The sequence below is a fragment of the Eubalaena glacialis genome, chromosome 15 (assembly GCF_028564815.1).
Source record: "Eubalaena glacialis isolate mEubGla1 chromosome 15, mEubGla1.1.hap2.+ XY, whole genome shotgun sequence".
Classification (NCBI taxonomy): Eukaryota; Metazoa; Chordata; class Mammalia; order Artiodactyla; family Balaenidae; genus Eubalaena; species Eubalaena glacialis.
Genome location: NC_083730.1, coordinates 38,782,551 through 38,854,639, shown reverse-complemented (window position 1 = coordinate 38,854,639; position 72,089 = coordinate 38,782,551).

Genomic DNA, 72,089 nt, shown 5'->3' with positions numbered 1-72,089 from the left:
TTTTCTCCTGAGGCAACTCTTTATGTGTTCCTAGATAGTTTCAGGATGAAGACTGTTTGTCAGAAAGACCAAATTTTAACTAGAAGCCTGGAACTTTCAGCCCCACTCCCTCATCCTCTGGGAGAGGAGAGTTTCTGGAAGGGTGACACACACAGAGAGAGCATGGAAGCTCCACCCATCTTCCCCCACACCTTACCCTATGCACCTATTCCATTTGGTTGTTCCTGAGTTGTGTCATTTACAATAAACTAGCAAAAGTAACTAAAGTGCTTTCTTGAGTTCTGGGAGCCTGTCCTAGCAAAGTATCAAACTCCAGGAGGGAGTCCTAGGAACCCCTGATTTACAGCATGCCAGTCAAAAGTATGGGTGGCCTGAAACTTACAACTGGTTTCTGAAATGTGGGTAGTCCTGTAGGACTGAACCCTTTAACTTATGGGATCTTATCCTAACTCGAGGTAGATAGTGTCAGAATTGAATTGAATTGATGGACGCCCAGTAGGTGTCCGAGTATTTGAGAAGTGGTGTTGCAAAAGGCACCATACAATTAGTGTCAGGAGGAGAAAAAACCTCTCTGTTGGTCTCCTAAGAACTCAGAACAATTGATCAATTAATCAATTAATAAAAGTTACTTGATAGCTTCTACATCAAAAGATTTGTAGATTTTATGGAAGTTATAAGTTAGTTTAGATAAAGCGCCTTAAGGAACATCTAGACAATTTGTGTCCTTGAAAGTATATTTAACAAGAGGGATAATTTGTATGAATTGCTACATTAATGGCAGAGATGATAAACATCATAGAAATTCCAGGCAGATACAGGTCAAAATCATGAAGAGATGACAATTAGAAAAATGCTTCCTGGGTTACAGGTCCAGGGTATGTCTTTGGCTCTCAAAGAAGTGGTGGGTGCTGTCAGGTATTAAGCTTCTAATTCAACTACTTTGGACGATGGTGGGAAGCATGTGTGGATGGAGTTAATGCTCAGAACTGGAAAATTCTTACACGTGGGTGTATGATATGCTCTTGAAGAGTCTGGTATATATCTCCTCTTTCGTCTTCCTGTTATAAATGGAGCCTGGGTCCTTAAATCTCATGTAGAAGGATGCCAGCCTAATACCTGTGTCACAGCTGGCTTAAGAAATAAACTCTTAATGGTGTTAAGCCACTGAGGGGTGTGATGTTGTGATTTATAATAAGAAACATATATTTGGTCTTCATCCTTATTCCTGGCAAAGAGCTCCTAAAACCCTTGGAATTTCCTCTGATAAAATTTTTTTTATGATGTTAATGAATTGACTTTTGGAAGCACTCAAGGATGGGGACTTGATGCCAGTGTAGCCAACCATGTGATTGAAGGGTTGAAACTTTCAATCTGACCCCCTGACATCTAGGAAAGAGAACAGGCACGGGAATTGAGTTCAATCACCAATGTCAATGATTTAATCATACCTACGTAATGAACCTTCCATAAAATCCCAAAAGGACATTCTCTGGAGAGTTTCCAGGATGGCAAACCTGTGGAGGTGCTGGGAGAGTGGTGCACCCAGAGAGAGCATGGAAGCTCTGTACCCCTTACTCACACTTTTTCCCTATGCATCTCTCCCATCTGGACATTCATGAGTTACAGCCTTTTATAATAAACTGGTAATCTAGTAAATAAATGATTTATCTGAGTTCTGTAAGCTGCTCTAGCAAATTAATCCAATGCAAGGAGGGGGTCATGGGAATCTCCAATGAACAGCTAGTTGATCAGAAGCACAGGAAGCAACCTGGACCTGCAATTGGCATGTGAAGTAAGGGCAGTTTTGTTTGGTTGAGCACTTAACCTGTGGGATCTGATGCTATTTCCAGGTAGATAGTGTCAGAATTGAGTTAATTGCTTGGTGGTGTGGAAAAACACACACATCGGAACTGGTGTTCAGAATTGGAGTGGTTTTGTTTGTAATAGCAGTTAGTGTTACTAAACTAACTAATAAATAAACTGATAATAGAAGCTAGGTACTGTCATAATAAAAAACCCTAAAATTTGGAGCATTAGTTTAGTGTTAGACACTAGGCAACAAGAAAACACACAATAATCTGGTAGCAGAATATTTGGTAAAACTGCCATGTGCAATAACTTGGAAGGAACATCTTGCCAACTGAGCTGTGGCTCTAGGGAAAGTGGTTGGAAAGATTCAGTGGCATCGTGAGTTGGCTTCTAATCATGGCCGTTAGAAAAGTATTACAAGAAAGAGGTGAGTTCAGGAGAGAATTGGCTGGTTTTCAAACAGAGGTTGAAGAAGTAGCAAATCCAAAGAAAAGGGCTTTAGAGGGCTGGAAATATAAAGTGCATCTGGATCCTAAAAGGAAGAGCTGTGAGTGTAATTATCAGCAAATGAGAAAGTCTAGAAAAAACACACCTAGATCCTGCAAATATTTCAGATAAGTTTACTGTCAAGGAATTCAATCCTGGACTAAAATACAGTTTAAATGATGAAGTCATTAAACACCTTTGGGTACTAAGTTGCATTATGAAATACATTTCCAGGTATAAAATGAAGAAATCATGGGGATGTAATGTACAGCACAGTGACTATAGTTAATAATTCTGTATTGCATATTTGAAAGTAGCTATGAGAATGCATCTTGAAATTTCTCATCACAAAAGAAAAAGATTTGTAACTATTTATGGGGGCAGATCTTAACTGGACTTACTATGGTAACCATTTTGCAATATATACAAATATCCAATGACACATTGTATACCTGAAACTAATATAATGTTATGTCAATTATTCCTCAATTTTTAAAAAAGAATTCAGGAAAGATGAAAGACTGCTAGAATATGCTTCTTCTTGCTACCCTACTTCAAGTGACATTTTGATTCTGTTAATCTCTACCAGTCTTTCTCAGTAGAAAGTCTAAATCAAAGTCTGCTTAGCATCTTTGGGTTGAGCACAAGTCAAGAATGAATTTGCTGGAGTGCTATGTTTACAATAAAAAAAGAAAGCTGCAAAAACTGTGTAACCCCTAAGGAAGGCAAATCCAAAACCCCCCTTATTACCGTGGCCAGGAAGGAAAATGAACTAGGAAAAGCTTCTCAGGGATGTAAGCCAGGGAACTTGACAATGGACAAGAGAGGTCTCCAAGAAAGGAGGCTTAATTAAGGCACTTCCCCAGTTTCCCAGAGAAAGGGCCCTGCACAGATTGTATCAGCAGGATTGAATACATGCTAGGGACAGAGTATCTTCTATTCTTACTTTTTCTTAGCAGGAGGGAGAACTGAGGGAAAGTCAGTATAAAACTAAAGACAGCCCAATCTCCGAATCGGTACATGACATGCTTCCTGCCAAACATCTGCACTGGACTCTGGATCAGTGACAAATAATTCTTATTGGTTTAACTATTAACATTTGGTGGTTAGTTTGTTATAACAGTAAGTATCACCCTAAACAAAAAAAGATAAAATTAAGAGTCAAACAGAAAATAAAACTTTGTAGACAACAATATGGAGTAGGAAAGTTTCATGAGAGTGTGGATTAACCGGTCTTATTGGAGAAAGTATTAAGATATTGACCTCTTTAGTTTAAATGCAAATGTGATGAAGAAATCAGGATATATTATTACTCATAGATATCTTAGGCTGAATTAGTGTTATCAGCTGAGCTTTTGCCACCAAGAGCTCTCTGAAGTAAATTTTACAAAAATGGCTTCAATTATCCTCTTCTCTGTGTCCACGTAGCCATGTGATATGATTCTGCAACTCTTGCCATCAAGAAGTAGAGTCTATTTCTCCACTCTTTGAATCTGGACTAGTTTTGTAGTTTACTTAGATGTACAGAATCAACAAAAGTAAAGTAGTAACAATTCTTTTTTTTTAATGAAAATAGATTAAATTTTTTTTAAAGTTATACAATTTTTTAAAATAAATTTATTTACTTTATTTATTTATTTTTGGCTGTGTTGGGTCTCAGTTGCTGTGCGCGGGCTTTCTCTAGTTGTGGTGAGCGGGGGCTACTCTTTGTTGCAGTGTGCGGGCTTCTCATTGCGGTGGCTTCTCTTATTGCACAGCATGGGCTCTAGGCGCACGGGCTTCAGTAGTTGTGGCTTGCTGGCTCTAGAGTGCAGGCTCAGTAGTTGTGGCGCATGGGCTTAATTGCTCCGTAGAATGTGGGATCTTCCCGGACCAGGGCTCAAACCTATGTCCCCTGCATTGGCAGGCGGATTCTTAACCACTGCACTACAAGGGAAGTCCAAAAAGTTATACAATTTTTAAAGGTTACTTTCCATTTATAGTTATTCCAAATTTTGGCTATATTCCCTGTTTTGTACATTACATCCTTGAACTTATACCCAATAGTTTGTAGCTCCCACTCCCCCACCCCTATATTTCCCCCTCCTGAGTAAACACTAGTTTGTTCTCTGTATCTGTGAGTCTGCTTCTTTTTTGTTATATTATTAGTTTGGTATTTCTTAGATTCCACATATAAGTGATATTATACCCTCTTTGTCTTTGTCTGACTTATTTCACTTAGCATAGTGCACTCCAAGTCCATCCATGTTGCTGCAAATGGCAAAATTTTGTTCTTTTTTTTATGACTGAATAGTATTCTATTACATATATGTACCACATCATATTTATTCATTTACCTGGTGATGGACACTTAGGTTGTTTCCATATCTTGGCAATTGTAAATAATGCTGCTATGAACATTGGGGTGCATGTATCTTTTCAAATTAGTTTTTGGGATATATACCCAAGAGTGGAATTGCTTGGTCATATTGTAGTTCTATTTTTCATTTTTTGATAAAACTCCATACTGTTTTCCAGAGTGACTACACCAATTTACATTCCCACCAACACTGTAAAAGGGTTCCTTTTTCTCCACATTCTCACCAACATTTATTATTTGTGTTCTTTTTAAAGATAGCCATTCTGACAGGTGTGAGGTGATATCTCATTGTGGTTTCAATTTGCACTTCCATGATGATTAGGGATATTGAGCATCTTTTCCTATGCCTGTTGGCCATCTCCATTTCCTCTTTGGAAAAATGACAATTCTAAGCTGAGGCCTCAATAGTTCTGGCATGCTCCTGCTTTGGATCTTAGAATCCTGCAACATTTATCCAGTGGGACTTCAGAAATGCTCTGGACTAGAAATTTTTTCTATATGGAATGGAGATGTATATTTTGTTTAGCTCTCTCCATCTCACAGTTCTATATCGGGTGTAGTGAGGGAAGGTGAATAGAAAATTTTTTCTTTTTTGTTCGTAAGTCTCCAAATCAACACAAGTTACACAATAAGAACTGCCTCTAGACCTAATGGAGATCATAAGTCATTAACTTCAAGTATGATGCCATGATGAAATGAAATTTTGGGAAGCCTTGGGACGAGGGGATATGTGTATTTTTAATGTAGGAGAGATAGGAAAAATTATGACCAGATGACACAAAGTTGCAGACTGACTTTAAAAATGACTGCCCTAATTTTCCCACTTTACCTATGTCCCTTTGCAGCTTTGAACTCTGCAGCTTTTCCCATCAAGAGGTGACATCTCTTTCCTTACTTGTTGAATCTAGACTGGTCCTGTGATTTTGTCTGACCAACAGAATGCAGGAGAGGTAAAAGTAAGCCATTTTGAAGCATAAGCCTCAAAAGTCTGTGTGTACTTCTGCTTTCCTTCTGGTAAACAGCTGTGCTGATGTGGACAAGCCAAAGGTAGACTTCTGGATGATAAAAACAGTGGGCCAAGTCATCCCACTGCTCCAATTGACAGGCCAACTACCAGATGAAATGCAAGAGTGAGGTCATCTAGACCAGTCAGCCCCCACCAACCTACCAGCTAATCACATATATAAGAGTTTACTTCAGCTCACTCAAGCCTAACCAGGTCCAGCCAACTTTCTATAGACTTTTGAGAAATAATAAATGTTTGTTTTTTTTGTTTGTTTTTTTTTATGGGTCTTTTTTTGTTTTTCCTTCCAGTTTTATTGAGATATAATTGACATACAGCACTGAACAAGTTTAAAGTGTACAGCGTAATGAGTTGCATACATACATCATGAAATGATGATCAGAGTAAGTTTAGTGAGCATCCATCATCTCATACAGACACAAAATTAAAGAAATGGAAAAGTGTTTTCCTTGTGATGAGAACTCTTGGGATTTACTCTCTGAACAGCTTTCATATATAACATACCACAGTGTTAATTACATTTATCACATTATCCGTTACATCCCTAGTAATTGTCTTTTTTAATTATTTTATTTTATTTTTTAAACATCTTTATTGGAGTATAATTGCTTTACAATGGTGTGTTAGTTTCTGCTTTATAACAAAGTGAATCAGTTATACATATACATATGTTCCCATATCTCTTCCCTCTTGCATCTCCCTCCCTCCCACCCTCCCTGTCCCACCCCTCTAGGTGGTCACAAAGCACCGAGCTGATCTCCCTGTGCTATGCGGCTGCTTCCCACTAGATATCTATTTTACATTTGGTAGTGTATATATGTCCATGACACTCTCTCACCCTGTCACATCTCACCCTTCCCCCTCCCCATATCCTCAAGTCCATTCTCTAGTAGGTCTGTGTCTTTATTCCTGTCTTGCCACTAGGTTCTTCATGACCTTTTTTTTCCCCTTAGATTCCATATATATGTGTTAGCATACTGTATTTGTTTTTCTCTTTCTGACTTACTTCACTCTGTAGGACAGACTCTAACTCCATCCACCTCACTACAAATACCTCCATTTCATTTCTTTTTATGGCTGAGTAATATTCCATTTTATATATGTGCCATATCTTCTTTATCCATTCATCTGATGATGGACACTTAGGTTGCTTCCATGTCCTGGCTATTGTAAATAGAGCTGCAATGAACATTTTGGTACATGACTCTTTTTGAATTATGGTTTTCTCAGGGTATATGCCCAATAGTGGGATTGCTGGGTCGTATGGTAGTTCTATTTTTAGTTTTTTAAGGAACCTCCATACTGTTCTCCATAGTGGCTGTACTAATTTACATTCCCACCAACAGTGCAAGAGGGTTCCCTTTTCTCCACACCCTCTCCAGCATTTATTGTTTCTAGATTTTTTGATGATGGCCATTCTGACCGGTGTGAGATGATATCTCATTGTAGTTTTGATTTGCATTTCTCTAATGATTAATGATGTTGAGCATTCTTTCATGTGTTTGTTGGCAATCTGTATAACTTCTTTGGAGAAATGTCTATTTAGGTCTTCTGCCCATTTTTGAGTTGGGTTGTTTGTTTTTTTGTTATTGAGCTGCATGAGCTGCTTGTATATCTTGGAGATTAATCCTTTGTCAGTTGCTTCATTTGCAAATATTTTCTCCCATTCTGAGGGTTGTCTTTTGGTCTTGTTTATGGTTTCCTTTGCTGGGCAAAAGCTTTGAAGTATCATTAGGTCCCATGTGTTTATTTGTGTTTTTATTTCCATTTCTCTAGGAGCTGGGTCAAAAAGGATCTTGCTGTGATTTATGTCATAGAGTGTTCTGCCTATGTTTTCCTCTAAGAGTTTGATAGTGTCTGGCCTTACACTTAGGTCTTTAATCCATTTTGAGTTTATTTTTGTGTATGGTGTCAGGGAGTGTTCTAATTTCATACTTTTACATGTACCTGTCCAATTTTCCCAGCACCACTTATTGAAGAGGCTGTCTTTTCTCCACTGTATATGCTTGCCTCCTTTATCAAAGATAAGGTGACCATATGTGTGTGGGTTTATCTCTGGGCTTTCTATCCTATTCCATTGATCTATATTTCTGTTTTTGTGCCAGTACCAAACTGTCTTGATTACTGTAGCTTTGTAATATAGTGTGAAGTCAGGGAGCCTGATTCCTCCAGCTCCATTTTTCGTTCTCAAGATTGCTTTGGCTATTCGGGGTCTTTTGTGTTTCATTACAAATTGTGAAATTTTTTGTTCTAGTTCTGTGAAAAATGCCAGTGGTAGTTGGATAGGGATTGCATTGAATCTGTAGATTGCTTTGGGTAGTTGAGTCATTTTCACAATGTTGATTCTTCCAATCCAAGAACATGGTATATCTCTCCATCTATTTGTATCATCTTTAATTTCTTTCAGCAGTGTCCTATAATTTTCTGCATACAGGTCTTTTGTCTCCTTAGGTAGGTTTATTCCTAGATATTTTATTCTTTTTGTTGCAATGGTAAACAGGAGTGTTTTCTTAATTTCACTTTCAGATTTTTCATCATTGATGTATAGGAATGCAAGAGATTTCTGTGCATTAATTTTGTATCCTGCTACTTTACCAAATTCATTGATTAACTCTAGTAGTTTTCTGGTAGCATCTTTAGGATTCTCTATGTATAGTATCATGTCATCTGCAAACAGTGACAGCTTTACTTCTTCTTTTCCAATTTGGATTCCTTTTATTTCTTTTTCTTCTCTGATTGCTGTGGCTAACACTTCCAAAACTATGTTGAATAAGAGTGGTGAGAGTGGGCAACCTTGTCTTGTTCCTGATCTTAGTGGAAATGGTTTCAGTTTTTCACCATTGAGGACAATGTTGTCTGTGGGTTTGTCATATATGGCCTTTATTATGTTGAGGAAAGTTCCCTCTATGCCTACTTTCTGCAGGGCTTTTATCATAAATGGGTGTTGAATTTTGTCGAAAGCTTTCTCTGCATCTATTGAGATGATCATATGGTTTTTCTCCTTCAATTTGTTAATATGATGTATCACGTTGATTGATTTGCGTGTATTGAAGAATCCTTGCATTCCTGGGATAAACCCCACTTGATCATGCTGTATGATCCTTTTAATGTGCTGATGGATTCTGTTGGCTAGTATTTCGTTGAGGATTTTTACATCTATGTTCATCAGTGATATTGGCCTGTAGTTTTCTTTCCTTGTGACATCTTTGTCTGGTTTTGGTATCAGGGTGATGGTGGCCTCGTAGAATGAGTTGGGGAGTGTTCCCCCCTCTGAAATATTTTGGAAGAGTTTGAGAAGGATAGGTGTTAGCTCTTCTCTAAATGTTTGATAGAATTCGCCTGTGAAGCCATCTGGTCCTGGGCTTTTGTTTGTTGGAAGATTTTTAATCACAGTTTCAATTTCAGTGCTTGTGATTGGTCTGTTCATATTTTCTATTTCTTCCTGGTTCAGTCTCGGCAGGTTGTGCAATTCTAAGAATCTGTCCATTTCTTCCAGCTTGTCCATTTTATTGGCATAGAGTTGCTTGTAGTAATCTCTCATGATCGTTTGTATTTCTGCAGTGTCAGTGGTTACTTCTCCTTTTTTGTTTCTAATTCTATTGATTTGAGTCTTCTCCCTTTTTCTCTTGATGAGTCTGGCTAATGGTTTTCAATTTTGTTCATCTTCTCAAAGAACAAGCTTTTAGTTTTATTGATCTTTGCTATTGTTTCCTTGATTTCTTTTTCATTTATTTCTGATCTGATCTTTGTGATTTCTTTCCTTCTGCTAGCTTTGGGGTTTTTTTGTTCTTCTTTCTCTAATTGCTTTAGGTGCAAGGTTAGGTTGTTTATTCGAGATGTTTCCTATTTCTTGATGTAGGCTTGTATTGCTATAAACTTCCCTCTTAGAACTACTTTTGCTGCATCCCATAGGTTCTGGGTCATCGTGTCTCCATTGTCATTTGTTTCTAGGTATTTTTTGATTTCCCCTTTGATTTCTTCAGTGATCACTTCGTTATTAAGTAGTGTATTGTGTAGCCTCCATGTGTTTGTATTTTTTACAGATTTTTTCCTGTAATTGATATCTAGTCTCATAGTGTTGTGGTCAGAAAAGATACTTGATACAATTTCAATTTTCTTAAATTTACCAAGGCTTGATTTGTGACCCAAGATATGACCTATCCTAGAGAATGTTCCATGAGCACTTGAGAAAAATGTGTATTCTGTTGTTTTGGGGTGGAATGTCCTATAAATATCAATTAAGTCCATCTTGTTTAATGTATCATTTAAAGCTTGTGTTTCCTTATTTATTTTCATTTTGGATAATCTGTCCATTGGTGAAAGTGGAGTGTTAAAGTCCCCTACTATGATTGTGTTACTGTTGATTTCCCCTTTTATGGCTGTTAGTACTTGCCTTATATATTGAGGTGCTCCTATATTGGGTGCATAAATATTTACAATTGTTATACCTTCCTCTTGGATCGATCCCTTGATCATTATATAGTGTCCTTCTTTGTCTCTTGTAATAGTCTTTATTTTAAAGTCTATTTTGTCTGATATGAGAATTGCTACTCCAGCTTTCTTTTGATTTCCATTTGCCTGGAATATCTTTTTCCATCCCCTCACTTTCAGTCTGTATGTGTCTCTAGGTCTGAAGTGGGTCTCTTGTAGACAGCATATATATGGGTCTTGTTTTTGTATCCATTCAGCCAGTCTGTGCCTTTTGGTGGGAGCATTTAATCCTTTTACATTTAAGGTAATTATCGATATGTATTTTCCTATTCCCATTTTCTTAAATGTTTTGGGTTTGTTATTGTAGGTGTTTTCCTTCTCTTGTGTTTCTTGCCTAGAGAAGTTCCTTTAGCATTTGTTGTAAAGCTGGTTTGGTGGTGCTGAACTCTCTCAGCTTTTGCTTGTCTGTAAAGGTTTTAATTTCTCCATCAAATCTGAATGAGATCCTTGCTGGGTAGAGTAACCTTGGTTGTAGGTTTTTCTCCTTCATCACTTTAAGTATATCCTGCCACTCCCTTCTGGCTTGCAGAGTTTCTGCTGAAAGATCAGCTGTTAACCTGATGGGGATTCCCTTGTGTGTTATTTGTTGTTTTTCCCTTGCTGCTTTTAATATGTTTTCTTTATATTTAATTTTTGATAGTTTGATTAATATGTGCCTTAGTGTGTTTCTCCTTGGATTTATCCTGTATGGGACTCTCTGTGCTTCCAGGACTTGATTAACTATTTCCTTTCCCATATTAAGGAAGTTTTCAACTATAATCTCTTCAAATATTTTCTCAGTCCCTTTCTTTTTCTCTTCTTCTTCTGGGACCCCTATAATTCGAATGTTGGTGTGTTTAATGTTGTCCCAGAGTCTCTGAGAATGAACTCAGTTCTTTTCATTTTTTTTTTCTTTATTCTGCTCTGCAGTAGCTATTTCCACTATTTTATCTTCCAAGTCACTTATCCGTTCTTCTGTCTCAGTTATTCTGCTATTGATCCCATCTAGAGTATTTTTAATTTCACTTATTTTGTTTTTCATCGTTGCTTGGTTCCTCTTCAGTTCTTCTACGTCCTTGTTAAATGTTTCTTGCATTTTGTCTATTCTATTTCCAAGACTTTGGATCATCTTTACTATCATTATTCTGAATTCTTTTTCAAGTAGACTGCCTATTTCCTCTTCATTTGTTAGGTCTGGTGTGTTTTGACCCTGCTCCTTCATCTGCTGTGTGTTTTTCTGTCTTCTCATTTTGCTTATCTTACTGTGTTTGGGGTCTCCTTTTCACAGGCTGCAGGTTCATAGTTCCCGTTGTTTTTGGTATCTGTCCCCAGTGGCTAAGGTTGGTTCAGTGGGTTGTGTAGGCTTCCTGGTGGAGGGGACTAGTGCCTGTGTTCTGGTGGATGAGGCTGGATCTTGTCTTTCGGGTGGGCACGTCCACGTCTGGTGGTGTGTTTTGGGGTGTCTGTGGCCTTATTATGATTTTAGGCAGCCTCTCTGTTAATGGATGGGGCTGTGTTCCTGTTTTGCTAGTTGTTTGGCATAGGGTGTCCAGCACTGTAGCTTGCTGGTCATTGAGTGAAGCTGGGTCTTGATGTTGAGATGGAGATCTCTGAGAGATTTTCACCGTTTGGTATTACTTGGAGCTGGGAGGTCTCTTGTGGACCAGTGTCCTGAAGTTGGCTCTCCAACCTCAGCAGCACAGCCCTGATGCCTGGCAGAAGCACCAAGAGCCTTTCATCCACACGGCTCAGAACAAAAGGGAGAAAAAATAGAAAGAAAGAAAGAAAGAGGATAAAATAAAATAAAATGAAATAAAATAAAGCTATTATAATAAAAATAAGAAAAAAAATTATTAAGAATAAATTTATTAAGAAATTTTTTTTTAATTTTTAAAAATAGATTTATTAATTTTTTATAACAAAAAATAAGAAAAAAATTATTAAGAAAAAAATTTATTAAGAAAAAAATTTTTTAAGTAAAAAATATGAAAAAACTTAAGAAAAAATTTTTTAATTTTTAAAAATAGAGAATAAGGAAAAAATTATTAAGAAAACATTTATTAAGAAAAATAATTTTTTAAGTAAAAAAAAAAACAAAACAAAACAAAAAACGGACGGACCGAACCCTAGGACAAAGGTGAAAGCAAAGCTATACAGACAAAATCTCACCCAGAAGCATACACATATACACTCACAAAAAAAGGAAAAGGGGAAAAATTAACATATCCTGCTCCCAAAGTCCACCTCCTGAATTTGGGATGATTCGTTGTCTATTCAGGTATTCAGCAGATGCAAGCACATCAAGTTGTTTGTGGAGCTTTAATCCACTGCTTCTGAGGCTGCTGGGAGAGATTTCCCTTTCTCTTCTTTGTTCGTACAGCTCCCGGGGTTCAGCTTTGGATTTGGACCCGCCTCTGCATGTAGGTCGCCTGAGGGCGTCTGTTCCCCGCCCAGACAGAACGGGGTTAAAGGAGCAGCTGCTTCGGGGGCTCTGGCTCACTCAGGCCGGGGGGAGGGAGCGGTACGGAGCAGGCAGGGCGAGCCTGCAGCGGCAGAAGCCGGCGTGACGTTGCAGCAGCCTGAGGCGCGCCGTGCCTTCTCCCAGGGAAATTGTCCCCGGATCTCGGGAGCCTGGCTGTGGCGGGCTGCACAGGCTCCCGGGGGGAGCGGTGTGGAAAGTGACCTGTGCTCACACACAGGTTTCTTGGTGGTGGCAGCAGCAGCTTTAGTGTCTCATGCCCATCTCTGGGGTCCTCGCTGATAGCCGCGGCTCGCGCCTGTCTCTGGAGTTCGTTTAGGCGGCACTCTGAATCCCCTCTTCTTGCGCGCCGCGATACAAAGAGGCAAGAAAAAGTCTCTTGCCTCTTCAGCAGCTGCACACTTTTTCCTGGACTCCCTCCCGGCTAGCTGTGGTGCGCTAACCCCTTCAGGCTGTGTTCACGCAGCCAACCCCAGTCCTCTCCCTGCAATCTGACCGAATCCTGAGCCTCAGTTCCCAGCCCCCGCCCGCCCCGACGGGTGAGCAGACAAGCCTCTCGGGCTGGTGAGTGCTGCTCGGCACCAATCCTCCGTGCGGGAATCTCTCCGCTTTGCCCTCCGCACCCCTGTGGCTGCGCTCTCCTCCGTGGCTCCGAAGCTTCCCCCCTCTGCCACCCGCAGTCTCCGCCCGTGAAGGGGCTTCCTAGTGTGTGGAAACCTTTCCTCCTTCACAGCTCCCTCCCACTGGTGCAGGTCTCGTCCCTATTCTTTTGTCTCTGTTATTTCTTTTTTCTGTTGCCCTACCCAAGTACGTGGGGAGTTTCTTTCCTTTTGGGAGGTCTGACGTCTTCTGCCAGCGTTCAGTGGGTGTTCTGTAGGAGCAGTTCCACGTGTTGATGTATTTCTAATGTATCTTTGGGAAGGAAGGTGATCTCCACGTCTTATTCTTCCGCCATCTTGCCCAGACCTAAATGTTTGTTTTTTAAGCCAATACATTTTAATGTGGTTTTTTACACAGCGATACATAACCAATACAACTCCCAAGAAAATTAAATATTGATGGAAAACTTTGAATATGACTGGTACCAAGCTTGAGAAAGAGGAAAAAATTGGAGAACAAGGCAATGACATGAAGAGCAGGCACTGTTAGTGCACTTAATTTGAGGGTATTGAGAAGCTAAATGACAATAAAAGAGCATCCATCCTATAGTAAAAAGACGACAGAAAAAGGAAGAAAGTATACTTGAACAAAGGAAAATAGGAGAGTATCAAAGATCCTTTGTGATACTTCTTTTTATGCTTTGCTAGCATCAGGTTTGACTCATTGTTGATGATTATTGGAGAATACAGGTGAAGGATAAGAGCTAAAATCTAAATGAATGGATTCATGAGAAAATAGTCAACAGAAACCCACTGAAAATTATCTATATTCTCTGTAAAATGTTAGGCAGTTGAAGCACACAAACAATATAAGTCAGGGTCTCTATTCACAAAGGAACTTTGAGTTTAATGAGAAAACGAGAAACATACATTAGGTCTTAACAAGACAGCATTATACTATGATGCAATACATTGCTAGGTCTGAGTTACACAAGAGGAAATGGAAAGGGACAATAGAGTTGATTTGTCCAGCCACCACTAATATTTAGATATTCTATTCAGTTTCTGTGCTGATAATACCCTGGCTGGTGCATGAAAGTCTCAAATGAGCAACATACTATGCCTGCTAAGGAGGACATGCTTCCAAAAATGGTTATTCTAAACTGTGCTTGTCAAAGGGAAGACTCCCAGATACATTCCATATGATAGTAACAAGGTTGGTAACTTTTCTCTGGGTAAGGATTGGAAATTAATGCAGTGAAGCACAACACTGACAAATTATAATATGACATAGATGAAGAGAATCAATTAAACTAGGGTTGGGAGTATTATACATAGAAGAAATGGGGTTGGAGTAAAATTAGACTTTTCAAAAGCAACACTGAAAACTAGAAGATAGTAGTGGAAAGCCTTCAAAGACCATATGAAAATTATTTTAAGGTATTTTTAATTCTAACTAATCAGGGACATTTTGAATTGTATAAGGACTCAACAAATGTACATCTCTTGCACCCTTTTAGGAAACATCTTAAGGATAAACATCAACAAAAAGAGGGTAAGACTAAGAAAGAAGGTGTGAGATGCAGGAAACAGGAATTACAAAATGATTGAACAGCAAACAGAAGTTCCAGAATAACAGTTAAGTCAGAGGCCTAAAAATAAATAATTCCTGAATGTAGCAGGTATGGCAAAGATAGTCCCAAGGGTAGAAAATTGACAAATGATAGGTAGATGATAGATGGATAGATAGATAGACAGACAGACAGACAGATAGATAGATAGATAGAGATGATAGATGTGTACATACTTACATACATACAGAAAAGGAAGAAGGAAGAAAGGAAGGGGGGAGGGAGGAATGAATTAGTGGATTATGTAAAATATTTGTTTATAGGTGTGTGACAGTTTTAGGGAAATTATGAATAGATAAGTAGAAAATTATAAAATGAAAAAACTCAGTTAATATCATAACTCCAGGGACTTATCTGGCAGTCCAGCGCTTAAGACTCCAAGCTTCCACTACAGAGAGGATGGGTTCGATCCCTGGTCAGGGAACTAAGATCCCCACATGCTGTGTCATGCAGCCAAAAAAAAAAGTCATAACTCCAATAACAACAAAAATTGTTCTAAAAAAAATCATCATAATAAAATATTTGGCTGGTCAACAAACAATTTTTGTACAATTATAATAATTAAACCCTATCTATTGTTGTAACTATTCTTTTTTAATTTAGTTTACTTTTAAAAAATATTTTAGGGTAGGAACAAAATAAATATCTATATTGGGGCTGGGCATTGAGAAACAAAAGTATGGTGGTGGGAACAGAAGACTGGCACAATTAAAGGAAGGCACCCACTGATAATAGAATCATATAATAAGGTCTACGTGTTAACTCAATGTCTCTGATTCTGTGAATCTCTGGGTCTCATGTGTAAAAATAGTTTACCTAGCTCTTTTGACAACCAAGTGAGGACCATATGAAAAAATTCCTTGGATTCTGTAAAATTAAATGCATTAAAGACATTGTTATTTTTGCTATCTTGAATTTTTCATGCTGTGCAAAATTCTTTGCTCTTAATTTTATTACATCTCTATGAACTTCTTTTATACCGTATTATGAAAATGTCTCTAACCTATCTATTTATCCTCCATTTATATTTATGTCAAATTCTGTAAATAATGCTCATTCATTTTTACTTTGTTCTATTTTATATTACACAATTATACTTCTGTAGATATTGTTGTACAACATCAATGTGGACAGAAAAGTACGTTAAATATCTATATGTAAGTTTAACTAATAATTACAGAAATGGTACCTAGGAACTGAAACACAAATGAAGAAATGGAACATTTGCTGACACACCAGAAATTCCCCACCCTGTTTGTATCTTTTAAATCAAAATCTCCTCCCTCCTTCCTGGAGAAAAGCACTATGCCGGCTTTTGCAGTAATCATCTCTTTGATACTCTTTGCGATTTTGCCAACTCTACATGCATCCTTACACAATAGAGTTAAGTTTTATTTGCTTCTAAAATTTATAAAAATAGAAACATACTGTATGTATTTCTCATTTTTCTTTCAGTCAAGAATATACCTGGTTTCAGCAACTATGAAGCTGGGGAGATCCCCACCAGACTGAGGATGTCAGATCTCATTGTCCTCCTAGTCCTTTGACCTTCTCAATAAAATGGTTTGATACCAAGAAAAAGAAGAACATATCTCTATGTATTTGTTAAATGAAATGCTATACAGCGAGGAATATTAATAAACTACAGGTATGGATAATTTTAAATGACTGAAAAAAATAGAGAGGTATATAGATTAAAATGCAAAATATTCCTTTTACTGTACTCTGTACACCTGTCTCTTCTTGCTTGTGATAGAGTTTGGTGTGTCTCCTGATAGTCTTTTGTCTATTCATTTGCATATATGCACAAATATGCACATATATTTCTTTTTAAAATAAGAGGGCTCTTACTCCATATATTATTCTGTGGCTTCTTTTTTTGCTTAAAAATGTATCTTACAGATCTTTTCCATTGAGGATGAATAAGTCTTTCTTACACTTCTCAATAGTTGCTCTATGGTGACTCAGAGTAGAGCTGTACTATAATTATTGATTCTTTATTGATAAACATGTACATTGTTTCCAGTTCATATCTGTGAGAAATATACTACAATGGGCATGCTTGCAGAAATATATTTGGGCAAGTGTATAAGTATTTTTGTAGACCAAATTATTAGAAATAGAATTAGTAGACCAAAAACTTACAAATATTTAAGATTTGTTATTTAATCCCAAAAGCTAATACCAAATAGCCATTAAAAATCTTTATCAATGTTCTCTCCCAAAATAGTGAGTCTAGTCACTCAATTTTTGATGTTGTGAAGCATCATATACTTCTTTTCAATGCAAATGTTTGCACCAGATGAAGCAGAAGAATCAGAAATATGTGACTTGCTATATCACCGCTCTGCTTCCATCAGACACCAACAAAAGTCATTCATGTTGCTTTATAGTCACTAGTCATATGTGTTATATTTATAAACAAATCATGTTTCAAGGCTAGTTAGAAATAAGAATTCCATTTAAGAATTAACTTGTGATACATATTTGCTGAAAAAAAAAAAAAAATGAATAGATGATCCCCAAACTCTACCAGGTATGTGGAATTACAAAGAGCTAGTTCTCTGTGTTATCATGTATAAAATGAAGAGTTCCGACAAGAATTGCTATCAAAAGTCTTTTCCAACTGATGGATTCTTTGCTGAGGAGTTAAGACGTGTAATGACTGATTTTATGTGTCAACTCGGCTAGGCCAAGGTACCCAAATATTTGGTCAAACGCTAGTTTGTTTTTTTCCATGAGGGTATTTTTTATATGAGACTAACATTTAAATCAATAGTCTTTGAGTAAAGTAGATTACCCTCCATAGTGTGGGTAGGTCTTATCCAATCAGTTGAAGGCTTGAAGAAAAAATAGACTGCGGTCACCCCAAGGAAGAGACAATCTTGCTTCCATACTGCTTTTATACTTGAGCTATAATATCAACTCTTTTCTGGATCTCCAGCCTACCTGCCTACCCTGTAGATTTTGGACTCCCTGGCCTCTACAATCATATGAGCTAATTTCTTAAAAGAAATCTCTCTCTCTCTGCCTCTCTCTCTAGCTGTCTTTCTCTGTACACTCTCTCTCTCACACACACAAGCACACACATTCTGTTTGTTCTATTTCTCCAGAGAACTCTAATACAGTATGTAAAGTAAAAAGAACAAAATACTAGGCCAGTATGTGAGCAGTTCAGGAATGAGCTACCAGGTTTGGGCTGAGTGGGCAGAGAAACAAGCCCTAGAAATATGGAGTATATATTTGAATTGTTATGGCTGTAAGCCTCATATTCATTTTGATTTTGACATTAGCCTGGGATATACCAATCAGATTTTTCTGTATCACATGGTCATGTATGAGGGTTTTCATCAGGCAAGCTAATTAATATTATTTTCATAAAAGTCAAGATTACATTACAGTCTTTGTGACACAAAATTTTTTATTTTGTGACATAAAAAGTAATTTTCCTAGAATTTTTTCCAAAATGCTTATGACCCCAGTTAAGTAAACTGCCTGAAGTTTGTTTCTTCTCATTTTTCTCATGTTTTCCAGCACAGGGCTGGCTGCACAAATAGTAGGAGCTTAACAAATACACATATTAACTATTCCTTGAGGAATTATGGGGAGAATGCACAGGGTTATGGGACTAACCTCCAAGTCTTCTTATGCCAAAGGGGCTGTGTTTCAATCAGAGTGGTGTCTCTGGTCCCAGCATGTTGGTAGGACCAGAATTAAATAATCATGACCCCTCAGCAACCCACATGGTTATGGACAGTTCAAAAGTAATGCAATCAAAGATGAAAACACACTCCATCTTCACAAAAAGGGAACTTGGTGCCTTTCTCCCAGAAGGAGCACGCTCCTTTACGTGGCAAATTGAAATATAAGGCTAATGAAATTTTCTCTATGGGTTGGGCTTCATTTATAAGACATGAGAAATGGCAATTAGATGAATTCCTGAAGCAGATGAATGTGGATACCTATACATACCTTCATTGAGGTAAAAATCACAACAACATGATGCAACACAAATCAAAGGAAGTGGTAAGTAGAGGTACCACACATAGTCATGTTGAAGACAAGTATTTTAATCTAATAATTAGTTTCACCATGAATCAAATACTTTTTAGTAGCTTGAAATAAAATAGTATTTAGTTTAATTCTGATAAGGATGAAGTTTTGCTTCATTTGACCAAGGGTGTTTAAGATTTGAACAATAATGTGTAATATAGAAAGTCTTTAATGGCAACCTTTTTCTTTCTAACTAGTGCATAATATTAGTTTTGCAATCACTTAGTAATTATATCAAGAGGACATATTTATTACGAATTATTGATTTTATAATTACTGCTGCTGGTATTCACGTTATTACACAATGAAAATCTTTTAATATACAATGCTCTTCACCCTCAGCTGGCGAACAGATAGTGCAATGCAATTTAGAGAGTAGCCAAGAGTAGATTTTTATCGGTTTTTTTTTTTTTTTTTTTGGCCAACCAGCTAAATGGTTTGCTTTCTGAAAAATATTGCTAATGGTGCTTAAGCAGAGAGGAATGTCCAATTTCAAGGTCATTCCTGGCAGTTGATTACAGTCATCCAATGAGCACAAGGTTCCTATTTAACTGTTAAGTTATTTTTGCTGCACTCATTGCTGTGAATTAAAAGTTATGGCTGTAAATTTGCTGCCAGCTAAATAGACATCAAAGGCCACAATCATACACTGGATCATGACACATGAAGATATATCTCTTATGAAATTGATTTTTCTCCATGTGCAAGGCAGCTTTGCATTACTCTCTTCGTGGAGTTTAGCACAGGAAATGTCTAGGCAGGCCGAGTGTAATTGTCAGCGTAGTTTATATTCTGGGCCAAGAACTCCTTTTATTATTTTTTTTCCCCTACATGAAAATGTGCAAAAAAGGTTGTCTAAGCATATATTTTGATTTTACTTGCCAACAGATTGTGAACAGCTGATTTAAGGTCACTGTCACCCCCAAACGGGAAAAGATTAGGTTTCTGAATATCAGAAATATTAAAAAGTCTGCCCAAACAATATTTGCTGCTCACCAGAATTCAAAATTGCTGATTTTCACCCTAGAAACAACCTATAGAGTTTTGCAAAGGCTGTAAATCTATTATGCCATTTTAATCCATCAGATTTTCACTATCCTGTGGATAAGAGCATCAAATAGAATTACATGGGCTTGATTAGTGATTTTCTCTTCTGGATATTGTGTTGCTATTACAGAGGGATCCATATATTTTTTTTTTGTTTGTTTTACAAAGAATGTAAGTTGTGTCTAAATAAAATACCTGAAAAGTTAAATCATATTTTAAATGTATGCAGGTGCAATGCTATTTCTGGGCTCCAATGTGGGATCACTTTATAGTCCTGGGCACTGTGCATTTCACTGGTGTGACTGGAAACTCATCATTAGAACAAACCACTGGAGACTTGCTGACCCCAAACCCCTTTCTTTCATCTGCAAAGGAAGCTAGTTATTATATTTCATGTGGAAGTTAAATTCAAAACTCACCAGCCTGACTTTTAAAGCCATTTAAAAATCTCACCCTAACTTTACTTTTCCAATTTCTCTCTCACTATACCCCTCCTCTTCACACTATAGTCAGGCTTAGCTGCTCACTTCCCATGATTAGGATGTGCTCATTTCCATCCCCTTGCAGCATTGCCATCACCTTAAATGTTCTCTCCCTCTCTCTTGCATATTCATTTGCTGTCGATCCTTCACATACCATTTTGAGACCTAAGTTCTTCATGAATTTCTCTTCCTCTCCTTTTAGTCTATAGCACTCACTTAAAGACTTAGTTATATTCTAATTTTCTCACTGCCTGCTTCCTGTGTTAATTTACAGTGGTTTACTCCAATAGAGGAGATTTTTCTTGAGGATGAGGAAGCTACTGCTTCTCTGTGAACACACAACTTGGACCACAGCAGTGTTCACTAAACCTTTTTGTAAATTAAATGTAATGGGATTGAATTCTGAGAAATGGGATTCTAGCAGTGACTAACAGGGACAAAGAACAATCGGTGAGGGATCCTACCACACCATCACTGTTCCTTAACTTGACAGAATGATGACATCTTTATTAGGTCTCAGTTGGAAAGCATCCTTACTTCCCTACATCTTTTGATTTTCTTCATTGTGGAGAAAGGAAGTTCAGCTCTCACCACCTCTCCCCAACTAGAGAGAGAGAAGCCCAGTTTAACTGTGATGTTAAAGGATACTCTAGAGTATAGATATTTTCTCTCTCTCCTCTTCTTAGTCCCCTATTTCAAGAAATTAATTTGTCCCATATTTATCTGGTACCTACTCTAAGTCAGGTGCCCTTCCAAGTACTAGGGATATGGAGGTGAGTAGGGCAAATAATAGCCCTAATTTCAGGAAGTTTAGATTCTACTGAGGAATACATACACAAAAGTATATAGTGTATATATATATATATATATATATATATATATATATATATATATGGAAATTTTAAAATTATTAAAGAAAAGAAAAGATAAATCTCATGATGATAAGAACTCAGGGTGATTAGAGGGCAGACACTGACTGGAATAAATGAAGCTCTTTTAGATTAGGTGGTCAGAAAGGGCCCATCTGAGGAAGTGACAGGAAAGAGGCAGGCATAAAATTCCTGGGACTCCAAGGTTCCAGACAGAGAGTAGCAGGTATGAAAGGCCTAAGGCGGGGACAAGTCCTTGTGGTGCTCAATAAAAAAATTAAAGTCTAATGGGCTGCAGGAGGAGAAAAAGGAGATAATGGTTTGTAATAAGGTAGGCAGGGCTGGATGAAAAGAGGTCATGTGATGACCATAAGGAGTATGGATTTTGTTTGAAGTGTAATTGGAATCCAGTCCAGGGTTTTAAAGAAATAAATGATGTGATCACATCTACCAATTGAACGTGTATAAGGATATATAATCTGGTTGGTATTTTGGAGAGTACAGTGATAGAGCAGCCAGTGGATTTTACAATCCCCTTCTGCTTTAGGATTCAGACACAAAATCAGAGTAGGGAAGGAATTTCACTAACATACATTCACCTCATGGAAACATTTCAAGGAATATGGTTGTGTGTATTTACATATATATGTATATGTATTGATATATACATAATATATAATTATATATTTCAGGAAGATATTCACACACTTACAGAAACTGCCAAGGTAAAACACATGGCCAGTTGGAATCTTGTAAGTATTTCTAATGAAGTTGTTTTTCGTGGATTTATGACAATGTGAAACATGGATGGCTTCCTTTCATTTACACAGTTTCTAGAGCAGCTATTACCATTGTATTTTCCAAAATAGATTTTTATTTTCCCATCTTGTAAAAATGTGATTGTTATTTATGTACCTTTCATTTGTCTCAAAATGTTCAGCCTAGTGACAGTCAATCAAACTAATGAATTATGAAATGAAACTAATAGTAACTCAACTTTCCCAAATTGCTGGGACAGAAGGTAACATAGAATTGATTTCTGGAATTCCATGATAGTGGAGTTTTCCACACATAATTTGCCACAGCATCAACAGCCTCAGGTTTGAGAGCCAGGTCATCCTCTAAGACTTCACATCAATGGGTCACAAAATTGGGTTGTTCAGCAAGTTGGGGTGCTGAACATTTAACACTCTGGTCCAACATCTCTTCTTGGGAAGCAGGGGTCTTGATGAGCATTACTCTAGAAACACAGAATTACTGCTTACCAAATTGGCACCTATGATCATTTTTGAAATCTGATGACATTTTGATCAACCCACTTCCAAAATACAGATATCACTGAAACTCCTTTCTGTGCACAGAGATATGTGAGACATCATCTAATCAATTTATCTTCCCCAGATAATCCTGCAATTGAACCAGCCCGTTCAGTAGGTGTCTATACTTTTTACAAAGCTTTTTCTCAAAAAACACATCTACACCTCTCTTTGAAAATACATCCCACAATCTTAACTACTTCTATCAGAGTGCCATGATGATGTAGTGAATAAAAGAATAGTAAGATGGGAATCAGTCGTTTTCCATTTTTACCATGTTTTGCCAAGTTGACTGGACTGTGTTAGCTTGGATAAGTTACTTCACCTCCCTAGGGCACAGTTTATTCATCAGCAGGATAAGGAGATTGGATTAATTGATTTTCAAGGTATACAGTCTACCTCCAAATATTGTTCTTTTTGCCTTGATTGTTTGTTTGATCTTGTTTGTTTGCTTCCATCTATCACATATTAAAAGGCTGAGAAAAGAGTCTTCTTAGTCCTATTTATTATAATTCACATATATGAAGAGTACAATAGATGTGCCACTCTATATTTTATTTTCCTTTAAGACAAAATGCTGTGTTTAATTTCATTAGGCTTCACAATTTCAGCAAATATTTTATCATGAAAGTAGGAACGCCAGGCCAGGCAGGCAATTATGCAGAATAGTCCTTCCTTCCTGTTATTACAATGAATACTTCCACCTCTTGCCAATCTAGAGAGCTTCCAAAGGTATCATGAGAGCAGGTGATTCTAGTCAGTGCTTTGCTTTTTATTGCTTTTCAATTTTTATTTCTGTTTATGTGTTTTTAAAGTACCCCCATGCTCTTTAGCTTTCAGACTAAGTCCTAGTTTGCCAAGCCAAAGAGACCACTTGCAATGTTAAAGGAGATCAATACTCTTTTGGATAAATTCGCACTATCCTTCTCAAAATGCAGGGGTTAACGCAAGATTAAATGTGGTAGCATAACTTTTGATTATCTGTGTGACATGATTTAGTAAAATATCAGATCATTCAGAAATCATTCATATTTGGCCTTGAGATATATTAGAGGATGCATCTTTGATCTCCCTTTCTAATTATGTTTTGCTTTGGTTTAATCTTAAAGAAATAATTTGCATTCCCAAAGCACATACCAAGTAACAACAGAGAAAGGGACTTAGAAAAAAGCAAGGGAGAGAGAACTAGGATAAGCTTTTCAAATGCCATGGAAAAGTCATAAAGTAAATGTGTAAGTAAATAATCCAAGATTTCATTAAATTTACCCTTTGTTCTGTAGACCAGCTTCTCTATCTTAAAGTTATTTCCATTCATCTCCTCCTCGAAACCAAAGTCATTGAAGATCAACAAATAAAAATGAATTTGTGAGGACCTTCTATAAATACAGAATTGTAGAGAATGCATGTTGAGAAACAAGTCTCTTGCCATTCAGAAGCTTCCAGTCAAAGCTGACCCATGAACCTAAAACATATGTAGTGCAGAAAATAAGAAATGGCAGAGCACAAAATATCATATAATTATTAATTGTTCAATTGTTTTGGCACAGCACATCCTCGCCGTAAGAGATTAACGGGAGATCAATCAGAGCTGCTAAAGGAGAGACAGTGTCACACGGGTGTTTCAAATGGGGTTTTAAGTCTGAGTAAGATTTGAATAAACAGAAAGAAAGAAGAGAGAAGGACATTCCAGATTCCAGTGTTCAGAAAAAAATAAAAAATTGGAAATACATTATGCAATACAAATACCCATTATACTGATGCAGGAGCTGGGCAAACAATTTATTTTACCCATAAATTTCAAATAAAGAAACTTGAATCAAGATGCTACCTAAAATATTTGCAATGAAAGAGGGGTAAATTCCCCGTGGCAACACTGTATGTCAGTTGTTGAAATTCACTGTCTCCTTCCACTTAAGCACAGTCGCTGGATTTAAAAGAATTCTAACGTCTAACAATATTTGAAGTTTTGTGCTAAGATAAGGTTATCAAATCCCATGCTTTAGGGCATCAGGTTTTTGCTGAAGGGCCCTAATGAGGATTTTTACCCAGTCTTATTGGCATATAACATCAAGAAAAAGCTGTGTTCAAGATCAGGTTACTGATGTCCTGTGTGAGCATAACCTTAGACAAAAAATAAATTTCTATGGACTTTTACATATTTCCACTTTCCCACACCTCAGCACTCAGAGAATCTCCCAAAGCCTTTGCTTGCTTAAATTCTCATCATTGAGACCAACTGGAGAAGTGATGTCATTAATGAGAATGTCATTGCTTTTCAGAAAACATGACTATAAATTACGCTTCTCATATATTTCACCAGGTAATGATGTAGATCCTATGAGATATTTTGTTTTGTATGATGCCCAGGAGTCAGGACAAAGAGTGAGGATGGAGATGAGATGGGAGAGGACTGGAGGCTCAAAATAAAATAAACATGATATTCCTCTATCTTTAAACAACTTACAAACTATTTTCAGAGACAAGGTAACTGCACAAGAAACACATAAAAGTGAAAAGATGTAATAAAGTTGGGACAATAAGGACAGTAAGATAAGTCTGAAGACAAAATGGTATAAAAGAAAATATAGATTAACACCAAAATTTGGAAAAGACACAGTGTCAAGGAAGGATGAAACTACTGCTTTGAATGGCATTACTTAGTGACAGGAAGGGGAGTGGAAGAAAGAAGGCCAGTCTATGCCAGGATGAGGACCAGAGAAGCATGTTTGGGTCCCCTTATTTTAGCATGTGTGAGTCCACAATTTTTCTATGAGTTAAATATTTTTATTCTTACTTTACAGGAGAGGAAGGTGAGCCTTAATGAGGTTAATCAATTTGTTCAAGACTACACAATTATGTAATTGGTAGAGCTAGATTAAAACTTGGGAAATGTAAAATAGATAGCTAACAGAAAGCAGCCACATAGCACAGGGAGATCAGTTTGGTGCTTTGTGACCACCTAAAGGGGTGGGATAGGGAGGGTGGGAGGGAGAGGCAAGAGGGAAGAGATATGGGGATATATGTATATGTATAGCTGATTCATTTTGTTATAAAGTAGAAACTAACACACCATTGTAAAGCAATTATACTCCAATAAAGATGTTAAAAAAAAAAAACAAAAAAACTTAGGTGTGTCTAACCCCAAAGTCTTTGCTTTTCTCCACTCATAAGCAAGGCATAAGTTTATTCTGCAAATGAGGAAACTATATCCTGAGACGATTTTCAAAGTAATCAGAGATTCAGATGATTCCAGTTAGATCTTCATGTCATGAAAATAGAAAAGACACAGAAAGAGTGAAAGAGACAGAAAGAAGTAGAGACAGACACAGAGAGAAATAAGACAGAATCAGAAGAGAATAAGACTCTAGTAAGCCAGGTAAAATGGTTTCCATTCTTTTGAATATTTTAATATATCTTAGACACTCATCATTTCACAAATCAATCAACAGATTATGTTAATCCTATTACAATTTTGTAAAAAAATCTCAACCATAATAGGTCTTTATCATTTCTCATGTTGAGTATGGTTAGCTGTTGCATCTCTCAGATGAGTCTAATATGATTTGCTTAGATCAATGGTTCCCAATCACATGGGGAGTTTTAAACTATCCCAGTGCCTAGGTGACATTACTTGCCAGTTAAATCAGAAAGTTTGAGTAGGAGTAAGGCATAATAGTTTTTAAAAAATTCCCAGGTGATCCTAATGTGCAACAATATTGGGAAACTAGTGGCTTACTTGAAAATTCACTTAATTTTCCTTTATCCTAAATCTATCTTAAAATTTTATGTTTTCCTTATACAGGTAGATGTCAGATAATTATGTTTAGAGCTTAGGGTTTAAGCTCTGTGTAAACCTTATTTCAAAAACCAGCTCTGCCATTTCTTTGAGCATGCTACTTAAAATTTCTAAATTTTTGTTTTCTCACACATAAATAAATAATACCCATCTCCCAATGCCCTCCGGTATTAAATGAGATGATAGATGGATAGGATCTGACGCAGTACTGTTCCTATGGTTCTCAGGTAACATTGGCTCCCTGTTTTTCTTTACCCACTTTAATGAGGAAGTTGAGTCTGCTAACAAAAGCAACTTGCCCCAGGTTCCAGAGCTAGTTAAAAGCATAACAAACCTAGAAGCTTTCCAGCATCTCTCTTTCAAGCATCGTTTTCATTGTAAAATTTTAAAGATAGTTGGGGGAAAACAATAACAACAGCAAAAACTAATCGAGAGGAATAAATAACCCTGTATATGTTTTTCCACCCTCCTGCCTGAAAGTCTCCAATGTGCCTGTGATTCAAGCTTATGATCTGCTTAATGTGTCCCTGCCTCATCATTTTATACATTCTTGTCTCTCCTTTTGCAACATCTTTTGCACCCAGCCTGACTTCTGTCTTGCAACTTCTACCCAACCTATTTCTTCCTCACTTTTTTCTTCTTACTCAGGGTATTCCTTCTGCCTTAGTTTCCTCTTATCAGAATATGACTCATCTTTTAAGGACCAAACAAAGATTTATCAGGTCGACAAAATATTTCTTTTTTTCTAAATTTAAAAGAAAATAATTAATTTATTTATTTTTGGCTGCATTGGGTCTTCATTGCTGAACACGGGCTTTCTCTAGTTGCAGTGAGGGGGGCTACTCTTCATTGCGGTGCGCGGGCTTCTCATTGTGGTGGCTTCTCTTGTTGCGGAGCACCGGCTCTGGGTGCACAGGCTTCAGTAGTTGTGGCACGTGGGCTCACTTGTTGTGGCACATGGGCTGTAGAGTGCAGGCTCAGTAGTTGTGGCACATGGGCTTAGTTGCTCCATGGCATATGGGATCTACATGGACCAGGGATCGAACCCGTGTCCCCTGAATTGGCAGGCGGATTCTTAACCACTGCACCACCAGGATGTCCCGACAAAATATTTCTTATTTCTCCTATTAACCTTGGCTGAATACTAGTAATAATAATAATAATAATAAAAATATCCTAAAGTTAAAAATTCTCTGTTTTAATCCAGGTGTTCACTAGTTTCCTCCCCTGGGATGGGGTTGAGGGCAGGGAGAAAGATTAGAATGCAATGCATCCTGGGGCTATTTGGGGATTTCTCAAAGAAAAGAGAACACATTTTACAGAGCACCAGTAAGTCAATAAGAATGGGGCAGACTGTTATGATTAAGGAAAACAAAACATCACATAAGATTTCATTTACAAGTATATTTATAGTTTATTTCTATATGTGAAATGTGAAATAACAACCATTTAAATAATTCAAGCCTGGTAAGTGCCCAACGCTGTATCAATTTTCTAGCTATTTTGGAGAAAATGGTTATTTCTTCTTTAATTATTCAGTTGATTATGTCAATTTTACAATTCATTTAGCCAGTGTAGACTCAGTCTCAAAGTTTTAATCCAGAGCCTGTCACTCACTTCCTCAACGACCTTGGGCAAGTCACTTAATTTCTCCATATCTCAATTTCTTTGTCTGTAAAATTGGGATAATAATCTTGACCTCACAGAGAGGTTGCATGAATTAACTGATTAATGATTATAAAGCAATTTGAAAATACAGAACACTATATAAATGCTAAGTATTGTTATTAAGCAAATCAATTCAGAAAATCAAGATAATGACATTTCTTTTCAATCTATTTCTTAAAGTGCCTAATGCCTTTGCATCTAAGCTCTGTGTTGTAAAAAAGCAGTTTAAATATTTATAACTTAAAATTTTCTAGTTTAACCAGTTCCTACTGCCTACCACAGAGTAGAAGAGGAGAAAAAAAATTTCTTGAGCTGGAAACTTGAACTTCTCACTAGCTTTGACTTTTTGCTTATATCTAGTTTAATTTAGGTGGACAAAAAAGGTCTATCAATCAAGTATATCTATCTATCTAATCTATCAATTTACTGGAATCCTGGAATTTCAGAGTTAATGTGGACATTAAAGGCTTTATATTCCAATACCCTTGTTTAATTGATATGAAGAAAATATTGAAGGAGAAATTATTTGTTCATGTTTGTAAGGACAGTTTGTGCCAGAGATGATTTCTGTTTTCAGTCCTTGGCTGCCTAGCCTTCAGATGCAGAGCAGATAACAGAACAGAGGAGAAACATGAGCCCAGCCCTCAGGGATCTTACTTGGAGAGACTGATGAGATTGAAAGCCTTGTAAATTATGATTAATTAATGTGAACTTTAAAAAATAACATGAAATAATTTGGCCAATTCCTAATTCATCAATTGTGGAGTTTGTTCACACAGCTTTGGAGGTAAAAACTATTAGGATTGACCGTTGTGCAATTTCCAACTTTGATCACCTTTCATTCACTTAATTTTGTCACTTTTCCTTAAAATCAGGTGACCTCAGGAATTAGGTTTCAGATTATATATAGAAATACAGATGTTAAATAAAGATACAAAATGTAATATAGAGTACTGATTTTCAATTCAAATATTCCAGTTCTATGTCCAGCTCACCTGAGTAGCCTTAGCTAGGTATCCTCTCACTGGGGTATGGCTCCCTAATCCATTAAATAAAATGTCAGGGTAGAAACCTGCTAGAGTCTCTCAGTGCCAAAGTTCTGAATACAGTGATGTCTGAAACCAGAGTTTAGAATTCCTCAGGTAGACAGTGGATTCTGAATAGGTCATAGACAATAAATCTGATTGTAAAATCAGTCACACTTAAACCAAATGCTCATTTGAGGTTTCCTATCTTCAATGAATACATCTTCAGGGTGTTAATGCTGAAAGGAATATTAAAGATCATTTAATCTGATTCCCTCATTTTATGTTGAGAAAACTGAAGACTTAAAATATTAAATAAATAGTCCAAGGTCACAAAGTCAATCAGTGAGGAAACCAAGCATAAAACTCAAAGTTTTTGGTGGATCCTAGTTGACTGCAGTTCTTCTAAATCATTAATTAAGATGGCATTGGGGTAAATGACAATTATCCATTGAGGTTAGAAATTTCATAAACCAAAAGAATAGTTAAATCTTTAAATATTGCTTCTCCTGGTTTTCTTCTTTTTACTCTTCACATGGGCTTGTTCTGAAGACATAGCTTTTAAAAGAGGGTAATTCTTTTCAAAATAACAACTCAAATGTCATAGTGTCTAAAATACTATCATCAATACCCACCTTTCTCTTTGATGACCTGTCAATAATAGGTTTCATGAATTTTGTTGCTGGATGAGTTGGGGAAAATCTGTTTTCTTCTTCCTATGAATGTTTGGATTGAGCAATGGAGACCTCACAGCTTTCTCTTGCTCAGCCTTGGCTTTTCATAGCAATCCTACAGGTTAGGAAGGGGTCTAGTGCCCTTTACAGAGTAACACTGGTCAGCTGAAATAAATGTTGCTGATTTGACATCCTCTATTGAGCAGTTTAAAGTACATTTTACCATCAAATGGAATCCTTGCATTGACACTTGAGCATTCCTGAACCCATTCTCATCACAACCTAGTAGTTTTATGAATATCTGAGGGCCTGCAGAATCCAACATGTAAAGCCTCACCACACCCATTGTCCTGAAGTATGGAAGGGGGACCTCAATAAGAACTCCCCTCTTCACAAAAGCTGGTGAACAGGAATGTGGAAATACCATGTAGATCTCGATTTGTGGATCTTCTTTGGCACCAGGTGATATTTATAGGCTTTGCTGGATATAATGCTTGGTATTCAAGTGTGAAGCTGTCAGCATGGCTGAGAACACAATTTTACCACAAGATGATACAGAATAACAAGCTACCACAAATGGCTGAATCTTTCCAATTTTGGGAAAATAAATGCAGGATTCTCATCTTGCATTTATTTTCCCAAAATTGAATTAAGTAGAACAAGTATCCGACCATCATTTCTGAATTCAGAAGCCCATTGCTAGGAATGATATTTTCATCACCACTGAGGTCTCTCTTAAGATATATCATCCCACTCACAATCCCCATTTTAGCCTCTCATGGGAACCTCAAACTTGAAATACCTCACGCTTAACTCACCATCTTTTCTTTTAAGTTGTTGTAGTCAATTAATTAATTTATTAAATGACTCAAAACCATTGGTCTCTGTATGTGAGTCGCCATACAGAGGGATATGGTGTTCTAGGAAATACATGGATAAACTCCCTGTTTTTGGATGTCTGAAATTTCATGTGAACATCATTTCTGTTAAAAATTAAACATCTCTGGAAAGGTAGCAAATCAAGTGATCTACCATTTACAACTTAGAATAAATGAGTTTATTTGAAAATATCTTAGCACAGTTTTTAATGATAGAGCCCAAGGGGGAAATAGTAAACAGACAATATCCTAGAGGATATAAGTGTGTGTGTATGTGTGTATGTGTGTGTACTTATGTTTCGGGACATAGTGAGAAATCAAGAGAAGATTCCAAGAGTGAAAATTGTTTATAATCCTTCCTCCCCTCAAAACCCTGTTCCTCCTGTCTCAGAAGAGCAATCCACCAGATCAGTGGTCCTCAATTCTCTCTACATCAAAAATACAGGTACCCAAGCCCAACCCCAGAAATTCTGATTCTGTTGGATTAGAACGGTGCCCTGTCATTGACAATTTTTATCTGACTCTCCAGATAATTCTACTGTACATGAAGGGTTGAGAACAACCACCCCAGACCCTATACATTCCTGCTTCCACCATCAGCTTCAGGCTTCCTCATACCTTTGTGTCTAACCAACTTTTCATGCACTGATGTGAAAAGTATTCCTCTTGAGTTAGTTGCCCTCTCAACACAGTGAAATGAGGCATTGATCTCCACAGTGTACATCTTCTCTAAGTTTCACAGTTCACAGCATGTAATTAAACATGAATGCTTTCCACCAGTTTCCCAGCACCTCCATTTGAAAAGATGCACTTGAGCATCAAGCACCCAGGGTGCAGTGTTTCTTTGCACATTAACACCTGAGAGCAGGAAAACTAATTTAGTGGTTCACAGCCATTTTGTGGTTAGGTCCTCTTGAGAATATACTGAGTGCCATCCCATACTCAAACATTCACAACCACTTTACCTTTCAGTGAAGTTACAGCCCCATAAAATTCATCTATGGACCGTTATGTTTCCAAAAACCTTGTGTTCAGAATGTATAAAGTGATTTTTTAAGGATTAATGTTTCTAATCAGATGAAACCCTATAGAATAGTATTTTAAAATAAGGGCTTTGAATTTGAGCATGGGCTTTAAAATCGAGTTTCTGTTAATCATCACTAGCATGGCATTGGGCAAATTATGTAATCTTTGTGAGTCTCAGTTTTCTCATCTTTTAATTAAGGATAGTAACAATCATCTCTAAAGGTTTTAATGCTGTTTATAAAAAATCATGTATCTAAGTCATTTAGCACAGCATCTGGCCATAGCAAATACTCAGCAAATAGAAATCACCGTGATGGTAATAGATAGTAAAAATAATCCTTAAGAAAAACTAACAAGTTCCAGGTAGATATAGCTTTGAGAGAGTGCGGGGTTGCTGGTGATGTATTAGGGCAACTAAGATCATTTTCCCTTCATATAGTCTTATATTTATCTGTTTGCATCTACACAAATGGTGCATGAATATTAGGAAGCTGATCTGAAGAAAAAATACATAAAAACTAACTGTAGTAAGTTAAGCAGAGAAATGGGGTAGTTAACTGAACAGTAAGAGCATGAAAAAGATTATTGAAGACTAAGAACAAAGGGTTGGAATCTGATACAGAAACCACATTTTTGCCCTCTGCTGCTCCTGTCCGGCTGATCATGGCTTAAGACTATGTAGTCTTGTGTGAGCCCGTTTAGTAGCGCTCTCTGGAGATGACTGTCTACAGCTGGCTGCTGGGCAGTGTTATGCAGAGTTAGGAAAGACCCCTCCTCTCCTGCTTGGCATCAGTGGAAGAAAGATCAGAAGGACTGATTTTGGGGATTTAGAAATTTCATTACCAACTAAGATTGTCTTCTGCCCCTGACTGATCTTTGGACATGAGAGTAGAAATTAACCACCCCTGGTCACCGTGCCCTTCTGATGGAGGAGGGCTGCTTCCTGCAGCTTAAGCACCAGAATAGGAACACAGAATCCTGGGGGCTCACGAGATCCACAGTGGGAAGCACACAACAGCTTGCGTTTGTCACCTATACCTTGTTTTTCATAGACAAGTCATAACATTGGCTCCAACATGGAACACACACAACTCTAAGCTTGGTTTTGGCAGGCAAATGAGAATGAAAAAAAGACATCCATCCTTTCCTTATGGAATGTAAACACCTCACTGCTGGGCAGAAATTTACATCAGATTTTCATATTTGCAAGGAAATGTATATAAGTTACTCCCCAGAAGTTTACCCATATGTATACTCAATATTAGGCAATTTTAAACCAGCTTATAAAATGGTCTTTGATTTTTTGATGTACACTTTTTTCTCAGTCTCATATAATAGAAACTTATAATATAGTAATTTTTTCTTAAATTCCTGGATTATTAATTTGTGTTATTCTGAGCTGACTGCAGACTGTCACAATTAAGCCTGAGAGCAAGGCTGAGCAGTCGCATTGCACAAGGGTCTAATGCAACAAAAGGCACTGAGGAGGAATGTGGCAGAGCAGGGTCTGGATTTTAATGGAGCCACTTGCCCAGTCTATACTACTTGACCTACTTTCTGCTTCATACAGTCTAGCTCATGCAGCTAGGTAAAAAGCAGGCTGTAGGTAAAAACTAGATACCACTTCCCAGCTGAGATTTCCATGACAAATAATGAAATTAAAAGAGATAAACCCGCACACATGGATTGTGAAACTCATTTATAAGGAACCTGATTCAAAGACTGTTAGATATTTATGCACCACTATTTACATTCAATTATTCAGTCAATCTCATAGAGACAGGGTTACAAGATGGAAGGATGACAATTTCATGTTACCTTTCTGAACATTTTTTAACATAACAAGAAACAGCTACCCAGATATTGAGATGCAATCACTTTGCAGCTAATACAAAAGATACATATACACCCATGTGTGTATATATATATATGTGTGTGTGTGTGTGTATATATATATATGTATATATCTTTTATTAGGGCTTTTATTTGTGGTGTTCTACCTGGAGATATATATATATATATATATATATATATATATATATATATATTCATTATATTCATCATAGCTATCCAAGTAGAATATCAGTAACTCTCTGAACAAGTGGCAAACCCAAATTAAATTAAAAGGCAATCACAGGAGAGTGTGGAAGCCATAGTTCATTGCACAGGGAGGTCAGTGAGCTCTCAAATCCTGATGAGATGACAGGCCTGAATCACTAGTGGCCCAGATGAAAACCACTTGTGATTTCAAGTGACCAAGGAGGCCATGTATCTCCAAGTATCTTCCCACAGCCAGTGGCTCAAGCTGGAAAATCCAAGGTTAGACCTTGAACTCTGTTAGAAAGGCAACCCCTTCATAAACCATTATCCCCTCAGTAGAAACCTTGTGTGTGCCAAAGATGACTGTAGGTGAGGGAAACAGAGGAAGTTTCCACCTTTGCCTGCCCATTGTCCTGTATGTCTAGTTGAATACATTAATGACCAAACACAGAAATGGTCATACAAATAGAAGCCCTAAAATGTGCCCCAAGGATTACTAACACTGAAGGGTATGAGGAATCAATTCAAATTCCTCCCATTGCTATGCCTTTTTTTCTTTAGGAATAGGGCCCAGCTGCCTATGGCCTTTGTTGATGAATAGGACTCTAAGTCAGTCACTCAGCTGTTTTATTACTTGTCTTTAAGGCTGATGAGTCCCAAGCAGACCTGCATCACTGAATTCTCAATAAAGGATTAGTGCTTGTCCTGCAGAATAATAAGAACTGCTAATGACACCAATTAAGAGCTGTAAATGTCATTTATACTTGTTTGTTATTTTTCAAATCAATAAGGCTGGAAAGACACAGCAGCCTGAGATAATTTAGATTGGAACAGTTTGTGGGGACATTTTAATGGACATATTACAATCAGTATTCTAGTTCTCCTTTTGAAGAAATTGTGTTCCTCATTGGGTCAATTCTGATATTTATTTAAAGCAGAACATATGCCCCAAATAATTAAACATAGGGGAAAATATTTAGGGCAATAAAAAGAGAGACAAGTGTATATCTTTCTTAATTCCATTCATTAAATCCCCTGTTTGAAAATGTCCCCATTCTATCTGAGAAGATATCTTTAAATGGAATAATGAATAATTTAATAAAAAGTAAAAAATAAACTCAGGAAGAAAAAAAATTAGTAATGCAAACTACAGCACTATGCTCTGATGCTGTAGGAATTGCAGGAACACATATTTTTATAAGGTTCTTACTCTTTTGCCAAACGTCAATAGTATACTTGTATTTTGTGCATTCAAAAGATTGTGCAAACTGTGCATAATGTGTTAGAGAGTTTTGCCAGAGTATGAGGTAGTTGTTCAGAACTCTAGAGATACATGTTTCTTTAATTCCAAAAGTAGCACAGGAGTCTCATTTCTCACTGGGACCCTGTTCTAGCAAGAGAAAACTATTAAACATTTCACTGATGAGGCAGCAACCAGGGACAGACAACCCATTCCCCATAAAATGACTGAATTGTACCAATTATCATAGCTAAAAGGACATCTCACCAGAAAATTTGAGAATAGCTAACTAAGTGAACTTCTGGGTATTTTTGTGAATGTGTTCTTAAACTTTTGTATTGGAATTTGGGATGTTGACAAAGATTATAAGAAGTAGCACATGAAATTTAAAATTGCCTATCCTAGCTGTCTTCCTCTGGACACACCCCTTCTTCTCTGAGTAGGTTTTCTGCTTTGTTTGAAAGATCAGACTTAAGTGGTTAATATTTTGAAGCTTTGTTTTTAATTACTTTGAATAGGACAGTGAAATCACCAAGCAAGGAAAAAAACTTAAAAGTACAGTTTGGTAAATTACTGTTTAAACAAACAATCAATGATCATTCTGTGTAAATGTCTACCTGACAATAAAATAATTAAAAACTTGAAATTTCAGATACTCAATTTGTTGTCTCTGCATAGCACTCATTATCCAGTGTGATTATTTACACTTAAGATAAGCATGGGTATCTAAGGCTGTAAATTAAAATAATTTAAAAAATTAAGTTAACTAATTTTTAAAATCAAACATACAGTGATGCAGTAGGGACAATTAAAGGGTACAGCAGTTATACTCTACCCATACACCTTTTCTGGTTGATTCATTGGTACATATATTTTTGGCCTTTTGTGAATTTCAATGATGTGATATCATAGATAATAGAAATAAAGAAAAAAAGAGTCAAAACAGATTTAGGAATCTGTCTCAGTATGCTGCTGCCCAAATTATTTAATACAGATTGATACAAAACTTGATCTCCATTATTCTCAAGCTGGTCTTTGTTTTGAATAATGTAACTATTGTATTTACAAACTGTCTCTAACTTACCTCCTGACTCGTAGTTTTCTATCCTATTATACTTTCCCAATTTTCTCATTTAGCCAAATTTATCTCTTCATTGTTCCCCAAGTATTTCTCACACTCTCTTCAATGTCACTGCCTCCATCTAGAATGTATCCTTTTTTACCTTATCTCCAGCTATGACAATTCTACTATCCTCTGCAGACCAGTGCATAGTTCAGCCCCTCCCTAAGGCATTACCTGATCAAGCCAGTGGGGAACAGTGTCTCATTCATTTGCTCATTTATTCAGCACAGATTTATTGAAGGTCAGCTATGTGCCAAGCACTGTGGTAGGCTCTGCTCTCCCGTATAAAATACTAGTTCTTTATTTGGACCATTTGCATAACATTTGCTATATTTTGACTGATGTTACAGCAATTTGTGGGTCAGTTTTATTTCAGCACAAGAAATGGTAAGTTTCTTGAGAGTTGAGACCTTGTTTCAGTCATTTTGAATTTGCTTCACAGAATAAATGAATGAGCATGAAGCTCTGTATGTACGATTCTAAGACAACTAAGCTGCTCAGTTTGGGGGAAAACTAATCAAGATAGGTAGCCCTGTGTCAATTTAGATAAAACACTAAGTTGTTTGGCTTAATTTTTTTCTTTTCCATTGGTTATAAGAAAAGTGGTTGGTTTTAGATATGTTAAGAAAACATATCTAAAAGTAAGAAGTAAGTAACTTCTTGAATTTGGTTTCTTTTTGCCAAAGGTGAATCAGGTGTCCCAATAAATGGACTGAATCAGGAATATCTGGTTTTGAGATGTGGTTTAGTATTTTTTTTTTTTTTTTAACACAGATGTGTACTCTGCAAGTCACCTGTGTTAATCATTGCCAGTCACAGAGCTGAGTGCCAAGATATATAGGAGTCCCTCCATCTCATTTGGTCTGTGATGAAAAGGAACAGGAAAAGATTTCCATAAGCCCAGCTGTGAGCTCTGGCTCAACCTAAAACCAATTCTTAGTGTGCAGGGGATATAGTTAGTCCAATACTAACTCAAATGCTCAAGGCCATGCAGAAGTAGGTGGACAGATGGGGCCAACTTTGGCTCACTGTACTTGGTACCACACAGTTTTCTCTTGATGCCTGCTTTTTTTCTGCATCATTTCCCACTTTTTCCCTGTCTGAGGTTCCCTGAACTCACTCTTTCTGTCTCCAAAAGAAATCCACCACCAAAAAAAAAAAAAAAAGAAAGAAATCCACCAGAAAACATGAGATAAACTCCCTTGCTCTTGGAAGAAAGTTTATTTTAAGCATGGGAGGAATTATCCTATCTGTGGAAGGCCAGACACCAGGAAGTTGGATGAGACCAGACATTTTAGGGACAGCCCTAAATGTAAAAGCAAACTGTATATCTGAAACTAATATAATGTTGTATGCCAGTTATACCTTAATAAAAAATAAATAAAAATAAAATAAAGATAAATTAAACAACTAACATTTTAATCACTTTGTGGAAAGGTCATTGTGCCCCCAGGGACTTAGGCTTCATAGATGTTTGTTGGATGACTGCATTTACTCATTAGTTTTCTAAAGTTAGGAACTTCCCTCTGTTACTGACAAAGAATCCAATAAAGCAGGATGACCTCAATGGTGGAATGGACACTCCTGTTCATATATATATTTTTTCTTTTTGGAAAGAAATGTCCAACTTCCCCATATATGAGAGTCAGAGGGTCACTAGTAAAAAATATTTTCTGTTCAAAGAGAATTTACGTGAGTGTTCCATCTCAGCTATCAAATGTAGGTCAAGAAGTCTCTCATTTCCTGAAGGAAGGGCCCTTCCAGGGTCAGGCTGCTCATAAAACCATGAATCAAACCAGACTGGGGATGACTAGAGAGGGGCAAGATGGTGGCAGGCTGGAGGGGATGGGACCCACTCTAGGAGGCTGCTCCCTGCCATGCAGGACTGCAGGCTCAGTGTTACCAGATCTCCATAATAGCCAAAATATGGACCTTTTATGTGAAATCTCTCAATTTTCAAATGTTGGTCTAAATTTTTTTTTTCTTAGTTCCCCGACCAGGAATTGAATGCGGCAGTGAAAGCACCAAGTCCTAACCGCTGGACTGCCAGGGAATTCCCTTAGTATTAATATGCGATTAATAATAAACAAAATATGCCCGTGGGCCATATCCAGGCCATGGACAATTAGTTGGCCACCTCTGGTCTTTTTAGAAACAAATTTGTGGTATGATAGAGACTGTCTTGAAAGCAATTTCCACCCCTACCCCTACCTCCTTGCTGATTTGACCCCCATATGGTCAGTTTCCTGGCCTATCAGCAAAGGGAAAAAATATTTCTTAAAGAAGGACCTTCTTAAATGATGCATGAGAAAATCTGCAATAAATGCCTCTGAATTTTGATCTTGCTTTCCTGGATAAAAATGCTGTCTCTACAAAGAAAGAAATAGTAGCCTTTACCTGGTTCCAATGCTTGTGCTGGTTTTATGGTCAACACTATCCATGTCAATTTCGTATTTAAGTATTAAAAAGTAATGAGGATTTTTCAATTGCCATTTATAACTGTAACTACGAATTTCCTTTTGCATAAGGCTTGCATGTCCTAACTAAATACTCCGTGATTTTTTTCTTATTCTAATGCCCTTAATTAGATTTATAGACTCTTTACAGAGTTTTATGTTGATGAGGGACTTAGAATACAATGCACACTAATAAAATATCCCCACTACCCAACTTGTGCTTTTGCATTTCAATGAATAATGAGACTTAAATAATGTTCTGAATATGTAGTTGAGGATGTTCTAAAGAAATATGGACTGATGATCCATCAGGAAACATTAATAAACATACAACCACATGGAAGTGGTGACCGAGAGAAAGTGATTCATTGCACTGTAAACCATTAAGGAATTTGGGTCATGCATGCCTGCTACAAATAAAAATGTATTTAGAAAACAACAGTTATACAGTCTCATTTTTAATTTCCTTTCGGTGACTTTTAGCTTGCCTAAATGTTTTACAATTGAAGGTAATCATTGTATAACATTCTCAATCCTGTGGTAAGGAAATTTACTCTACATCGTTTCCTTTGCACATGACACAGCCATTTTCATGGTTATAGCTAATTAGCTTCCTTTCGACATTAGATACGGAGGATGTTTAAGCAACGTAAACTAGCTGTCATCCAGCGGCATCATAATCAAAATGGCATAAAATTTGCTATAAAACCTGCAGCTAATAACATTTGTAAGGCACCTTATTACATAAGGATATTGAAGAAGCTCAGACACTGTATATCACAATGCTTCCCTAGGGACCTGGTTCATTTTCTAATGACTGTGTATGGGTTTACTTTAGGAGCTTTTATGCACATGCTTGAGCACAGAGCTTACCTAGGCAGGCTGATAAGAACTGAGGAAGAGCAACGTACAAATCCAGCAGCAAAGTACTGCATCTGTTTGAAATGAATCAGCAATACTGCCATTTTTCTCATTCACCAGCTAAGTTTTCTCACCATTTCATGGCCACGCCAATTTTAATATTCTTCCATATTTTATTTGAAGATGCTTATACCTTCTCTCCTCTTGAAAGACTTTACTATTTTCTTCTCTAGCCTTTATGCTTCCACTCAACCTCCATGGCTATCCTCAAGCCATGTTTCTCCCATGGGGCTTTCTTTGATGCCTTGAAACACATTAATCTTTACCTTTGAGCTTTTATTGTTTTTGCTGTCTGCCCTGTACAAACAGTGTCCATTCCTGCCTATCTTTTTCTTTTTTAACAAATTAACAACCCTAACAGCTCATCCTTATCCCATCATAGAATCATAGACAGTCAACTCTGGAAGTACATTAGAGCTCATGTTCCAACATTAAATGATATTTGACCAGTCCTATTTGAGACTTTCTTTTCCCATGTTGGCTTGCTGCCTGGGTCAATGTCCAGGGATATTCAGAATATTCACATGATTCCTGACTTGCTAACCTAGCTCCTGTCACTCCACAGTGCCAGACTTTGTTTCTGTTTTCCTTTACATTGCCTTAAATAAATCTTCTGAACCATGATTCAAACAGTCATTGGTCACCAAGAACAATTGTCACCTACAGGTCCTACTACAATCACACTCATTTCTCATGCAGATATCAAATATAATCTGTGTAGTCAAGATTTTTCTATTTCTCCCTTGATTTAGTGAGCCCTCTCTTAGGAGTATGACCAACCTTATTACCTGAACCAATGCCATATAGCTTAGATCCTGTCAACTATGGTAATCAGGTTAGCTTATTTCCTATCATTTGACTTAAATGTCATGTTACACCCTCCCCAGTTTTCTGATTATGCCATGTATAAAGCTTGCTTTTTATTTCTAACTAGATCATAAATTTCTTATGAAGAAAGGTATTGCCATTACATGTTTTTATCAAAGATTTAATGTGTTCTCTCGTCCTAGACATATAGCAGGGCTCACATATTCGTTAATGATGATCTTCCATAAGCAACTTATATACAGCATGATTCTAATACAATAAAAACATCATTCTAGCACCTGATAGGATCTGGCTACCCACTAAAGGAAAGAACACCATAGTCACTGTTTGTAAGGCATGCACCAAATGCACCCTAAACTGTCCTTTCCTTACCATAGTCTCTCTCTTTTTACTTTAAATTTGATTCTACACAAAATTCAATCCTCAGTTTATAATTTTTGGCTTCATTCTCCAATGTTCTAGTTCTTTCCTACTTCTTGACTCAACTCAACTTAAAGGGCCTTTCTGGTGGCAAATTTTCTATGCTTGACTCAGCATACGACCTACATACATACATATATACATACATACATATGTACATACAGCCCATCATACAGCCTAGTTAAGTGTGTTTTTTCCATCTTGGTATACTTTCCCACTCTTTTAGTACTGCTTATAACATTCCCTTTTCCCATCCCATGCAGTTAACTATGCCTCCCTAGAAAGATACCTAATTTTTCCCATCTTTTATTATATATATAATATATATATAATATATATATTATATATATATATTATATATAGTATTAAATGACTTAACATCTTAAACTCAAATGGTGATGCAAAATATTATGATGGAAAGTTTGGAAAGATTGTAAAAATTGGAATACATGAAAATTAATTGGTAATGATATAGATCACTGAATGCCAAAAATATGCCAGCAACAGGAAAGCATTATCAAATCCTCCCTCCTATTTGTTAAAGGAGTTTGTGCACTATGGGTTAGAGATTATTATGGTGAAAGGAATGGGTAGAATTGAGAAGGGATTGCATTACAATATGGCATGCAGACATCTATAACATCTTTATGAAAGGCCTGAAACTTCTTATGGTGTCCTTGGACAGCAAGTGCTCAATGATGTTTCCTGAGACTGAGTTGGGTACAGAACAATTGAAATGGCTTGATAAAGGAAATTGACCTCTTCGTCTTACAAAGCTAGGATAGATCTTATATCTGGCAGTAATACAAACTAAACTATAGGTATTATGAAATATTCTGGCAAAAAATATTTGTCGTCATCAAATTTGCATTTTAATGAGTTAAAGATGCCATAATACTCAAATAAAGAGAATATATAGTACGTCAGATGGTGATAAGGTTAGGAGAATGTTAAAACAGGGTTAGGGGATGCTTGACAAGGCTGGGGTGTACTAATTTAAGTAAAATGGTCAGGATGGATTTTACCGATATTGTGATACTACATTCTTAAAGAAAGAGGTGAAGAGGTAAGCCATTAGAGTATCTGGTGAAAGCATCCTTTATGCATAGTACACAACTGGTGAAAGGAAATATTTCATCCTTGCCAGGCAACACTGAGGAACTTTGTGTGCTTTGTGGTCATAAATGTAAAGTGGTATCAGTTAACATGGTTATGAGTTTTTTTGTAAAAATTGGTTTTGGCTCTAGGGCTCAAAGTAAGTGGGAGTTTGGATCTAACTAAATTTAGCCTTTCTTCCAAGTGAGTATAATAAAGATAAAGAAGATCAAGGAAATTGAGAGGGTAAACAAGGAAATGGTAATGAAGATGGAATCTAAACTAAGGAAGGAAATGAGGACATGGCGAAGAAGTGAGGGACAGTGGAAAGGTGCAGAATCAACTAATTGTCGATCCCTGTGAGGTCAAAGCTTATTCAATCTGATGTTTAGAGTGTAAGCTGGAAAGGTCGATGACGATTATCAGAGAAGGGGATTCTTAAAGTGGAGGATATAGAGGAAAGTGGTCAATTATTTTGGTAAGGTCCAAGATATATGTCTACTGACTATGTCTGCTGACTATAACTATGTCTGCTGACAAACAAAAGTAAAATGAAATTCAAGATGCTTGCAGAAGAGTGATTGCAAAGAACGCAGAGGACAAGGTATTACAGATACCATCCAGGTGGATGCTGAAATTACAATGCAAGATGAAATGAAAGTGTTGGATAGAATGAGAATGAACCAGGAGCTAAACTATTCCAGCAAGGAAGCAGAAAAGCAGAATGGTCCCAAGAGCTTGTGGATGACAACAGCAAGGAGGAGAAGAGATTAGGGAGTAATAAGAATGAATTAGGTAGGAGAGAAAGAGAAAGACACCCACCCTACTTACCACTGTACTCAGTGATAAGTGGATGTGAGAGAGAAACTCGTCACATTTTGAAAGGACTGTTGGAGAACCAGCATCCTTAGGCAAAGCCAGGTTTCCTTTTGAGCAGTGAATCTCATGCTTATCAGCCCCAGTGACCTGTTTTTATAACAGGTATTTTATATTGCTCCTTTAAATCCTGGCATAAAGTCATAGATAATTTAACCTACATAGACCATAACTTTTAAAAAATGAATTTAAAGGAGAAATAAAAAGTCACTTTTAAAAAGAAAAGTCATTGAATTATTTCAATATGTAAATGCTAATGCACATTGACCCCAGAAGTCACAATGTAGAGGTCAGATGTACTGTATTGGTGACAGAGGCAAGTGAAGACTTAAAGGGGTAGATCTGAGATTCAGGGATTGGTTCAAGATGGTGGAGTAGAAGGACATGTGCTCACTGCCTCTTGCGAGAGCACTGGAATTAACATTAATTGCTGAACAATCATCAACAGGAGGACACTGGAACTCACCAAAAAAGATACCCCACATCCCAGGACAGGAAGAAGCCACAAAGGGATGGTAGGAGGGGTGCAATCACAATAAAATCAAATCCCATAGACACTGAGTGGGTGACTCACAAGCGGGAGAACACTTATACCACAGAGATCCACCCACTGGAGTGAAGGTTCTGAGCCCTACGTCAGGTTTCCCAACCTGGGGGTCCAGCAACGGGAGGAAGAATTCTTAGAGAATCAGACTTTGAAGGCTGGTGGGGTTTGATTGCAGGACTTCAACAGGACTTGGAGAAGCAGTGACTCCACTCTTGGAGGGCACACACAAAGTAGTGTGCACATCAGGACCCAGGGGAGGGAGTGGTGATCCCATGGGAGACTGAACCAGACCTACATGCTAGTGTTGGCAGGGTCTTCTGTAGAGTTGGGGGGTGGCTGTGGTTCACCTCGTGGGCAAGGACACTGCCAGCAGAAGTTCTGGGAAGTACTCCTTGGTGTGAGCCCTCCCAGTATCTGCCATAAGCCCCACCAAAGAGCTCGGTAGGCTCCAGTGCTGGGTCGCCTCAGGCCAAATAACAAATAGGGAGGGAACCCAACCTCACCCATCAGCAGACAAGCAGATTAAAGTTTTACTACCTCTGCCCACCAGAGCAACACCCAGCTCTATGGACCACCAGTCCCTCCCATCAGGAAGCTTGCACAAGCCTCTTAGATAGACTCATCCACCAGAGGGCAGACAGCAGAAGCAAGAAGAACTACAATTCTGCACCCTGTGGAATGAAAACCACATTCACAGAAAGATAGACAATATGAAAAGGCAGAGGGGCTTCCCTGGTGGCGCAGTGGTTGAGAATCTGCCTGCTAATGCAGGGGACATGGGTTCGAGCCCTGGTCTGGGAAGATCCCACATGCCGCAGAGCAACTAGGCCCGTGAGCCACAACTACTGAGCCTGCACGTCTGGAGCCTGTGTTCCGCAACAAGAGAGGCTGCGATAGTGAGAAGCCCGCGCACCGCGATGAAGAGTGGCCCCCGCTTGCTGCAACTAGAGAAAGCCCTCGCACAGAAACGAAGACCCAACACAGCCAAAAATAAATAAATAAATTAATTAATTAAAAAAAAAAAAAAGAAAAGGCAGAGGACTATGTACCAGATGAAGGAACAAGATAAAACCCCAGAGAAACAAGTAAATGAAGTGGAGATAGTCAATCTAACAGAAAAAGAATTCAGAATAATGATACTGAAGATGATCCAGGACCTTGGAAAAAGAGTGGAAGCAAAGTTCAGGAAGATGCAAGAAATGTTTAACAAAGCACTAGAAGAATTAAAGAACAAACACTTAGAAGAATTAAAGAACAAACAAACAGAGATAAACAACACAATAACTGAAACGAAAAATACACTAAAAGGAATCAATAGGAGAATAACTGAGGCAGAAGAATGGATAAGTGACCTGGAAGACAGAATGGTGGAATTCACTGCTGTGGAACTGAATAAAGAAAAAAGAATGAAAAGAAATGAAGACAGCCTAAGAGACCTCTGGGACAACATTAAACGCAACAGCATTCACATTATAGGGGTCCCAGAAGGAGAAGAGAGAGAGAAAGGATACGAAAAAATATTTGAAGAGATTATAGTCGAAAACTTCCTAACATAAAAAAGGAAATAGCCACCCAAGTCCAGGAAGCACAGAGAGTCCCAGGCAGGATAAAGCCAAGAGAAACACACTGAGACACATAGTAATCAAATTGACAAAAATTAAAGAAAAAGAAAAATTATTAAAAGCAACAAGAGAAAAATGGCAAATAGCATACAAGGGAACTCCTGTAAGATTAACAGCTGATTTCTCAGTAGAAACTCTACAAGGCAGAAGGGAGTAACACGATATATTTAAAGTGTTGAAAGGGAGGAGCCTACAACCAAGATTACTCTATTCAGCAAGAATCTCATTCAGATTTGACAGAGAAATCAAAAGCATTACAGACAAGCAAAAGCTAAGAGAATTCAGCACCACTAAACCAGCTCTACAACAAATGATAAAGGAACTTTCTAAGTGGGAAACACAAGAGAAGAAAAGGACCTACCAAAACAAACCCAAAACAATTAAGAAAATGGTAATAGGAACATACACATCAATAATTACCTTTGAAGTGAATGGATTAAATGCTCCAACCAAAAGACACAGGCTTGCTGAATGAATGGATACAAAAACAAGACCCATCTATATGCTGTCTACAAGAGACCCATTTCAGTCCTAGGGACACATACAGACTGAAAAGGAAGGGATGGAAAAAGATATTCCACGCAAATGGAAATCAAAAGAAAGCTGGAGTAGCAATACTCTTATCAGATGAAATAGACTTTAAAATAAAGAATGTTATGAGAGACAAGGAAGGACACTATATAATGATCAAGGGATCAATCCAAGAAGAAGATATAAAAATTATAAATATATATGCACCCAACATAGGAGCACCTCAATACATAAGGCAACTGCTAACACTTATAAAAAAAGGAAATCGACAGTAACACAATAATAGTGGGGAATTTTAACACCTCAGTTACACCAATGGACAGATCATTCAGACAGAAAACTAATAAGGAAACACAAGCTTTAAATGACACAATAGATCAGATAGATTTAATTGATATTTATAGGATATTCCATGTGAAAACAGCAGATTACACTTTCTTCTCAAGAGCACAGGGAACTTTCTGCAGGAAGATCACATCTTGGGTCACAACTCAAGCCTCAGTAAATTTAAGAAAATTGAAATCATATCAAGCATCTTTTCCAACCACAGTGCTATGAGATTAGAAATAAATTACAGGGGGGAAAAAATAAACAACACAAACAGATGGAGGCTAAATAATACGTTACTAAATAACCAAGGGATCACTGAAGAAATCAAAGCAGATATCAAAAAATAGTTAGCAACAATGACAATGAAAAATGACGATCCAAAACCTATGGGATACAGCATAAGCAGTTCTAAGAGGGAAGTTTATAGCAATACAATACTACCTCAAGAAACAAGAAGAATCTCAAACAATCTAACCTTACACCTAAAGGAACTAGAGAAAGAAGAACAAACAAAACCCAAAGTGAGTAGATGGAAAGAAATTACAAAGAACAGAGCAGAAATAAATGAAATAGAAACAAAACAGTAGCAAAAATCAATAAAAATAAAAGCTGATTCCTCAAGAAGATAAACAAAATTGATAAACATTTAGCCAGACTCATCAGGAAAAAGAGGGAGAGGACACAAATCAATAAAAGTAGAAATGAAAAGGAGAAGTTACAACAGACGCCACAGAATCCTAAGAGACTACTACAAGCAATATTATGCCAATAAAATGGACAACCTGGAAGAAAGGGACAAATTTTTAGAAAGGTATAACTTTCCAAGACTGAACCAGGAAGAAATAGAAAATATGAACAGACCAATCACAAGTAATGAAATTGAAACTGTGATTAAAAATATCCCAACAAATAAAAGTCCAGGACCAGATGGCTTCACAGGTGAATTCTATCAAACATTTAGAGAAGAGCTAACACCCATTCTTCTCAAACTCTTCCAAAAAATTGCAGAGGAAGGAACACTCCCAAACTCATTCTATGAGGACACCATCACCCTGATACTAAAACCAGACAAAGATACTACAAAAAAAGAAAATTAAAAACCAATATCACTGATGTATATAGATGCAAAAATCCTTAACAAAATAATAGCAAACAGAATCCAACAACACATTAAAAGGATCATACACCATGATCAAGTAGGATTTATTCCAGGGATGCAAGGATTCTTCAATATACACAAATCAATCAATGTTATACACCATATAAACAAACAACTGAAGAATAAAAACCGTATGATCATCTCAATAGATGCAGAAAAAGCTTTTGACAAAATTCAACATCCCTTTATGATTAAAAAAAAAAAAAAAAAAAACTCTCCGAAAGTGGGCATAGAGGGAACCTACCTCAACATAATAAAGGACATATACGACAAACCCACAGCCAACATCATTCTCAATAGTGAAAACTCAAAGCATTTCCTTTAAGATCAGGAACAAGACAAGGATGTCCACTCTGCCACTATTATCCAACATAGTTTTGGAAGTACTAGCCACAGCAATCAGAGAAGAAAAAGAAATAAAAGGAATCCAAATTGGAAAAGAAGAAGTAAAACTGTCACTGTTGGCAGATGACATGATACTATACATAGAGAATCCTAAAGATACCACAAGAAAACTACTAGGACTAATCAATGAATTTGGTAAAGTTGCAGGATACAAAATTATGCACAGAAATCTCTTGCATTCCTATACACTAACAATGAAAGATCAGAAAGAGAAATTAAGGAAATAATCTCATTCACCATTGCAACAAAAATAATAAAATACCTAGGAAAAAACCTACCTAAGGAGGCAAAAGACCTCTATGCAGAAAACTATAAGACACTGATGAATGAAATTAAAGTTGATGCAAACAGATGGAGACATATACCATGTTCTTGTATTGGAAGAATCAACTTTGTGAAAATGACTATACTACCCAAAGCAATCTACAGATTCAATGCAATCCCTATCAAACTACCACAGGCATTTTTCACAGAAGTAGAACGAAATATTTCACAATTTGTATGGAAACACAAAAGACACCAAATAGCCAAAGCAATCTTGAGAAAGAAAAATGGAGCTGGAGGAATCAGGCTCCCTGACTTCAGACTATACTACAAAGCTACAGTAATCAAAACAGTATAGTACTGGCACAAAAACAGAAATATAGATCAATGGAACAGGATAGAAAGCCCAGAGATAAACCCACACACTTATGGTCACCGTATCTTTGATAAAGGAAGCAAGAATGTACAATGGAGAAAAGACAGCCTCTTCAATAAATGGTGGCTGGAAAACTGGACAGCTACATGTAAAAGAATGAAATTAGAACACTCCCTAACACCATACATGAAAATTAACTCAAAATGGATTAAAGAGCTAAATGTAAGGCCATACACTCTAAAACTCTTAGAGGAAAACATAGGCAGAACACTTTATGACATAAATCACAGCAAGATCCTTTTTGACCCACCTCCTAGAGAAATGGAAATAAAAACAAAAATAAACAAATGGGACCTAATGAAACTTAAAAGCTTTTACACAGCAAAGGAATCCATAAATAAGACGAAAAGACAACCCTCAGAATAGTAGAAAATATCCACTCTTTTTTAGATTCTTTTCCCTTATAGTCCATTACAGAGTATTGAGTAGAGTTCCCTGTGCTTTACAGTAGGTCTTTATTAGCTGTCTATTTTATATACAGTAGTGTGTATATGTCAATCCCAATCTCCCAATTTATCCCTCCTCACCTTACCCACTGGTAACCATAAGTTTGTTTTCTACATCTGTCACTCTATTTGTTTTTTAGATAAGTTCATTTGTACTCTTTTTTTTAAGATTCCACCTATAAGTGATATTGTATGATATTTGTCTTTCTCTATCTGACTTATTTCACTCAGTATGACAAACCTCTAGGACTACTGGAAATTAACGTGGAATGTAAACCAATTCTTTGTTTTCCATATCACCACTCTTGCTGCAGGGTAATTCTCCTACCCCTGATATTTTGTCCCTCTCTTCAGTTACAGTTATTGCGAAAACCGAAAGTACCCACACTCATTTTAAAAATGCACCCACACTCTCCCTGATTAGACCATGAAGATTAATACCCATGTTAGTTTATAGAAAAAAAAAGGGCTTAAAGAATATCTGATACATAAATGAAACTTTGGAATTGTGATCAAGTCATTTCTTAAAGTGATTAAAACATAGGCTATTTTGGACAAAAGCTAAATTTGAATATACACATATACTCTGAAGAGTGAAAATTGTCTATAATATTTCATGATTCAAATACTAGATGTGTCTCTCCTCCATTCATTGCCAGACTTAAAATGCACAAGATTAAGAAAAAGAAAGCAAAAATTTTCAAAGGATCCTGCATATTGCTAGTTCCTAAAAATGTTAAGGGTTTAGAAATTCTTTGAAGAATTCTATGGACCTGAGCTTCAGCCAGGTTTATCATCTGATGAATAGTCCTTCTGGATGTTTCCTTAATGTGAGCATGTACATTTGTACACCTGTATGCTTAGATGAAGGTTCACATGGAGAAAGCTGCCCTTTAGTGATAGGAAAGTTTAAAGTGAGTGTTTGCCTTCCTTTGTCCCACCTACTGATTGGCTGGAGCCTCCTGCTAATCAGGAGGACAGCAAGGGTGTTGACAAATAGAGAATGATTGATGTTGGTGGTAGTGTAGAGAAAAATCAAACCTGAGAGTTCGACTTACCACAGTTCCAAATGCTATTTTCAACAAAAAAGTTGAAATAATATCTGGTTATTCATAGGTGAAACAGAACAATGGAACAAATTGCTTCCAATTCCATCAACATTTATCACAACATTTTCACCGTCAAAGATTTTTCAAGCTGTAAAATAAATGCAACCTAGTTCTGTCTTTACACACATATTCATTGCTTCTATATATGCACATGTATTTTGTGTGCACAGATAAGCTGAGTTTAGTTTTTGTTCATCAAATATTTCAAAGCGGGCTTCCCTGGTGGTGCAGTGGTTAAGAATCTGCCTGCCAATGCAGGGGACACGGGTTCGAGCCCTGGTCCGGAACGATCTCACATGCCGCGGAACAGCTAAGCTCGTGCGCTACAACTACTGAGCCTGCGCTCTAGAGCCTGTGAGACACAACTACTGAAGCCTGCACACCTAGAGTCCATGCTCCACAATAAGAGAAGCCACCACAATGAGAAGCCCGCTTGCTGCACCTAGAGAAAGCCTGCTCACAGCAATGAAGACACAACACAGCCAAAAATAAAATAAATAAATTTTAAAAATATTCAGAGCATTTTTCAGATATTTAGCTCTCCCTTCTCTTAGGTTTTACGGATATTTAATGTAAAGGGGAAAAAATCCAGATTTTTAAAAATTCATTTACACTTCAATCATCCATGTTGTTTAATGTCAGCTATTTGATATTCAAGAGCCCTTGGGCTTTTTCAAACACGCTTTGGAAAATTTTTTTTTCCTCCCCTAATATAGGAAGGAGAAGTAGCATTTTGCCAAAGGCAAGCCATAGTGAATGCTGGGGGAACAGGGTGTTACTTTACTCGCAGCTTGTGAATATTGAGAAATATCTAAATTAGAAGAAAATAGAACTCTTGGTAGCTTGCTGTGTGTGAACACTTGGGCACCTCTGTTTTGAACAGTCACATATGCAATCTGTATTATCTTATAGAATGAGAATTTTAATTTCATTCTATAAGGACTCCCTATGAAGATATATGATAGCTTATCTCCCTCTTCCTCTTCATCCTACTCCTCTTTCTTCCCTTCTCTTTCTCCTCTTCTTCCTCTTCCTTTTTCTTCTTCCCTTTTATCTTGTGAAAAGAGTTATTGGGTCTAATTAATCTTTCTCTTAAGATATTCTTTCTCATGTTGAGAAATAGAGATATGGAGCAGCTTAAAAGAATCATGGAATTTTGATCTTTCAACTGGCTCATAATTTTTTTCTATTAAATGTCATGCTGGTAATTATCTAGCCTCTAGTGTATTCCAGATGTATGAGGCTCACTGACTCCTAAGGGGAGCAACACACACTCTTAAAAGTCATCAATGTTTATCTACTTCTCCTGGAAAATATCCAAGATTTTATAGAGCTAGAAACCTATATGTTTTGGTAACTCCCTGAAAAGTAAAGAGTCAAAAATATAAATACAAAATCAATCATGAAAGTTATACAAACTGTATAGCACATGGAACTCTACCTAATGCACTGTGGTAACCTAAATGGGAAGGAAGTCCAAAAGGGAGGGGATATCTGTATGCATATGGCTGATCCATTTTGTTGTGCAGTGGAGGCTAACACAATATTGGAAAGCAACCATACTCCAATAAAAATTAATTAAAAAAAAAAACTGGCTTAAATTAAGTTAATATTTAGTTAAATAAGTAAAACTACAATACATTACATATTTTAAAAAGGAGTGAAATCCAGGAAAATAGCGTATTTATACTTACTATATTATATTTATTTATTAACTACCTAGCATACTATCTATTATTTTCCTGAAACTATTTGACTGCTGGCTCTTTGATCACCTCTCTACAGGACAACAGTTTTGTAGTATCATTTTTTTAATGGAATGAGTAGGAAAATAATTTACTCTTTCCTTTAGCAAGCTTTGATGGAAATGTGTTTTTTGGTATTTTTTCTGTTTCTTTTTATCACTCAAAAGAGACGGAGTCTCACTATGTTGCCCAGGCTGGAGTGCAGTGGCTATTCACAGGTGTGATCCCACTACTGATCAGAAAAGGAGTTTTGACCTGCTCCATTTATGACCTGGGCCAGTTCACTCCTTCTTAGGCAACCTGGTGGTCCTCCGCTCCAAGGAGGTCACCATATTGATGCCCAACTTAGTGCAGACACCTGATTGCCATAGCGCACTACAGACCAGAACTCCTGGATTCAAGAGGTCCTCCTGCCTCAGCTTCCCAATTAGCTGGGACTACAGGCATGCACCATCACGCTCAACTGGAAATGTGTGGTTTTTCTTTTTTTCTTTTAACATCTTTATAGGAGTATAATTGCTTTACAATGTTGTGTTAGTTTCTGCTGTATAACAAAGTGAATCAGCTATATGTATACATATATCCCCATATCCCCTCCTTCTTTAATTATTGATAGTTTGTTAAATTTTCTTTCAGCACCTTAACTTGTTGTCTGTAATATCACATAAATTGTTAAGACTGTTGTTTCATTTGGGTAAACATCTCCCAATGTTATTTTCCATATACAGGCTATAAGATGCCAGAACATTTCAATGTTTGTGTGTGTGTGTGTGTTTGTGTGCATGCAGTGAAAAACCTAAAATCCTTTGTAAATTGATGACACACATTGGACAATTTATGGTAAATGTCCTTTTTGTAGTGGTCTATTAAGAGTTTTATGTTATCTTTACCAATGTTTATACTTTGTATGAGATCATCAAGAAATTAATAAGAACCAGTATAGATGCAAAGGGAAAGGCCCTGTTAGTCAGGGAAGAGTGTGGGCAAAGGCATGGCCTGGTACAGACATGAAGAACAGTTTAAGTGGAGTGGAGTGGAGAGCACCAAGTGCAATGAGACACGTGTGTGTTGGAGCCAAGTAGGGAAGTGAAGATAGGACTGAACACTGGACAGTGGCTTTCAGTCTATCAGGCTTTAAAGGTAAGGAAGTGACAGCCTCTTACTGGGTTATTATGCATATGAAGTGTAGCTTTATGATCATTTTCATTCAAGTTCTACAAATCCAATTCTTAAATGTACTAACCTGTGGAGCCTAGATAAGGGCAATCTAACCACACACCAAAGTGACTATGTACCATATAAATATAACCCATTAAATCTATATTACATGTATTTGCAAACTAATTTCTCTACTCAAATTTCAGGAAACCCTGTAGCCACTCCAAAGTCATCTGACAAAAGGGATGATTTAGCAGAGGAAAGTTGGAGTAGAAAGAGAAAGTGGCAATAAAAATATCTTACCTTGTAACTTTTACAAAAAGACATGACCATGTGAATGATTGAATGTCTGGCCTGTGCAAGCAAAGGTCTTGATGTGTGAAGTTTCACTGGCTTGATACTTAGTATGTTTCTGTCCTTTCCCTTTCTGTACCTTGGCCCTGGTGCTCTTGGAGCTCTCTTCACAAGTCTTTTAAGCATCTGAGGACAGCTGCATATTTTTGTTTGTAAATCTCTTCTTCCAGATAAACATCTTGGCTTGGGGTCACACCCCAGGGTATTTAAAGTGTCTCCCCCTTTCTCTCCCCATCCAGTATGCTGTTGCACTTCAAAATGTAACCTTAGGAACCAAACATCATAGAAGGCTTTTGGTGCTTATGGCTTATACATTTGTTATTTCAACTATTCTTAAGGTCTGTTAGAATCACATATTTGCAACTATGTGAAAGTGCAGCACACTCTCATCTATAGCTGGTGGAAATGTAAATTGGCGCAATCATTGAGGGGAAGAAAATTAAGCAATAACTATTTAAATAAAAAATCTGTGTCCTCTATGATCTAGCACCAGCACTTAGCAGGTTCTGCCCTAGAAAAACATGCACATGTGCAAAGTGAGTCATGTAGGGGGTTATTCGTCCAGCATTGTTTATATCAGGGAAAGTCTGGCAATAGTGCAAATGTTAATTTAGCAGGGAAATGACTTGAAAACGTGGTGCATTCATATTATGGTGTAATGTAGAGATGGTTGTCTCTACAGATAGATAGATATATAGATTGATAGATTGCCAAGATGTATTTTTGGCTAAATTTAAGTACAACCATCAGAATGATATATGAAGCATAATGCATTTTTTTTTGTAAAACAAACAGGCATAGAATATACATAAACATGTGTGTAGAAAAATATAGCAGTAGTCAGGGAGGGCTCAGATTGGGATGATTGATTAAAGGAAATTTTTGCCATCAATGTAGCCTTTTAAAATGCTTTGTTTTAAACAAGGAGAACATATTCAAATAATATTTGAGTAACTATAATTTTCTCAATCAAGATCTTATTTTTTACTTAACAGATAATTCTGTATTACTGTTCCACTCTTTATTCACACACACACACACACACACTCACACACACCAGAAGAGGTTCTACATGATAGGTTAAAGAAACATAAATTTAAAATTCTAGATTTAAAGTGCACACATACACAAAAACTCTCTTTGAGTGACCTAGAGTTATGAGGTCATGTCATTTGACATAACCAGTTGTCATTGGGATAATATTAACCTAGCAAGAATCACATGAAATTTCCTGGTGAGGTTTCAGATTTTAACAAAAAAAATATTTCTTTGGGTTCTCTGACCAAGAATAGACTTCTGAATGTGTATCTGCAAAAATGAGAGAGGATGGGTGGGGAGATGCAGGGCTGTAGATGCAAGCACTGGTGGGGTGGCCTGAGATGGGCACCTCCTCCTCTCTGCTCCACATCTTCATCTGCACCACAGGCTGCACTCAACCACATACACCTCATGGGTACATTGTGAGGGTCACAGGACAGCATGTATGAAATCTCTACTGAAATTATAAAATGCTTTACACATGCCTGGCACTATTACCATCAACTTGGTGATTAACCAATAAATGGAAGATCGTTATATCTTTACTAACCACAAAAAGTGGTTAGAAAAGACTGAAAGGTAAGTCCATGTCTGCTTGATGAATAGTGACTGATCTCTGTAATGTCCGAAGCCTGTGACCATGTCCATGGTACTGACAAGTCAGTTGAGTGAAAATAATCACCCTTTAGGTAGACTGTGTGAGATTTTTGTTTTTTGTAAACAAGTTCAGTTGAATGGCCAATTCTAGGCAGTATGAACCTAAAAATAAGTGATGCTGTCTTTATTACTACCCTTAAATTGTAATCAGGACACTGTTGTTCAAATAATACTTGCTCCTCTCAGTAAGTGGCCAAAGTCTGAAACTGGTCAGAGAGGAAGAAATATTCATAAGAAGACCCTTTAACAGGGTGTATATTGGACCAGGGTTTTAAGAAGATTTACTCTTTTTCTCTCTCTAACAAAATAATAGCTTCTCTGTTCTTTTCTTTTGCTCTCAAGCCTGAAGATGATGTGTACCAGACAGAGATCTGAATCTAAGGCTTTAATGTTGTTTTAACGTAGTTTTCAGTTTTAATCTGTAGATAATCCTAATATAATAGACTGTGAATCAATATTTATAAATGAATTTTAATCTTTTATAGAAGATCCATTAACAAACCCCAAATGTATTGAGCTATAAAAGTTGGGCCAAAGCTATGGCATGTAGTATAGTCTTATAGTTCCCAGTTGAAGCACTAAGCACTGTAGATATGTTGCTTCACACTGCACAAGTGCTCTCCAAAAAAAAAAAAAAAAGTAGTATATTTGTCTCCTTTTTTACTTTTCCTTGGGATAAACATGGAAACAGTAAAAAGGGACTAAGACACCACTGGGGATGTAAAGCAGATAGTCTGCATAGCCTACAAGGGAGGCTTTTACAGAGTTACAGTGGCTGTTGCAGGGCAACCAGCTGTGCATCTGGAATGAGCTGGTGTAAATGAGGAGATTTTAATACAGAACCAACATTTTCCTTAGATGTTACTCCATTTGCCTTTAATTTTTATTAGGGCATTTTCAAAATTTATCCTTCCACCACCAGATGTGCAGACAATGAATATAACTGTGTTTTTGCCCCCTTGACTTTTTTTTTTTTAATGGTTGATTTGAATAATGGCAAGTATAGTCAAAACTGCCAGGCTAAGTGTTTCTGGGCTCCTTTTCCAGCCACAAAAGTTCATGAGACTGTGTATAGTCATCCCCCCTCCTCCTTTAACAGGGTGTGCCATTTACCAGGAAGATTCCTGGATGCGTTTCCTCTCTACACTCCCTCATCCACCTCATCAGCAAAGCACACACTCTCACACAGACACTTACGTGTATACACACAGAGACATACAAAAGCAAGAAGGTCTTTTCAGAAACTGGTTTGGCATGATGGTCCTAATATGGACCTAGAATTTCACGTGGAAAAAATGGTGACACTTGAAGTCTAATACTTGAAGTTGCTGCAGTCTTTTGTAAAATTGGCCAAGCCACTGGAGCACATGAAATAACTCAGCAGAACCTTGACAAAGTACTGTCACATTGTAGTATCCTTAAAATTCATTTTAAAGTTAAGAGTTTTTGAGAATTATCTTAACTCTCTTTGTTTGAAAATTGATTAAATCATTGTACTATGGAAACCAGAAGAACTGCAGAAATAATTTAGTTAGTTCTCTTGTCTTTCCTGGAGACTGAGGTAAGAGGTCAATTGCCAAAGTTCATGTGGCTTGTGAAGGCAGAGCCAGAACTGGCACTCACAACACCACATATTATTATGCAAATATACATTATCTTGAAAAATAAAATAATTTGAATTTTCTTCCTATTTCTCCATGGCCATGCATATTCTAGTTCAAAACTAGAGAGCAGTTTTACAAAGTAGCAGCAAGGCACAGCATTCTGGGCTGGATGTATTTGATATTTCCTGGCTTGGAGGATCATGTCCAGAAACTATTCAGCTCCCAAAGAACCAGGTGACTGCTCTTACTGCTCCCAAAACTCATAATAGAGGTGAAGGAACTGTCTTACACACCAGTCTCCTGAAAGACACTGTCTACTCAGTTTGCCCTCTGCACCTCCAGACTTTTGTGTACCTTTGGTCCAGCTGACTCAAATGCTCTTATGTAAATGTATTACACTGTATCTTGTGATATGATGTTCCTTCTCTTAAGGATGCTCTTAAACATACTGGCTATACTTCTAATTTGTGAAAAATGTTTTTAATGTCTAAACTATCTGACAGAAGTCTGATATATACTTTACTGTTGAAATAAAATATGGTTGTGAAAAAATTGTGACTACTGGTTCTTAGAACCATACACATTAAAAAAAAAAATCCAAAGGATAGAAAAATAAAAGAAGAAGAGATGGAGAAAGGAAGAATGTGGGAGCAAGGGCTGTTTGTGGCCAGGTTAGTTTTCTGTAACTCCTCTCTAAGGATCCCAAATGCCTAGAATCCTTCACTAGATCTAAGAGGCTAACACTCCATTATATTGTCCTAAAATCACCTGCTTTCTTCTGTATGGATCCAGCTCCAAGAGGGAGCTAACCCATGTATACTGAAAGCCAATTTTCCTCCTAGAATGTCTGAGAATTCCCTGTGTCCCTACCTCGATCAAAGCCTGTGCTTCTATGTCTCAGCCTCTCAATGAGTAACTCTCTCAGTAGAAGTTGATAGGCTAGCTGCACTGAAGACAAGCCTATGCTATTCTGAGTGCTTGCTGAGCCTATAGACCCCACTGGAGGAACGCTTAATCATAGTTGGAATGGTTTGTGACCTTTGACCCTGCCACTTTATGTACAGTTGATGGATATGGGGGTGAAAGTTGACTGACCCACAGGAAACTGCTATGGCTTGTCCAACAGCCTATGTGATACCTGGGCATGAGAGCACTGCCCGGAAAGACATCTTATGTGGCTAGTCATGAACTCAACTCTTTGTTGGATTGTGTGAGTATAAGACACAGAGAGAAGGGGCAATAGGGTAGCATGACACAAAGGCAATGAGATCCAGAGAGAACAATTAGTGTGCAGAAGCCATGAGTAAGAAATCATGAGAAGGGGATAAAAACAAGTGAATTAAGTGCTAATTGCTAGAGAAGTGGCACTAGTAGAAAGAAGGAGGGAGAATCCAGTGAGCACAGTGGAGAATATCAGAGTGGAGGCTGCTGGCAACCTACAGAGGGGCAGTCTTTACTCTTGTGAGATTGAGTCACAAGGGATACTACCTGAACTCTAGATCTAACAAAAAGGAAGTGCCAACAATGGCTTCCATCTGGAAGGTGGTAAATGAGGTTCCAGGTCCCACAAAGCCTTGAAGAATACCTGCTGGAATGCTTTAATCTTTCACCCCAAGTTTTCCTGCAGTAAATCTTTATTGTCTGAGCTAAATTTATGTGCTAGTGAGGGCCAATATGTTCTATTCTACACTTCCATACGAATTGTAATATAACTCTGATATTCTGGAAAAAGCTGTCCATCAAATAATCTGCATTTTTTCTGTTTCCAAATTTAGTTTAATTACCTCATTTATTTATAAGAATTATTATCAAAGGTCAAATATGAAGTACAGGATAATTATATTTTGATAATGGGAAAAAAGAGAGTCAGAAGAGATATAAGGACTGCAGTGCTGGTCAAGGAAAGTAGTATATGTTCAGAAGTATATTTAATAAATACTGATATAATGCTCACTATTTGCTAATCTCCATCCTTAGCACAAATATTCTATAATATATTACAAATATCGACTCTACAAATTTTAATTCATGTAATCCTCATAACAACCCCTGGAAATAGGTACTATTGTCCCTATTTATAGGTAAGGAAATTTAGGCACAGAGAGTTTATGTAACTTGAAGAAGGCCTCATAGTAAATGAGGGGAAGATCTGGGATTTGAATGCAGGAACCTTGCTCCAGAGTAGAGCCTCTCATTCACTACATTTTACTGCTACTCAAATTTGAATTTGAAAACTTGAATTTTTAACTGATTTTCAAATACAGCTGACCCTTGAACAACAAGCATTTGAACTGCATGGGTCCACTTATACTTGGATTTATTTTTTGACAAATGTATACTAAAGTACTACACAATCTGTGGTTGGTTGGTTGAATCCATAGATGCTGAACAAGGGATATGGAGGCCTGGTTGTGGGACTTGTGCATCCTTGGATTTTGGTATCCCCTCTGGGCCCTGGAACCAATACTCCACAGATACCAAGGGATGACTGTATATATTAAGCATCTCTGCTAGGCAATGTGTAGTCCCCAAAATATTTATCCTCTAAATCTAAGAAATGTATAATCTTGCTCATGTGTCAATAATTATGGACACAGTAGCTTAACAGTCAGTTTTAACATTTCCGTTATTCTACTTTTTCATTTTCATAGTGGTTTAAAGAAAAAGAAAAGTTGGTTTAATGGTAACTAGCCAAGCCCAGTTCTCAGTCCTTTAAATATATTATCTCTAGTTATCGTAGTAATTCTACAAGGCATCCCAATTTTATATTTCAAGCAACAGGCTTAGGGAGTTTAGAGATTTCAGTTCACAGTTGCTCAGGTAATAAGGGAAACACTCAAGATGCAAAAATAAATATCTAAAGGCTATAGGTACCGTACTGGTATTTAAATAACTGAAAGAGCAATATGGTCTGCTCCATCAAGAACTAGTTTCAAGGAAGAAAAGCTGTAAAGTAAAGTAGGATTGGGGCCATACTTCCTACATTTAAGCTGGGAAAGACAACACCACCAAAGATCTGGAAACATCTGGCCTGGTGAGGAAAAAGTGGGACATAAATTTGGAAAAAACAGGTGAAGCCAGATTAAGGAGGTCCTGAAAAACAGCAGAGGAGTTTGGACTTAATGTGATAAGAAATAAGGCTGTGAAGGCTGTTGAGAGGCAGAGGACATGATAAAAGCAGTGCTTGGGGAAAATTAATCTGTCAACAGTTTGCAGGCTGGATGCTATTTTAAAGATTGTATATTGTTATAGTACTTTATGTTTCCTTGGGGCTGTTTTGTACATATTTTTCTCTCCTTTATTAGATTATAAACTCTGGCAAGACAGAGACCATGCTTTCAGCTGACTCAATTTCCCACAGCATTTAGCCCAGTACTGGTCTGTTAGTCTTGATGGTTAAGAAATGTAGAAAAGCCACCTAATGGTCAGGAATAGTCAAATATTTCAGGATATTTAGGACAGAGCCATATTGTCTTCCCTAGGCTAAAATAAAAGAATGTCTTTTTTTTTCTGAGTCAGAGATGTTGGAACCCTATGTCCAGTGACAGAAGAGGTTATTGAAAAGGAGAGGAATGTTAAGAGTGAAAAGAAGAGGAGAGAGAGGGAACAACACTGACAGGAAATGGGCCAATGTCAACTTGTCAGGGTACAGAGGGAGACACCCTCTATTCCATGTGGGTAGTAGATTGAGTAATTTTTCTAACTACAAAGACTGGGAACTGAAAAGACCGTAGAGCCAGATCATATTTTCCTGTCATTAATTATATTACAGCCCTAAGAATTTCCTCCCATATCCCGATTTTTCTCACTTGGCAAGCAGCTGCTTTGTGAGAGCTGTGTAGAGAACTGTGATGTCACGTCTGGGTTCAAATTTTTTTAATTGATTACTTAATAATATCTTCCTTGGTTCAGGATAAGGCAAAGACAGCACACAAGCTCTGTCTTTATTAATCCTGACTTTCCTCAACTAAGAAGAAGCCGAGATCCAAAGTAAAGTGATGAGTCTCTAACAGCTTGTTAGTCTGGAGGAAGAACTAACACTGGAATCCATGTCTCCAGGGTCACCGTCTAGACTTTGTCCACTACTCCAATATCCCACATGCCGTTTTGTTTAGGATGTTGGAATTCTTTCTTTTTATCTCCCAAAAGCATAAAACTGATTACTTCTGACCCAAATATTTGTAATGCCAGAACCTTTTCTGGGTGTATTTCTAGGTGGATGCACAAGCTCCTTTTGTTTCTTTTGTCTGATTTTCAGTCCTCTGTGATGCCAGAGCTGCCAAGGGGAAAATAACTGAAAACTGTGTGGGACAAAACAGCATCACTAAAAGCTGCTACATTCCACACCTGCTCAATGTCTGCAGTGTGAAAGTAATCTATCCTGCTAATTTTATAATGCAATATATCAAATCTTTCCTTCATACCTATCTTTCAGGACTGATGCCTTATGCATACATATTTTCACTGGGTACAGGAACATCCTTGTTTCAATGGTTTCTTTATGATCATGGCTGACCCCTACTTAGATAATCTCTTCTGCCTCCACAGTGTTACTCTTGGTAATGGGAAGTTCAGCTAGTGGTATAGTTTACATCACCATATACAGTCAGTTAATGGCAGCTTTATTAGGTATTTCCAGTGAGATGATGGGCCATCTGAGAGTATTAACACCTGGATTTACAGTCATAATGATGGAATACATCAAAGTTCTTTACTAAGTTGAATTACTCAATAACATCTTAGAAACATAAATAATCAAGAAGCTTCATTTTCAAGCCTAAAAGCCAAGAGTCTGTCTTGCTAATTGACCGTGATGGAGTTATAATAGTGAAATACAACACAGAAAAACTCTCTAGAATGCTGCCTTGGGCATATAACATCAATAAAACACCAGTGATCCCATTTCCAGACCCAAGTTCTTATGAAGGGCTCCTTTAAGGCAGACTCATGCTTTGAGATGCAGATCTTTGGGGAGATGGTTTAGATGTCTAGTTATTTCACAGAACAGATAAAGAAGACTATTTCCACATAATTAAATGTGTGCTCTAAAATATTTCCAAAAGTCTTCTAGGTTTCTCAAGATTAATTTATAGGTCTCAGGTAACCAATGAGAATAGTTAATTCATCAAGAAAATATCAAAAAGTAGAATAGAATAGAATAGAATACAAACAATAGATGTGTGGAATTAAACAATTTATACCTGTACTTCTAAAATAAAGGGTAAAAAAGGACATAAATATAGGGTTAATATAGTGGCCAATTTTACCAATATGAATGATGATGATAATTATAACTACTCATTTCCCTAGTGTTAAAGTATTGTGATCATCAAATAACTTATCCTTAAAATATTGGTAAGGCAGGCACTGTTTTCATTTTACAGACTATAAAATTGAAGCTTGGAGAGACTGAGTTAAATAAGGGGTAGAACCCATGTGTTCTGATTCCTAGTTAGTGCCTTTATATATCTTCAGTTCTCAAATGTCATATTTTCTTGAAGATTGGCTTTATCTGGTATTTGTACTTCTCTGTCCATGTGCAGTGATGGACCATGATACTGTTATGTGGCGCTGAAGCCAATGGGAACAGTAAGTATGGTTTATTCTCCATGCTAATCTGGCTAGTTCACCCTCTGGACTTCTTGTCATATGCTGACCAACCAGTATTTGTTCTCCAGGAAATAGTATTTATAGCTCAACCTGCATTACTAGAAAATAAATGGCAATCAAGTCTTCAAAACGGTGGCCTTCCAAATATTCCAAAGTTTCCAAATATCAAAAATTATGTCACATTTATAAACCATATGGACAATTGAGAGAAATACAGATTTGCCTCTCAATCTTCCAAAATTATTTATATACTATCCATGTAAACATCTAGTTTGTGTCAGTAGGAAGTCTATGTACTTTTTATCTGAGTTAAATGACATTTATTTATTCTGAGGCACAAAGGAAATGAATAATTGCATAATTGTTCATTCACACTCTATTGCTAGAGCTGAGCTCTTCTAATTTTGTTTATGGTGATACTTATCACCTTGGACAGAGAATATGTGGTGTGCTCTGACCACTCCAAGGATTTTCAACGGCTTTTTCTTGCTTTCAAGAGTAAAACAAATGAGACATTACTTGTCAGGAAGAGTTCTCCTTTTTCACATTTGTCTTCCTCTTGTCCTCATGCTCCCTCCCTCCTTTTATGCTTTAGCCTCCCACTCTTTTACTAATACTGTAAGAAAACTGTGTTGAATTTTTCTGACCCAAATTTCAGCCTCAGTTACTCACGTCCATAATGCTTCAAAGACCTAGAGAGACAGCAGCTTATCAAAAAATGTCCAGCATATTTTATGGTTTGCTGAAATAGAGGAATGTATCTTAAGGATGTGAACTCACTTTTGTCAATACTTTGTTGGAAATCTCTCCTATTTATATGATTGTTGTGTCAAGATGAAGGTGGAACAAGAGGAAACACAACTAGAATAAGTTATCACCAAGTAAAGAAATGAAGGGGCACAATTTTAAGAAGCAATAAGGGACAGGCACCAGAGGAATTTATATTAGAGTCTTTGCAGAGAGTAATTAATATATTGCATATGGAACCAACTCATCGAGAGATGAAATGGAAGTAATTAGTATGAAGTTTTAATAAGTGAGTTAGACATGTATTTAGAGGAAAGAGAATGCTGTGATGTACAATTAATAACTCTGAGGCTGGGATGAAGCATATAGGACATGGGCTTTCTGGCTGCTTTTCTCTAGTCCCCCATCAGCCAGTCAGTTAAAAATGTGCCTTAGAGAATACTTCCTACAGCAGGCTCCCAGGACTGTCTTGTCTGTGGAAATCAGGGAAATCTAAAAACAGCTCTGTTCTGTTTCAGAAAGATAAATGAACCTTCTATGGAAAGCAGAGGTGTGAAAGGCTTTAGACAAACTCATTACAAGCTCCAGCACACACTTAGTGAATGGAATTGTGACTTAGAACCTCATACTGTCCAGTGTCCCTAGGGGCCAGGAATAACAGATAAAATACAAAGACAGTGCATTCAATTAAATACTGTAAATGAATGGCTCATCCTGCACTGTCATTCTCATTCTATCTCTGCTCAAAGAAAAATAGGAAAAGAGCATAAATTGGGGACATCAGCCATAAATATTTGTATATGCAGTCTCCTGCTTTTGGGCAAAGAATCTCCATCATCCCAGCAAAAATTTCCAAATGAATAAATGATACACACAATCTGTAATTGGCAGTCAACTCTGGTCCACCCATGTAGTCAAATATGTAACTTCTTAAGTAAGAGTTTAGACCAATAACTATATTTTATGTGTGAATGACCCACTAGGTGAAACAAACTCTGCTTTGGGCTTAATTATTTACATGAATTTAGGTTGAAGTCATGTATAGAGAAGGGTATTGAGAAATAAGTAAGAAAGTTTTAAAAGGGACAGAGAAGAAAGAAATGACCTAAAGAATCTCAATCCTTACCCCAACAACATTGAATGGTGGTGCTTTATATCCCGAGAATTATTATCAGTTATTTTGGTAAAGACACTTCTGGTGTTTGGATTCCACATTGAAGTATATTTATCAATAAATATAAGTAAATATTAATGGAGGTCTACCACATTTATGGCTCTGTACCATTACTGCTCATTCATTATCTCACTTAATTGCCATAACAATTCGAGAAGATAGGTACTAATAACAGCACTTTATAGATGACAAAACTGTTTAAAACCACTCAGCTGGTAAGTGGAGTAGCTGATGTTATAACTCAGCTTTTCCTGATGCCAAAGTCACCACAATTTACCTCAGTAATCTCTGAGAGCAAGGTCTCATAGAATCACATTGTAAAATGAGAACTTAGGGGAAGAAATATTGCAAGAAGCGAGTATAGTGTTTGAATGGCAAGAAGGAATGCAGCAGACAAGCCTGTCTCTCTTTTCTTTCTTCCTTCTTTCCTTCCTCCCTCTCTCCCTCCCTCCCTCCATCTTTCCTTCTTTCTTCCATTCTTTCCTTCTTTCTTTCTTTCTTTCTTTCTTTCTTTCTTTCTTTCTTTCTTTCTTTCTTTCTTTCTTTCTTTCTTTCTTTCTTTCTTTCTTTCTTTCTTTCTTTCTTTCTCTTTCTTTCTTTCTTTCTTTCTTTCTTTCCTTAGTGTTTGAATAGCAAGAAGGAATGCAGCAGACAAGCCTGTCTCTCTTTTCTTTCTTCCTTCTTTCCTTCCTCCTTCTCTCCCTCCCTCCTTCTCCCTTTTTTTCCTTCCTTCCTTCTTTCTTTCTTCCTTTCTTTCTTTTCACAATTGGAGTGAGTTCCCCTATCTATGTCTACTTTGTTAATGACAATAAAAAACAATACAATTTGTGATTTGGCCAAATACACAGCCTTTTCCTTTTGCGTAAAATGTTATAATAATACTGGATGCATCTTCAATGAAACAAACAAAAAGTCCAATGTTCTTATGTGGCACAAAAATGTGTTCCAAAGACAGCTGTCCCTTTCCTTCTTCTTGTATTCTTTCTCTACAAGAGTAATTTTAAGCAGTGTGTCACGTGAGAGAAAGAGTGTACTCTTAAATAATTATGTATAAATTATACCCCTTAAATGGTTATATATAGGCAAAAGTATACTTTACTCATTTGTCAAGCTAAATATACAGTTATTCCGAACTGAAAAAAATGTAAAAATAGTTGAAAACCATTATGTTTTATAAAAAGATGTTTTTGTTGGATTAATAGAGGAGTGTGTTAATTCTTCCAGGACCAGGCTATAAAATGAGATACTTAGTTTTAGAAGACTAAAGATTGATTGGTGCAGATTAAGGGAAACCTACACAAATACCCACCAAAGAAAGTTAGATTTTAATATTATTCATGCATTCTTCCATTTCTTCATTCAACAAATGTTTATCGAACACTGACTATGCTGGTCACAGCGTTATGTGTTGGTGACATAAGTGTTGAACAACCAGACATTATTTTGTCTTCATTGAGCTCACGTTCTAGTGGGGAAGACAAACAATGGCTAAGTAAAATGATGAAAACAAATTTAGTGATAGAAAATAAATAAAGGAGGCAAAGGAGTAGGTATGGATACAGGAACATTTTTTCTGGGATGGTAAAACAATAACCTGAAACCTGAAAGAAGAAAGAAAGGTGTTAGATGGAGAGATAAGGAACTAGTGTCCCCAGTTTATAGGTAATGTCTACAAAGACCTTGGAGTGAGAAGGAGGTTTTTTTTTTTTTTTTAACTTTTTATTTTTTATTGGAGTATAGTTGATTAAAAATGTTGTGTTAGTTTCAGGTGTACAGCAAAGTGATTTAGTTATAGATATACATGAATCTATTCTTTTTCAAATTCTTTTCTCATTTAGGTTGTTACATAATATTGAACAGAGTTTCCTGTGCTATACAGTAGGTCCTTATCGGTTATCCATTTTAAATATAGTAGTGTATACATGTCAATCCCAAACTCCCTAACTATCTCTCCCTCCCCACCCTTCCCCTCTGGTAACCATAAGTTGGGAAAAAGAGCTTGTTTTTGTTCTAAGAAGTGTTGGTTTTCTTCATGGCTGGGGCTTGGTGAGGAATGAGGAAATTGGGAGGATATGACATTAGAGGGATAGAATGGACCAGCATGAGCATGGCTTTGTGTGAGATCAGTGTCATGATGGGTTCATACATAGATTTCTTGGTTGGCTACTGATAAGAGAAGTAGAGAGATTTGAAATAGATTTTGGTTTTGGAATCAAAAGATTATGCTGATGAATTGAATATTATTTGAGGAACAGGTAGATGGTAGGTAGTGTTTGAAGAGTTTTAAAAATTTTGTTTGTTTGTTTATTTTTATGTTTTGTGTGCAGAAATGCTAGGAATTTAAGAGGCAAGAAAGGGGCAGCTTGGGTTAAGAAACAAAGTGGTTTGTAAGAGATACATGGTTTTCACTGGGGCATCTGAATCTGATTTACTGCAAAAGAGTCTGAGAGGAAGTCAGCACTAAGTCATTATCTTCTCAATTTTTACTGATTTAATATATGACCTGAGTTTGATAAGATTGCTTCAAGACCTGCCCAAAAAGAGACTGCAGGCCAATAAAACTTGAGACCAAGTGTCCTGTAGGGAGATGGGAAGGCACAGAGGGAAATCCAAGAATAAAATATAGAAATAACCATATGATAAGAAACAAAGTGACTTCCATTCCCAGTAAGTGCCTGAGACTGATTTCAGAGCTTTGTGAGTGAACAGACTTTGATAATAGATGAGAAGAAACAGGTAAAGCTGTTGAGTACCTGAAAGAAAACAGATAATGATTAAGAAAGGGGAGCACTCAGAGACAGAAATCTGGACAAATAATCTCCCTAAAGTCAAGGAATTTAAAATGTTGCTGAGGACCAGCTTCTCTGTTGACTGGGAGAGGCTGATGTAACTTAGTGATTGTCCTTCCATCTATAAAAAGGACAATTTTTACTCATTTATCTATTCATTCAATGACTATGAATCTACTGAGCCCCTTCTATGCTGAGGACTGCTCTAAGAAGGAGTAAATTAGGTGTATCCTTTTCTGTTTGGACAGAAGCAAACAAACAAGGCAGACATTTTTTTACAAGGCAACCCCAGGGGCCCTAGAGAGCTGCATTGCCCACCTGCTTCTCACCTCTCCCTGCCAAATGCTCTCCTCTCTTCTAGTTGCTGTCTCTGAGTTTCAGTTCCAAGTGACATAAAATGAACAAACCAAACACTGTCCTTACCTTCATGGAGCATTTATCTGAGGACACAGGGATAGCATGAATTAAGAAACACATTGATATTGTCCACTAAACACAAAATTAAAAGTAGAATTTCAAATACTGTATGTGTTGTTTTTGAAGTTTAAAAGTTCATTCAAATGACTTTTTTTTCCCCTAGAGTTTTTATAATATCTCATTTTCTTGCCTGGCATATTATAAAGTTAAGGTTAATAGTTGCAGGTCTGTGAACTCAAGCATTTCAGAGTGTTCTTCCTACTCCTAATTAACCAGTTGTAGGAGAATACACTTCAGAAAAACTTTGTATTTTGTCTGCTGTATTTTCACCATCACCACATTCTATTTTCTTATTAATGCAATACCAATGTCTGCAGTGGCTGAAAACTTCAAATGTGTTGTCTTGACTCCCTGGGCCATGAAGTCTCAACTCCTCACTAACACCTCCATCCATATTATCAGTGTCATCTCGGGCTCTGTCATCTTCCTGGGGACCCAGGGCAGAGCTTGCCCTAGGACCTCCGTGGAAGGCTGGTCTCCAGTTCAAAAATCAGGAAGCAGCAGGTGTGCACTTCTGCTGAGCTGCAGGGAAACATGCTGGTTGCTGCCAAGAAATAAAGGCAAATCAGTCACAGAACTCTGCCAGGAAGAAGAGACCTCACGAGGAGCAGGTGAGAAAGGCGAGTGAAGAGCTAACACAGTCACTTCATGCTGCATTCTTGAGGAAGTAAGAAGTTGGTTTGTATTCTTTGTTTGCAAGGAAGGAAGCTTCGAATGGACACAACAAGCAGCCACTTGTCAGGGCAATTCCAAGGCCACCAGGAAGCCACCCTGTCCATACCTACCCCATACCCAATACCCCACAAAAGCCCCTCTTCTTACCTGTTCAGCTTCCCAGAGCCTCAACCTTTACATAAAGACTAACTGATTCAATAAAGAGAGGCCAGTGGTGCTTTGGTCCACCTTCAATGTTTTCTCTGCCAGCTCTATTACAATTTCTATGTCCCAGCCTTATTTAGGTTGGAGAGTCAGCAGATTCCCTGTAGCACACCAAAGATATTTCTTTATTCTGTCATGTTTCTTGTTGGCTCCTGGAAAAATGATCCTTTTTGTCTGAAGTGGGGAAAGGATGCAACAAATCCCAAGGGAGCCTGTTACCCAATCAAGTAGGGGAGATGCTTGATTGAGGTGAGATAGTGGTTTGGAATTGCACTGAAATAGAAGTGCTCTGTTGAGCATAAAGAACACTTGATTGCTATTAGTCCACAAATGCTTAAGGAGATTCTATGATGATCAAGGAAGAGGATCAATATAATTGATTTGGTATATTCCAAAAAACAACTAACCTGACAATGACTAAATCTCTTCTGCGTAGTATGCTCAACAATTTAAAAGCATACTCTTATTCAAAATGACTTTGTTATCACAATAGAGTAATGAAAGTTAGGTATGAAATGCCATAGAGTACTTTTTTGTAAATGTCAGAAAGTAACAAATCTGAGAATTTTTAAATCCCTAGGTCCCCAGATTTGTTGATAATTTCTGCCTCCCAAGATAATTTCTCCTTAAGGAGTTGCCATAAATTAATTTGCATGTAAAGGGGCTTGGGCATATTCTTGGCAGAGCAAAAAAGACAAGAAGTAGGAAGAGTGCATCAACCATCCCAGCTGGACTGGGGTAAAAAGGAGCCCATATAGGATGAAGAGTGGTAGCAGCTATGTAAACAGGGAAATGATTCCACTACAAGAAGTTACCCCTTACCCTTTATTAGGCTTTTTTGTGCTAAGCACTTTTACTTTATTTTTTTCATTTAATCTTTAGAGTGACTCTGTTTTAAAAAAGCTATGCATTGTCCCTGGGTAGCAGGTGGCAGGAACAAGAACTGAACTCTCCATTTAGATCTTTAGGAAGGAGTCAGGCATCGATGAAGGAGGCTCTGCAACAGAAAGCCATCCCAAGGGTTTTGGACAGGAGACAGCATGTGGATTCCCCAGTGAGGACTTCCCAGAACCAAGGTTCAGCTTTAAAAGGAACCACCACTTTATTTAATAAGGTGACACAATTCTGCAATCTACAGGATTGGGTTTTTCCCTTCATTTTGCACAGGGAACAGAGGTACTATGTAATTAGCTGGATCAAAGAAGCTGGAGATTTGTGATTAACTCTACAAAGAAGTCTGAAATAGCCAGAGTGGAGCTCTTCTGGAAATATTTCTTTCTTCTTATTTTCCTTTCTGATGCACATTCATGGCTTGAACTGAGTTAAGCTAGAACCACAGCTTCATACCATGTGGTATTTGTTCATTTATACTTGATTCTTAGACAGCAAAGGTTGTATCACAGGCAGTCCTTTACTGACGTCTACTTATTTCACTCAGACAGTCCTTACATTGTCTTTGGGTACTCTGATCAAACTGAGAAAAGGTAAATTAGTTTACTTGTTATCCACAAATACCTTGATTGGGATGGAAGTAGAGTACCTTAAAGAATAAAGCCATAGGACAGATGAAAGCATTTAAACTTAGACAATTATGTACCAGTATGTTCCAAACCAGTAGCCTAGTTTTCTTAAATATAGTTGGATGTAGTGTGCAACCATTATACAATCTGTCCTCAAAGGGACACTTAAGGCTAAATGGACTCCTGTAGTATGCACATAAATAAAAGAATTAATGGTAGTGCTTTGTTCTTCTGTATTGGTCAGAAGAACATGCAGATAAGTAGATATATTATATACATGCATATAAATTATCACACTCACCATAGTTATGTGCCGTATTAAAAGCACAGGGCTTCACTAATCAGTTTGTTCACCTTGCATTTAGAATAAAAGCAAAAATAAGTATTCCCTCCTCCTTCCTTCTAGAATTCTTATTAACCAGATGTCTATTCTACATCCCATTCTCTCAGGAACTTGTTTGCTAGTCAGTTGTCATAATTAAAAACATCTGCAAACTTATTTTACATCAAAATCTTAAAGAAGAAGAGTGCAAAGTGCTCCCTTTTTATATGGGCATCTTATGTCTTAACAATTCTAGAGTCAAAGGTAGAAATCTCTACTCAGTACAAGGAAAAGAATGCTGGCCTGGAAACAAGGAAATGCATTCCATTTCACAGTCTGCTTTTAGCCAGATCCATGAACTCTGGTAAGTAACTTAGTTTTTGAGGAACTGAAGTAAAGAATCTCTCAGGTCTCTTCCAGAGATGACATTCTATCTATGCATGTTTCTGAAATCATAAACATTCTGGGCACCATGACAGGACAGTAAAGCTGATAATTTTCACTAATATTCCCCCCAAATAAGCCCACATGGAAAGTTTAAAGCCTCTAGTGCTGCTGTATATGCTTCGTTTTCTCTCTTTCTCTCTCATTTATATATATAAATATAAATATAAGCATAAATATAAATATATAAATGTTAACTTTCTCCTGATATTTTCAAGAAATAGATATATGGCTTTCAATATTCTAATCACAAACACTTAGCTGCCAAATAAAGCTGTGTACACTAAATGCAGATTAATCTGTGTGTTACGTGGAGATATGTGTGCTTCTCCCTTTGAATGAGCTCAGTCTGAGAAATTCATTTAACCTTTAGCTTCAAGTTTGAGAAACCTATGGTGACACTATACTTTTCCTTTCCCCTGAATGGTTTATAACAGGGGTTCTCAACTCCCCTGTTAGGATCCAGGCTGCACAACAGGAGGTGAGTGGCGGGAGAGTGAGTGAAGCTTTACCTGCTGCTCCCCATCGCTCGCATTACCGCCTGAACCATCTACCCCCACCCCCGTCCATGGAAAAATTGTCTTCCACAAAACCGGTCCTTGGTGCTAAAAAGGTTGGGGACCGCTGGTTTATAATAACAATAAAACAAGGGGAAACATTGAAATTGGCAGAGATTAATTTATTTTTACCCTCCCTGGTAAGAATCTAAAATGACAGTTCTCACTTTATAAAGCTGCAACTTAACTACGATACAGAGACAGCCCAAGTCATCAGTTGTGCCTTTTCTAGTGAGCAATTGAGTTGCAACGGAAGTTGAACATATATACTGAGAAGTATAAACTGAGAGTTAGCTATTGTTTTTCACCTGATAGAGTTTGGAAACTTTTGAAACCAAAGCCACATTACTATTTTATAATCAAAACACTCCACATCTTATCTCTACTCTGAGGTATACAGTAGTTTCTCTGATTTGCTTCAAATCATCTCATTTTTTCTGATGAGGTTGAAAAAAGATGGCTTTACTATAATCCTCCAGATCTATGCTGTTTCTTAGTGTCAGTGTTAAAAATAGGGACAAACTGCTTAATTATTTTACAATACCTGAACCTTTTAAAGATGTTTAATAGTAAACACATGTGAATATTTCAAGCATACTACTTACTTAGCCAAGTGAGAAATGAAAAAAAAAAATCCAACTGTTTTATGTATGTTATATATATGTTGATATGTACAATTCAGAGTAATGGACATTTTTTTTTTTCCTTCTCAAAACTCATTGCTTTGGTGATGCTTAGACACCTACAAAATGGTTCTCGCATTGTATAAAGTTTTAAAGAGAATAGTCTTGTACTTGTTTTCCAGCTAGGGTATTAAGGATATTTATATACAAATACCATGTTTGACTGAAATCATGATTTCAATTCAGTAAAATAGCATGAGAGATTGCTTTTGCCTACTTGATGTCAAATTATCACTCACAGGCCTTCTCACAAACTGATTATTTTGACTTCATAAGTACACAGAGATATGCTAAGAATGTTTGATAATTTAAAACTGTTGTGGTAGTTAAGTGATAACCATTACTCTGAAAAAGAAAAAAAAATTACAGAGCAATTATTCTATGCAAAAATAATCTTATACACAGAGATATAAGAAAACTCCCTTTTTGAGGCAATTATCAATCAAATTCAAATAATCAAATCATTTAGAGGTGCTATATGGGTTTCAAAGATATATTAACCCTCTCCAAACCTAGGAAACTTATCTAGTATCCATGTAAATGTGTATGAACTCATGACAGAGATAACAATGAATTTGAGAATTTTTAGTTGGAGAATAGGAAAGCTCCCTTCAAAAACAGAGAATAAATTCCACCAATTAGTTAAAGTAAGGAATAAGCATCCAGCAAACCATTCTGATAATACATACACTTTATAGTAAAGAGACAGGAGAGAAAATTCTACCCGGGTATTTTTGAAACCCCATGTCACAAATGTGAAATATGCCAGCCGTCTTTAGTTTTAATTATTAT